Source organism: Lepeophtheirus salmonis, chromosome Z (assembly GCF_016086655.4).
Source record: "Lepeophtheirus salmonis chromosome Z, UVic_Lsal_1.4, whole genome shotgun sequence".
Classification (NCBI taxonomy): domain Eukaryota; kingdom Metazoa; phylum Arthropoda; class Copepoda; order Siphonostomatoida; family Caligidae; genus Lepeophtheirus; species Lepeophtheirus salmonis.
The window spans coordinates 76,891-148,979 of NC_092584.1; the positions used below are offsets into that span (position 1 = coordinate 76,891).

The 72,089-nt window shown below is 33.0% G+C and overlaps 1 protein-coding gene across 1 annotated transcript; it reads left to right on the forward strand.

Annotated features, from left to right (window-relative positions):
• Positions 1-8,318: 8,318 nt before the first annotated feature.
• On the forward strand, positions 8,319-41,558 carry LOC121130559 (uncharacterized). Its single transcript, XM_040726305.2, has 3 exons — positions 8,319-8,347; positions 36,393-36,809; positions 40,779-41,558. The coding sequence occupies exons 2-3, from the start codon at positions 36,406-36,408 to the stop codon at positions 40,969-40,971; spliced, it is 597 nt and encodes a 198-aa protein (XP_040582239.1). The 5' UTR covers positions 8,319-8,347; positions 36,393-36,405; the 3' UTR covers positions 40,972-41,558.
• Positions 41,559-72,089: the final 30,531 nt, after the last annotated feature.

Genomic DNA, 72,089 nt, shown 5'->3' on the forward strand with positions numbered 1-72,089 from the left:
CATGAGAAAAGGGATCCTGGTGGAATTTTGTAGCTAATTATTCTCCTTTTATTCCAAACAAATCTGTCTCAGTCATTTCGGAACAATCTTATATATTAGATATGTTCTACTTGAAACTGAAAAATACATAAAATAAATCAGACTACTTCTTTTGTGTGGTCTAGTCCTGTTGTTTTTTAATCCAATACATAGTTACACAATGAACTAGGTTTTTGATTACACTTTTTTTTAATATTCATAAAAGCTTCTATGTATTTGTCGTGTTTATGTACATTTCACCAAATAAAAAGTATTTTCCGCTGAATGTGAGTAAAGTATATTTATAAGCATGAATTCCTCAATTTTTGTAGTTCTTTGTACATATATAAAGTTACATTTGTTCATACCAACAGCCTTTTACCATGGTATAAAAACATGATATTTAAACAACGTGGACATCTATTTTGGAACAAACATTTTTTTTTTAATAAACATTTTTATATCATACAAAAAAAGGCTTCCAGGTACTGTTCGGTCAAAGAGGAAGTGGGAAATCACGTTGACAATGGGCAATGGGATTTCTTTTTAATCTTTAGACATCATCAGTGTGAGCAGGGATTGTAATAATCATATACATTGTTAAATTGAGAAGTGCTTGTCTTATTTTGATGAATCGTGGGGTGTATAATATACCAGTTCATTAACGGAGGCTTACCAGATAACGGGAAAAAGTTTCATTTTTTCCATGAGTCTCAACGCTAGCGGTTATTTTTAAAAAAATACTGCAAAAAAGTTTGAATTAATAGTACATACAGGGTGTCCACGATAAATTCAAACTACTTTAAACTTCATCCAGATCCATAATGTTGATGTTCGGGCTTAAATCATACAAATATAAAAGGTTGCGTGAACAATACACATTAACTTCCACCACAATTGTTTTGACAACAAACAATAGTCGTCATGGAACAAGCAAGGAAAGACGCCATCCTCGAATTGGCTCGCGCAGGAAACAAGTCCTCTGCTATCTACAAGTTTCTTAACTACCCCAAGACTACGGTGTACCGGATCTTCAATGCCTGGGAGGTTGAGGGAAAGGTATGCCATAACGCCCACTACATGAGAAGTTACCGAATCTGCACTCCCCGCTCCCTTGAAGGCCTCCGGAAGTCCGTCAAGGCTTCGCCGGGGACTTCCTTGTCCAGGTTGGCCAAGAACCGTGGAGTGAGCAAGCAGGTGATCTCCAAGGATGTGAATGAGGACCTCGGGTATAGGTCATACCGAATGGCTAGACAACACATCCTCACGGCATCCATGAAGGCCACCAGGCTCACCAACGGTAAGCGTCTCCTCAATGACCTGCAGAGCCATGGAGGAAGAACCATCTTCTTCTCCGACGAGAAGAACTGGACTGTCGACAGAAGCTACAACGTCCAGAATGACAGGTAGCTTGCCAAGGAGAGTGAAGAAGTCCCTGCAGGCTTCACCACAAAGTTCTCGGCCTCCGTGATGACCCTGGGTGTCATCTGCAAGCCCAGTGAGGTGATGCCTCCTTTCTTCTTCCATCCCAAGGAAAGGGTTAACGTGATAAGGTACTGCGAAGTCATGGAGGAGTTCATCATCCCCTGGATGAAGGATACGGCCGCTAGGAGGGATTTCATATTCCAACAAGAATCAGCGCCTGCGCACATCGCCATAAAGACAACTAACCTCTTCAACTGGCACGACATCACTTTCTGGGATTACAACCCCTGGCCCTCCAACTCACCCGACCTCCATCCGTGAGATTACTACCGGTAAGGGAAGTTGGATAGGGAGGTGTGCCAGGTCAGCCACAAGAGCATTGCGGCCCTGAAGGGCTCCATTACGAGGGAGTAGAATGCTATCGATTCTGCGGAAGTCATCAGGGCATGCAAATCCTTTAGGGGCCGGATGGAGAAGATAGTGGCTGCTGAAGGAGGACATGTTTAATAAATTTATTGTTGAATATCATGGCTAACTTTTTCCTATTCACAAATTCACTCCAAATTCCATTTTTATCAAGCAGGTTGAATTTTATGATAGTTCCAATTTATCGTGGACACCCTGTATTTAAATTTCCCTTATTCTCCATTATTTCAGACCTTTCTCTGCCACCGAAAGCGATCAAATATCTTAAGATCATGTACAAAAAAAATGAAGTCTACATTGTTTACTAACATTCAAAATACTGTGGTTATATTGTTTGTATTTGTTTAGTGATGAGGGTCTCTATCTCTCATTGGTGCTTGAACTAGAGAAAATACTGATGAATTAATATGATTGCAAGAAAAAATCCAATTTTCTGTGAATAAATCAAATTTTATCCGAAAAAGGGCAATAAAAACTTCTTTATGAGCCATTTACAGGGAAATAAATCAAGAAATACCTCTTTGAAAACTACTTGCAATCCATTAAGAAATGAGACAATTATAGATGATGAGAGTTCTACGTAAGAGTAGTTTTAAGAGCGACAAACCATGAATTTGTCTCATAAAAAAATGCAACGTCATTGTTTTTTAGTTTATTGGATGAATAAATCTACCTACTCATATTTGGTTGATACTCTCTCAAGTAGAACGGATTCATCATATATTCAAATGATCCAATATCAATTAAGCAAGATTTATGTTAATATATATTGTAAATTGTTATTGTACAATAACATCAACTCCTGCTTCCTTCAATCTAAAAATATGTTCCATTAAGGCAAAGGTCGGGTAATTTATTTTAGGGTTACCCCAAAAGAACTTCTAGTAAAATTAATTTATCCGAAGCTAGTACCGAGGCGTACTCAGGATTACATTTTGAAGGATTTTGTTATTGGACTTTATTTTTGAGAAAAAAAAAGATATATTTTATAATGTTTTTTGTTTTTTTTAATCCTTGTCTCTCGGCAATTGGAAATGCTCCCTGAAAATCGATTAAAATGGTATGAGCAAGCAGTTTAAAGCATAATAACCCAGATATTTGCTGAAAAAACGACTATTTATAGTTATGGTTAGAAAAAATGAATGAAAATACCATTTTGATAACTTAAATTTTCCCAATTTTATACACGTTTAGAACTTTCCACTGAAATTATGAATGAATTTGTAAAAAGTCCTTTTATAATAATTTAATTTATATATGTATTTTATTATTGACTTATTTATTGATAATAATTATGTTTGCCAAATTGTTTCCGAATAAATAATAGTTATGAAAAAAAAATTGAAAAATTAAATGTTATGGAAAAAAATTTCAAATAATACATTTTTTCATACAAAAACTTCAAAAACACACAGCTATCTTTAAACCCTACACTTTTTTATTGACTTTTTGTTCTTCCTTCCAGGCCCAGATCCAGGCTGTGAATGATACACCAAATAAGGTTTTTTCAGGCCTGGAATTCAACACAATTCTATATTAAATCTGCAAAAACTATGTTGAAATGATAATATATATATTTGTTTAAATGCAACAACTTGACTTTAATCCTGTTTTAAATATTAAATGCGAATGGTTGTATGTATTTGTTTTCGGGTTTGTCCGGGAGTCACAGCCTAACTAAAGAATTGATTTTGCCGAATTTTTAATGTGAGTTTTTAAGGCTGAAAAGATATATGTATACATGAATGTGATATTTTCTCAATTAGATTTTTCATTTTTAATAATAGGTTCAAATTCGTAGTGTAGTAGAACTCCCGCAGTAGGAAAATTTATTTTCCTTAAAATCAGTGTTTATGATTTCGAATCCGGATCACTCTTAGAGCACAAACTAAAGGAAGATTGACTTTAAAATATTTTCAATAGATTATAACTGTAGTACCACAATGTTTGATTATACTTAATTTGTCCATCTCCATCCGACCAATGATTTGAAAAATTAAATTTTCCGGAAAAAAATTTAAAAAATTAAATTCTAAACATTAAATTTTTTCGAAAAAAAATCATGGCTATTCCCAAATTTAATATTCACTATTTTGTCACGTTTTCAAAACTTCAATTTCTAATAGAAAAGATTAAAAAATAATTTTAAACATTCAATTTTTGGGGGAAAACTTTCAAAAATCGGAAGCTTTTCACACACAATTAAATATTTTGAAAAGTTAAATTATATTTGAAACACTAAATTTATTGAAAACAAAAGTTATAATATTAAATTGTGTTGTAAAAAACAAAAAAAAATCCTTTATTTTATTTCATTTTTTGTGGGGGCTACAGACCCTTCAGCTCATCCTCTTGTGGGTGTTCATGCAGACGCACTATTTATTACTCTAAACTAAGAAGTTATGTAATAAAGAGTTCAATAATTATGATAACTGCTCTCCTTCAGCGCGACCAAAAAATATCTAAATCAATGAACGTCGTGGTTAAGAATGTTCCAAATCGTTCCATTAATAAAATACTACGTATGCTATATCCAAGTCCAGATGAACTCCACAATTGAGGGGTGCAATGGAAAAATAGTAGACTGCAGAATATGTAAAAACAATCTAGGACGCTATACTAACAGCGAAACAAAGGTATACAAAGTATAGATAAGCATCGGGTCGATAAGTGGAGCTTTCGTAGGTACGAGACCTCATGAGACGTTCACATTGGAGCACGACTTCCATTAGTGCCAAAAAATAGAAAAAGTGGCGGAGTCCTGGCGGAGGGTATTCTCCAAAATATTAGGAGATTACCATCGCAGCACGAACTACCGGAAACACAAAATGTGGCTTTGTGGATAGCGTTCAAGGCAGTGGCAAAGTTTCAGAAGATGGGGGTGAAGAGGGCATCCCTTGGATCCCTATATCTCAAGAAAAGTGGTTCAGGTTGCAATTGTTGAATTTATTTTTAAAAAAGTACTTTGCCGGCAAAAGTATCGAAAATCGTAAACGCCTGTGTTTATATAAGCAGTGATATTGTTTATTTAAAATTAGTTTAATAATTAATTTCTTGGAAATTTTTTTTTAAGAAATTGAAAAAACCTCAAATCTATGAATTGTATTTACAATATTTAATTACTTCAAGCAATTTCTGCGTGTACATCATTGATTGTACATTTTCTATTTTTCTCTAATAAACATGTACCAGTGATGTTGGTGTGGAATACAAAAAAATGACAGCAGTTTTGGAAAATAAAAAAGCCTGTTTTGATTACCACTAAAAAAACCTCTCCCTCTTTATAAGACATATTTACTACACCATGATGAAGTGACGTCAATTGAAATGGACCCTCAAAATGTACATCTCATCATGAGGAACAAGTTTTTTTTTTTTTTTGTAATCTAATAAATTTGGCCAAAAATTGATCACGTGGTACGTTTCTATATAAAATATGAACGAAAAAGTTGCTGAAAGAAAATTTTACTTGAATGAACGGAAAAAGTTTGAAGGAGTACAAGGCCGTGAGGTAATCAGACGTTTATAGTGACGTTCAGACGTTTTATTATGCTTTGGGCAGTACGCTAAACCCACGGTTTGGTACGAACTACAGTACACCCTTCCGGATACGTTGCTCATTTATAATAATAAAAAGTTTTTATTAAAAGAATTAATTTATATTTTCCAGTTTATTTCAATATTTTCTGTATTGTGAAGCTATCTTAAAAAATTTGGGAATTTATCTAAACTATCCCTCCACCATAGCACATAGTTTTCGTCAAGGCGAGCCATTTTGTAAGTAATGATCTCTTCTCTTATTTCTTTGCATAATGATTCATTTCCTTTGACTATAAGTTTGCCAACCCTTCTTTTTAACTCCCTAAAAGAAGTAATCCATGGGGTTCATGTCGGGAGAGTTAGAATGTCAGATCTTGGTGTCTCAAAATAGTAGTTTTTCTTTTTCAACCAGTTTTGTGTCTTGGGTGTCTTACGAGAGGGGACCGAGTCTTTCTGAAACAGGAACTCGACACAATTGCCTTCAGCTTTCATTCAAGATATCACTTGGTCAGACAGTAACTCACAGTACCTCTCAGCACCCACTCTCTCTTTTGGCTCAAAGAAGATGGGGGTATGACACTGCCGTTGCTCCCAATTACCCCAAGAGTCTTGATGCTAACTGGAATCTTGGTTTTTAAGACTTGGGGAGACTCTCTCTGTGGGCAGCCATCTACCATTCTGGATGTTGCGGAATCTTTTGACAGCCCATTATTTCTTATATGAAGAAAAGATGATTCAATTACTATTGGACTTCAAATATTTCAGCCCTTTTCTTCCATGGGAAACCAGGCTGGCCTTCATCTTCTCTGTAAGCATTTTTTATTTTTTTTGTAGAGGGGGTGTGACTTCATCCACAGGTAAGTGTTTATGGTCCTGGAGACTGTTCAACAGCTACTTGGCACTTTTTGTCAAAAAATTAGTCAGAGTCCCAGGGGATGCCTAGACAGAGCGTTTCAGGCCTACGAGGTACCTGGAAGTGAGCATCTATCACTCCAGGTATCGTGGGATTTTATCTGATATATTCCCTCCTCCTTCCAGTGTCTGTAGACGTTGTAGACTGTGCTTTTTGGATTTTTGGTGGGCTCAGTCCCGTACAAGTCAATTCGAGGATTGTGTTCGTTCGGGTCTCCTGCATCGTAAATACTTTTTTTAAATTAAAAGTTATGCCACGAATTTAAAACTATCGCTCACTCACATACTCACTTTAAAATTGAAATAACCGACTTAAATGCTTTCCTTATTGTTCAGGATGTTGGTCAAGATTTACGTGCACGACCCAGTGTAAAAAAAAACTCCAACCAATTGATTATTATTTTTTACAAAATTGAACATATATTTTGTGTCACAAATATCTTTGGAGCCTTTAATATTGACATGAAGATCCCTGGGATACAGTCTCTCTTCCAGACTTGCTCACGGCCTGGAAATCCTTCATTCCTCTTATCGAGTGAATGAATAGCAAATATATTTTTTCTTGAATTATTCGAACTTGTAAATAGCATTTCAAACCTGTTTTTGCTTCCCTTATTCATCAGGATTCTGTTAAAGGTGGTCCGGATTTACCTGAACGACCCTGTACATAAGTATGTAATGTGTAATACTTTAAGCTTTTTTGAAAATTATGAATAAGAAACCGCCAAAATTTTATAATATCAAAATATTTAATAAATACACTTGTCCTCAAAGTTATTCATATCCCTGTTAATTTTTGTGATTCTTCATTTTTGTGATGGAACTAATACATTTTTGCAAGTTTGTTTATTAATTATATGGATCAACAAGGGAAAGAATGGCATTAATATACAATTCAAGGAACTTTTTATTTCATGGGTATTTTAATGATGGATAAACAAAAAAGGTATCGTTCAAAATTATTCATATCCGTGTAGTAATGTCAATGAAAATGTGTGAAACTTGTTGATCTTTGTCTTAAAGTTCTTTAAAGATTTCTTTATAGAAGAAATACCTGTTTTGATGACCAAATGTTAAACAAGATAAGAAGTAGCATCCAGAAGAGTATAAATAGTATAATTGTTGTTTCGTCACAATTAATGTTTCTTAATCATGGTCAAAATGAAAGAGTTCAGTGAGTACCTGCGTCATTGTCTTGTGAATGCCTACAGTGAAGTAAAAGTTTACAAGGTCATTTCAAAGCAGTATGATGTCCCTGTGGCGACTGTCCAGAGCATAATTAACCAACACAAGAGGTTCCACACTATTTAATACCTCAGGAGGTGTTGCTGCAAGTGTAAAGTGTCCCTCAAACATGCCAGAAAATTATGAAGAGAGGTCAACAAAAACCCCTGGACAACAACCAAGACTCTAATGAAAACACTTGACAAAGCATGGATGAAGGTGTCACGGTACACCATTGAGGGAGTCTTGCACAGAGGAGATCTCCATGGACGTAAGACATCACTAGTTACGAAAAAGCATGTTGACACTCGCCTGACCTTTGCTAGAGGTTATTTGAAGCGCAAGATCCCAGCTTTTGGACAACTTTCTTGTGGTTGGATGAGACAAAGTTAAAAATCACAACAATTAAGAAGGGTATGAATAATTTTGAGGAGAAGTGTACTTACCGAGGGTACAAACATACCGAAGAGAATTGAGATACAACAATGTTCTGTACCACCCCTAGTAGTCATGATTGTCATAGAAATTACAGAGAGTATTTTAAAACTCTACAAATATGCAAACAACGCCTTAATGTACGTCTAATAAATTGCCCGTGAGAGATTTGAGGATGATGCTATGAGAATAAGGAAAAAAGATGAGGGGGTACTCTACTTACTCGTCGGGAAAGCAAGCAAAAACCGTCAAAGTAAAGTAAGTGGGAGGGGGTTGTAGAATGAAGAGAGAGAGACTCCTTCATAAAATATATATAAAGATAAAAAAGTTTTAAGATGGATCTTGTTTCGTTCGAGTACCTCACCACGTAAGTACGCCTTTAAGATTATCATATACTTGATTTTTTGAACACTTTTGAAAATATTTGTGGTTTTATTAAACCTCTGATAAAGGAACTGGGATATTTTACACCCTAGAATATTTAAAAAAAATATTCTTATTCCTTTAAATCTACTTTTTATCCGCAATATTTTTCAGTATGCTCCAGAAATGTTAGAATTTATTCGTGTATTTATCAATTTTTCATCAAGATTTAGTTAAATTAATCTATCATTTTTGCTTTAAATTGGTTCCTTTGTCGTTCCTGTTTCTGTCTTGAATTCATCGTTTTTTACTAAATTTTATAAGAATAAAAAATTATAAGAGTTGTTAAAACTCCAAATTCATGTTGTTAAGATTAGTCTAAAATATTGATTTATTGTTTTTCCATGTTTTATATTAATACGAGTATTTTTGCATTTTAATTTATATTTACAAGTGCAAATCTAAATGACGTAATTATTATCATAATTCAATGTTTTTATCATGTAATGAAATACGTTTTATGCTTGAAGTTTATTTTTTAACCATTTCACAACCGACGTTATAAAAAAAGAATTTCACTAATGAAGGGTTAAAAAATGTTTGTGTGTGTCGGGTATGAGATTTTCTTAGTTTCAAAAAATGACAATGATATTTATTTAGGTTGAGCAACTGTTCTCTTTTGACAAGATAGTTTCTCTTTTTATGTCAATACGGTCCGGAGAGATTTTTTATAAATGAATGAAACGTCTCGTTTTTCTTGAATAAGACGATTTTTGAACAAAGTTTCTTTGATAATGAAGAAATGTCAAAGTTTATTCTGAAATGTTACTCATTTCAGAAGTAAGCCCTAGGCTGATGCTGAAAATCAGGACAAATGTCTATTTTATTTTTTGAAATGGTCACCCCATTTTACTTCATCTGGAGAAATCCTTCTTCTGGTTTTTAGAGGAGTAGAAAATCCAATTTCATTATTTGTGTGAGACTTAAATATTTATTTAACTATTTGTGTGTAATCACACTCTCTGAATATAAAATGATGTTCATCTAAAGTACACATTCTGAATTTAAAATCATGTTACTTTATAGAAGATATATTAAATTTAACACAATTATACTCAAAAATAGAGATTCTGAATTGAAAATTATGTTAATCTTAGGTGTAAATTCGAAATTTAAAATATAAATTATCTGAAGAAAATAGTTTGGAGGAAGTTAAATATTGAAAGCGTTTATTATTCTTATTGGGGGTGAACAAAGAAAATGTTGTCAATTTAGACTGAAATAAAAATGGTATTAAGTCCAATTAAGTCTCAAATCTTTGATTTTGAACTCAATTCAAGCATCAAATCTTACATTACAAGTATTACCTTTCAAGTCTAAATCAAGTCTCGAGTATTTGATTTTGAACTCATTTCTAGTGGCAAGTCTTTGCTTCTGAATAAAAGTCCAATCTCGAGTCTTTTATTTAGAACTCAATTTATTTGTTAAGTCATAGCTTTCGAACAACAAACAAGTATGTAACCTTTGATTTTGTACTACATTAAATTGACAAGTCTTAGCGTTTCAACAAAAGACAAGCCTCGTATGTTTGATTTTGAACTCTATGCAAGTGTCATGTTCTAGCTTTTGAGTCAAAGACAAGTCACTATTATTTAATTTTGAACTCTATTTAATTGTCAAGCCTTAGTTTTCGAGTCGAGTCCCGAATCCTTTATTTTGAACTGAAGTGTGAAGTCTTAGCCTTCGAGTTGATGTAAAATCTTGAGTCTTTAATTTTGAACTCAATTTCAGTGTCAAGTCTTAGCTTTTGATTAAGAATCTAGTTTCGAGTCTGTAATGGTCAACTCCGTGCAAGTGTCCATTTGAGTTTTCATGTAAAAATCAAGCCTAAAATCTATGATTTTGAAGTAAATTCAAGGTTCATGTCTTAGCTTTTGAGTCCAAGACAAGTCTAGAGTCTTTGATTTTGAGATTAATTAAAGTAGTACTTTTTGTATTCAAGTGTAATGTCTTAACTTTCTAGTAACATTCCTGGTTTAACTGTTATAATTTGAACTCGATTCACTTTGTAAACTGAAGCTTTCGAGTTAAAGACAATTCTCGATTGCTTATTTTTCAAATTTGGTATAAAAATACTATTATAGAGAAATAAAAAGTAGAAGGAAATTTCCTCTAAATTAATTTTTTCTTTCAATTTTTCACACTAAAAGACGTCTAACATTTAATATGTCAATAACAAACTAAGAATTCAAAATTACCAATATTATTAACATAGGCTATTGACATCGGTACCAACATCATAAAAATAAATTTTCGAATTGCATAAGAATTGAATTCGGAATTATAAAATAATGGTCTACTTTTTATCTCAATAGTACTTTTGGGATTTTTCCTTTTCTTAGGCATTCAAAATTGTTTCTATGTTGACGCACCACGTAATTAAAAGTAGTAATAAATTTGTTGCAATATTAATCGTAGATTATTGAACACGAATCCTTATTCATTCTCTTTTTAAAATGCTTAAATTACTATATTGAAAACATCTTTTTGCACTTCCTGTAGAAAAAAAAATTAGTCTAGCTGAATGGAAACATATTGTTGATCACTTTTACACAAAAAACAACAGCTTATTTGCTCTTTTTGACATTTGCCTACCATTCTCAAATATTTTTTGAGATTGTTAAATTTGTGGATTAGTGGACTAGGGTTAGATTCGATTCAACATTTTAAAGTTCGAGATTTTGAGTTCTGTACCGAATTGAGCTTGGTCAAACAAGAATCTTTGATAGTCTCCTCATATTATTTAATGTGTTCTTTAGTGATGGGACGATTCTAAAAAAAAAAAATTCCAATGCGATTCTAGTCAAAATTCCCGTTTCCAATTCTTGAATATTTTAAATAATAGTTTAAAAATACCATTTTTCTATAATAAGCGTCCACAGGATGATATTTTAGGGAATTGTTTTAGAAAAAAAAATCAGTTTTTTTTATTTGAAAAATTAACCTTTATTGAGAAAATTTCAAATATATAATTTGATATTTAAATTTTTTTCAAAATTCCACAACAGCTCAGAAAAAATTACAAAAAACTATGGCTATTCCCAATGCATTTCAACACTCGTCCGTTCTCCAAAAAAAAAAAAAATCTTGAGAAAAAAATTTGAAAAATTAAATTAAATTTTCTAGTAAAAAGCAAAAATTTCTTACTTTATTTATTTAATTTTTTTTAGTGGAAGGCTATTTTTTTTTTAACTTAGATAAGTAATAAATAGTTAAATATCAGTAATAAATAATGACAAGTAAGAATTGGAATCTTAAATTAAATATTTTTTCCCCGATCCCAATTCAGATTCCTGAAAAACACCCTATTTTTCGATTCCAAATTCTGATTAATCGTCCCATCCCTAGTGCTTTCTCCTTTTCGCTAAAACATAAACTATTCAGAGTGTTTGTTTCAAGTTGTACTGTCTTTTTGTGCGAGGCTTGAAATTTTGACAAATCACGATTAAGGTTGTCCTTAGACAGCTGAAACTATGTGGCCACAGTGGGTCATGCACGTCCAATATCAATTTCCAAAAAGTAAGCTCATTTGAGACAAATCATACATATATTTTCTACAAAAAATAAAAATTCAAATTTTCAAACAGAAAATTTTTCAAACCCCTTTGCTCAATGTATGTAAAACATAGTATCTTTTTGTCTTCCCTTTCTTAATATACGGATCTGAGATCTGTAACATTTCCAGACCCTATTTGAGTATGGTCATGTGGTCCTGCAATGATAGTGGTGAAAAAAAATTAGCCCTCTTTATCATGGAAGTTCCCGGTCACTCCTCTTTACCATTAGCGTACTATTAAAGATGAAATAATGCTCTGTCTAATTTTAAATAAAAAGATTAATCCATCTCCCCTTCTCTGGAAACTTTACAAGGGGGTTCACATTAATTATATTGAATTGATTTTTTTTAAAGTTCCAATAATTCAAAGCTATTCACAAACAAATAAATTTTTTGTAAGAAAAATTTCAAATATTAATTTTTTTGGGAAAAAAAAATTCAAAAGTAACAGCAATTAAATAATTAAACAGTACATTTATAAAGCAATGGAAATGTTATTATCTTGTTCTGATTTTTTTTAAAACAAAATAAAAAGCAGAAACGACAACTGCATGGGTAATTAATATTAGGCCAACGGCACAAGGATAGAAAAACAAGAAAGAAACAACGGTAAATCAGGAGATCTGATTAATAAATCATATCATGAGGAGAGGATCTTGAACTAGTTCCGACAAATAATTATTAATAAACATTCTAAAACATTGTGAATTAATACACCCCATCAATGGAGAAGAAATTGAGGATTATTATTGCCTTAGAGACGTAATTAGGGTGGCACAAAGGGAGCTCTATTTGATTTTTGTCTAGTTTTTGTGCTTCACTGCGTTTATTATACATTGTATTGGAGATGAGCCACTCAATCTTCCACATGAATGTTACAATGAGCCCACAGAATACCATGAGGTCCGCAGGATCATGTACATATTAGGGGGGCTTGATAGAGCACAAAATGATTCTTTCTTTTTTAATTTAAAAAATCTTTAGCTTTCACAAAATAACAGATTTTTTGCTTTAATTTATAATTTGACCGAATGACGAAAAAAAAAATCGTGTCAAATACAAATACAGCCCCTCCAGCCCACCCGATGCCCCTCTTAACAGAGGCTACCTCTTCCTCAAAAACAAATGTAGTCGAATGTTTAAGAAGTTACTTTAGAAATACTACCATAAAAATTATAACAAAATCAACAAAACTTGTAAACAGGGCCTTTGCAAACTTGCTCACTCAAAATGCCTATCTTCAGCATCAATCCCACCCCATAACACGTCACCAGAATGCCTTGTAGAAGTTGAAGATACCTTAGACAAGTTGTCCCATGCAGCCACTATGTCGGCCTTTGGTGAGTCTACATTTTGGTAGGAAAGTTTTTTTTGGTTTCCTTCTCCAAAGTGCCTCACTCAGTAAAGTCCAACTCGTTCAAATATGATGATGAAAGGAGCTGCAGTTCTTTGGTTCTTTAACTTACGAGCTTCCTTACATTCATGGCATCTGTTAGAAAGTGGTCATGGGATCTCATATATGAAAAAAAAAAAAAATCCCAAGTACCCTTCACAGACTTGCTGATGTTCTTAACAGTAAGGGAGAAGTCATTGGCGAGGGTTTTCATCGATTTGGTGGTGTCCTTCTTTACTTCCTCAACTTCACCATTTGGGAGATCTGAGATGTGCTGCCTTTTAATTTTTGCTGACTCATGATGAGTAGATGACGACATGTACTATGATATAATTTATTTTACTTAAAGGATGGGTGAACTAAATTGTCAAAATTAATCAATAAACCTTCCTATATTAATTGGAAATTTAACATTAATTCATAGTTCACATTTGGCTACCCAACCCTGCAGTTCGAGTAGTGTATAGTATAGTGGAGTGTTTTTTTTCTTCCAAATTTGAGTAATATTTGAATGCAACACTATTTATATATCTAATGACTATGAATTATGTTCTTACATTCTATGCAATGATAATATAATTTGTATTACATTATTGACAATACTCAAGGAGCGTCGTGATGTTTTAATACTTCATGGTATTTTTTTGCATTCTCCGTGTAAAGTGTACCGTTTTGTACAAGTGTGTGGATTTGATTAATGAACAAAAGTTATTCAAAGCCAGTTTCCTCATTCATTTGACATATATTTACGAGTAAATAATTTGATATTTGTTTTCTAGAAGAATTTATCATTAGAGCTTCTCCAAAACAAAAACTATATTTACTCAAATAATGTACATAATTTGATTTGGCTTATTTTTAAAGAGTAAAAAACATGCATGATATGCCTTTTTGATGTGAACACAAAGTAGGGGTATTTGTATGTTTTAGAAAATTAAATTATTATTCTTAATGATAAGGATGTTGGACTTAAAGTTGTAAATTATAAGAATTTACTCTCGTGCGCTCGATTTTTGTAATTGGAAATATTTTATGTGTATTATTTTATTTTCCAAAGCTGTGATCTTTATTCCTTAGGATAGAACGTCTGAGTATTAAGTTTGCTCATGACAGACGGAGAGAAACACTGAGAATTTGGTAAGGGGTTATGAATGTACATTTGGGTGACTACAATTTTGATATTTATGTGAATTCACTCACAAATGAGGAACTTTTATGCGTAGTTTAAAATTATTATCTGTATTTTTTAAATTTAAAAAAAAAAAAAAAATTTTATTCAGGGTGCGGTGAAAATATCTTATCACCTCGTCTTTGCTACATAAATCAAGGTTTTTGTTAATGCAGTAAAATTGTTCCGGTGAAATACTAAACAAAAACAAAAAATGATATAAACAAAGAACAAACTAACTTTTTTTGCCTTCCTAAGTGTCTTAAAAGCCAAGAAAATGCCATGTAACCGTGACCAACGAATTTTGGTTTGCGCACTTTTGGGCGCTGGCAAGGGAGATTGTAAAGCAGTTTGGTATCCAAACCATTTATATATTGAAGAAGTTCAAATAAAAAATCAAATTATTACAATTTTTGGTAAAATTCTCAAAAATCGATTTCTTTTCAAAGAAAATTAGATATATATAGGAAAAAAATCAAATATGAAATTATTGGAGAACAAATTCAAAAATCAATTTCCAAATATATCCAAACAAAAAAGGAAATGTTTTTTAAAATCATTTTGTTTTCCGAAAAAATTAAATTTTACGTTAAATTTTTACATCATGACCCATAAAAATTCTATAATTTGGGAAGAGGGGTCTACAGCCCTTCTAGCCCAGCCCCTACAGACGCCCCTGTGGTGTCATGATATCATTTCATTCAACATTAGGATGTAGTAATCCATTACCCCAAAATTTTCTAAATTATTCCATTTGGGTTCATTTATCCTTGTTCCCCGACCGCTGGTCTAAAAGTTCGAGTCCAAGTCGAGTCTGTAGTCGGAGTTTAAGTAAGAGAATTAAGGAATACTCAAATCCTTTGTCCTCAACTTATTTATTTTTGTCCAGATTATGGTATATGTTGTTCAAATTTGCCGGGAACTGGAAAACAAATACAATAATTGAGAGACTCACGGAACCTCAGGAAGACTTGAAATACCAGGTTATTAAATAACTAATTTGCCTGAGAAAGTAATTGAATTTTCTAACTCTCTCTCTCTCTCTTTCTGTGGTTTAGGCCTTTTCCCCCTTGTATAACAACAATATTTATTTCAAATGAATTATAACAGTAATTTTGATGATATTTGTAAGATATCTTTTTTATAACATGTCAGTTTCATCTTAATACGTCTAAACTACAATTGGGACTCACCTTGAAATGCGATTATAAATTATATATATATTTGCAAATTAATTCCTATAATTTGAAGAAGATTAGCGTAATTAGCTTGCTCCTCCTTCTATAATCTGTTTGTTATATATTACACAAAAGTATCCATCCCTAATTAACAAGGCCTGTCATTGTAAATAGAATGTTTTTATTACCTTCAAATCCCTCATTTAACATCGCAGTTATCAAATGTGGTCAAACAAAATACAAGTAAGATAGAATGATCTTTCTCCAAATTGAGTGTGGACAAATTATCATCTATTTCTATAAACTAATTATTTTCATTAATCCTTGTCCCTATGTGGGGAAAAAAAAAAACCCGGACAACCAATTTTCAAATGCCTCTATTGAGGTCAAATTTCTACCCTCAAGCGCGTTGGCCATGGACAAGAAAAGGTGGTAATCACTTGATTCCAGGTCCGAACTTTAGAACGGATGGATAACAACTTACTATCCCAGCTTCTGGCGCGTCCTCAAAGACGATGAAGAAGTCCAACAAGGACTTATATGAAAATCAACTATAAGCCTTCAAAAATTATTGTTAATAATCTATAATCACCATAACTTCCCGCCTTTTTTGTGGAAATAATTTATCCCAAAATTAACAAAATGCATTTGTCAATTTTTTAAGGTTTTATTTATTTCAAAAGTTTGGTTTTCACAAAAAAAAACAAAATTGACTAATAATTGTTTGCTTCTCGTCATCTTTTTTTTTTTTTTTTTTTTTTATGCAAAATATTTGTACTTCAAAGAAACATTCATCTAATTTTGGGGTAGTTTCAATACTACAATAATTAAACATTAACTTTTTCTACTTAAACTTTAGAAAAAAGAAACTTAAAAAGAAGAGTAGTTAAAATATGAACTAAAATGACTTCGATATTTTTTGTAGTTGGAACCAAAAAATATGTAAAGACAAAGTATATCTGAAATAATGGTTTTCAAGAAAAAAAGTTAAAAGCACGCACAACTTGTTGTCGGAATAACTATAAATTTGAAAAATATAAACGATGAAGAAGAATACTCATATATCGTGTAGAGTCTCCCATGGCGATAGGCTAAAACAATTGTTCCCAATCTGTTGATCGTGACCTCAAATGGGATCGTTTGACAATCTGCTTGGGATCGCCTAATTCCTTCTAAAAGTTGTTTGTTTGATGCCAAATGTCCTTCACTTGTACTCTCGCTTTAGTAGTATTAATCGACAAATATAATCGTGAATGAAACGAAAATTTATTTGATAAAATTTCCGATTGCCCATGATAAATGGAAAACAAGTATTAGGAGAAAAAAAATCGTGAAGGAATTTGTAAAGTTGGGATTTATTTTTATAATTGAAGCAGGAATTGAAAAGCCCCAAAGTGTTATATACCACAAAATTATTCTCTGCTGTCTGAAGTGGTACTTTTTGGGCTTGTTGAGACACCACCAGCCTCTTTGATGCGCCTTGGACCGATGGACGTTGACACATAGACGTCCATAGTCATCTCCACATTGGAGAGATCTAGCTGATCTTCAAAAGCTTTAACTACAGATACAGTAGCCAACTCTCTTGAACAATAACTCCTGAAGGCTTCACACAGATCCTCAACCTAATCCAAGCGCTCCTTGATACGGTAAAGGGATGCATTCGAGTCATATTTGGCCACAATAACTGTTTTGGAAACATTTCTACGGCAAGCAGTGTTGCAATCTTTTGCCTTAAGAAGATGTTTTGATTGTAACATAAACAGAAAGAGAGGACTCTGTAGAACACCTATTCAGGTAAGAACAGCAAAAATACGGCTCATATTCTTCAATTAGAGAGTTGATATTATCTTATGGTACATATTTTATTGTTTTAAATCTTTCAAGAGTAAGATTTAAACGAGAAGTTTGGTGAGGACATTTATTTTATGAAATCATCTCAAAATAATGCTTGGCACAAATTTTATTCAATATGTGAGGCCTCATCTCTAATGATTGACTGAATCCCTTGCAGCTCTTGACTATGTATAAGACTCTATCTTGATCTAATTCTTCTTGATGGGGTGACTGGAAACTCCTATGAGGATTAGCACAGGCCTTTTCCTCCAGATGTGCCTAGATAAGTAGTTCAAGGGTTTCACGTCTGTAGAGGAGATTGACCATATGTGGAGGTCCCAAAAGTCCAGATCGTTGTCTCTCAGGAAGGGTTGAGTCTTTGTAGGGCAATGAGACAAAAATGATAGAGGAGATTCACCTGTGTTGACTACATTGCCCAAGATCCGGCTGGATTTTTTGTTCCGAATATATCTCTCTTGATTCACAAAACCTTTCTTTCACCGAGTTTGAAGACAATCAACGATTAAATTCCGATTTATTCCATTTAAATTAAGTGTATCAATAGATAAATTCAAGCCTATATAATATTATTTTCTTATTTAGTTATATCTTTATTGATGTTTCCTGTAACTAATTATTATCTTCTTCACTAAATCCCTCATTAGAGCAATTATTTCCTCATGATAATAGTATTGGAAACTGATTAATTCGAGAGTAAATTAAAGTTGATTTATCAGGCTGTTTGAAACAGAGGAAGAGAAAAAGAACATCATATTGAGTGATGACTCCAATAATGGATTACATACTTACTTTCAATCTTACAGAAATTGAGTGAATCAGTTATGAGTTTTTTTAGTCGACTGAATAAGTTTAAGACATATTATTTTTGAAAATTTTTATATTTATTTAAATATATATTGATACATAAACAAGCGCTTGTTCAGTTACTCAATGCTCAATCATTTTACCTTGTTCTAATATGCATAATTGAGGAGACAGGTATTGAGGTACTCAAGTTTATTGTGTTCCTATGTGTCCATCCTATACCACGTCAATAATACTCTCTATATGGAATATTTAAATTCATATTTTTTGTCTCAAAGTAAAGGCAATTTTTTAGAGTGGAAAATTGGTGAAATATAAAAATGAATGGAATAGACTTTATTTTATTCGGCTAAAAGGCACATTTGTATTTTGTTTAATACTATAAGCTATCTGTTGTGACGTAACAAGCGAAGTGTCACAACCTATTAAGAAGGGGAAAAAGTAATTTCGTATTTTCCCCATTATTTAAATGCTTTATAAGAATATAATCAACCGACTTAATCAAATATCCCCCGTTTGATTCAATAATTTGTTGCCCACGAGAATGCAACTTCATTATACTTTCTAGTAGAATCCCTTCTTATCCCCATCGGCAAAAAACTGAAACAACCAATTTTTATAGGCCTATATTCAAGCCAAATTTGTATCCCAAGCACGTTGGCCATATGAACTTCCCATCCGAGCTCCCAGAGCTTCTGGTGCGTTATCAAAGATGTTTGCAGCAAGGGGTTGTCCTGGTCAAACACAATTCCTCTCCAGTTCGTCTGTATTTTTGTATCCAATCCTCTCCTAAAGGTTCAAAACGTTTTTATGATCTATGATCTACTCCGGGGCGATGCTACGACTGTTATCATAACGGTCTATCTCCATAATTTTCCTTGATTTTATCGACATTTTCAAGTGTGTTGAGCATCATTCACCTCCATAAAAAAAAAAATAGAACAAAGAAGCTTAAACCACTGTTCTGCCAGCCGAACAAATCTAAAATACGCTATTGCTCATTAATAAATTATATCATATTGAATTTTAAAATTCAGGGTTATGAATTTAATAGACCACTCGGTAAAAAAATTACCCCTGGTTGGACTAATAAAAGAAAGAGAAAAATGACTTCATTTTAGAGGTATAGTTTATAAAGTTTTCTTTGACTCGAAATACACACCCTTTTAATCATATATTTGGTGTTTCTTGTAAACAAGGTACTACCTTCCTTTCAAGCGAGTGAAGAAGAAAAACAGTTTCCCATTTGGCCTCAAAGATTTCGAAATACGTGTTTCTTACATAATACAAAATATGTGTACAATCATATTTGTAGAATGTTTATATATATTATATCATAAACCTGTTGGGGAAGATGCGTACATCAGGACCCATTATTTCATATAATAAATATGTAGGTATTAGTGATGAGACTCAATTCGTTTCAACATCCAAAATGTGGTTCGATCTTAAGATATTTCTTTTTCTAGATACATTTGAACAGACAAATGTGTCGATCCTTGCCACTGTTTAATCTTTATTAAATAGTAGACTGATTTTTTCAGTCTGACTCTATGGGCCGATTTTTCATTTTGTCTCTGTACATAAAAAGCGTTCAAAAGATTCATTCAAAAGAGTCCTTCAAGAGAACAGATGGATCTCTCTCATAATTGTCCTCTCTAGCCGCACAAGGTTCTTTCCACTCACTTTTTTTAATAGCTCTTTCGACAGTCTGGTGTGAAACCCCTAGATCTCTTACTTGGGCCCCCATGGACTTGAGATTATTAGTCTTGGCTATTTTATTTAACTCCTCCGGATCTAGTTTAGCCTTTTTGACAGAGCCCTTCTACTTCTCTACGTTTCGGAATTATTCTTCAAATTTTCAACTCTTTCTTTTTCTAAGCATGGTGGCACATCATATTATTTTCAACTATGTTTTTGACTCTCTCAAAATTATTTTGTTTTTTATAGGTATATTTATATACATAGGTGGGTTTGTGTAAACATATATAAGATGACCTGAAGCGAAAAGATGTAGTTAAAATACTCCATGACATAAGAAAATCACAAAACAAGATTGTTTTTTTTTTGTTGTTATTTTTTTAAATATCTCTTTTAAAAATAAAACTTAACCCTTGAGGTGGAAATACTTCATAAGCAATAAAAAGAGAATATATTTTGATACTAAAGGATTTTGAAACGTAATAAGAGCGATTATCTCTAGAAGAGATACGTCGTAACCATGTGTATTTTTTAGCTGACATATATTTGGAATAAGCAATGAACAAACTAAAAAATATTTATTATCTGGAAGGTGACGTGGCCATAGGTATAGAATGCATAGATTGATGACACTGAGCAATAAAACGTTGCGAAAAAAAAAACATTTTTGTTTTTAAATTTCAAAAATTCAAAGATTTGATAAAGAAATTAAATTTTTGTATAAAACAATTGAATAAATTCAATTTTGGGAACAAAAAAAATGAATCATTCAATTTTGTTTAATAAAATATTATATTTTCTTTAAAAAAATTTCAAATATAATTTTTTTTTGGAAACTGAAGCAAAAATCCTTTACTATTAAATAAAAACTAAAATTTCCTAAAAAAACCTCAAAAATCCACAGTTGTTTAAAAAAAATAATTACATTTTTTGTAAAAAAAATTGAAAACTACATTTTTGGTTTGAAATTCCAAAAATCCATAGCTGTTGCAAAAAATTGAATTTGTTTGAAAAAAATTCCAAAAATTGATATATATTGACAAAAAAATAATTTTTTTTTGTAGAAAACAATTGAAAATATCAATTTTTGGAAAAAAATTACAATTATTAAATTTTATTTTTCTATAAATTCAAACTTTATATTTTATTTTTACAAATTTCAAATATAAATTTTTTTGGAAATTCTTTTCAAAAATCCATTATTATTACCAAAAAAAAACTAAAATTTCTGGGAAAAAAATGCAAAAATCTACTGTTGTTCACAAAAATATTACTTTTTTATGGAAAAAAAATTAAAAATTATATTTTTGAAAAATAAATTGAATAAGTTATATTTTTGGTAATTTGGATATTGGGGGGAGGGGTACTACAGCTCTCTAGCCCACTACCTACAGACGAATCTGTAAATATGCCAATTTGTGAGGTCTATAATTGAACCTTCAAAACGGCAATTTTTGCAACATATAGTTTTTAAGAAAAATAATAAGATCTTTCAATCTATTAATGATTCTATATTTCATTCATCTCCTGAATCAAACCATTTATTAATGCTATTTAAATCTATTTCAAAACTTTATGCAGCATGAAAATTATATCATTTGCGAAAACGTAAAGGTAAAAGGATTCAAAGGACTTAAATTATTCTAAAATTGAATTATAGTAAGAATAATCCCTCAATAAACGCCATGAAACCTAAACTACTCTCTTACAAATTATTTTTCTAATTGTCAGGGTTACCATATTGATTTTCGGTTTCTTAATTCTTTTAACATCCCCAAAATACTCTCAATTAGTATCATCAGTAATATTCAACGCCTGTTTGAACATTAGCGTGTAAAGATAGAGAGTAGTAACCTTGAGGATTTGTTGCTGAGTCATTATTGCAAGTCCTTGTTGGACTCCCAATAGAATTGAGGATTGGCTTTGGAGTAATTCTTTCCAAAGTTCTTGTTAATTCCCTTGTCCCCTTCCTCCTTCTTCATTGGGGATTATAGCGAATCTAATAAAAACGTCACATCTAAGCTGCCTAGTAAGGTCCTTCTCTCTCTCTGTTGGATAGGAAGTCACATTAATGTCACTGGAAATTAAGAGACTGATATGCTAACTAGAACTGCATCGACCTCCTACCCATATCCCTCGGTTATCCCTTAGGGAGAAGGTCTCTGCACATTACATAAACAAATGGCAGACACTTTGGTTGAATCTTGACTATTACCGTCAATGCTGTGTGATACTCCCAAGAGTTAGACTTGGGATGTGGAAGCATCCTTTGAAAGGAAAACTGAACTCATTGGTTCAATGTATCATTGGGTAATGTCTCCTAAACCGACACTATCACCTTATGCACCATAAAGTTAGCCACCTATGTCGTGGGTGTGGTCTAAAAGATGAAGAACCACTTCATCTGGTTCATGAATGTTCTAAATTTATAATTGAGCGGACACAGTTTTTGGTCAATTTGTTACCTTTTGAAGGATATTCCGTCTTGAGGCCTCCCCATTTTCTTTCTGATGCTGGACGCATGTTGAACTATGTAGCATGTAGAACCCATTCAGGACTGACTGCAGTAAGATACCTAACTGGGAAACTATTGCAAGGTACCACAAGTAAAAGTATTCTTACATGTGCATACACTAATCGTATCTTTTTATATATTATGACAATATTATTTCAGTCATTTTTTCATGTTTTTTTGAAGGAAAGGTACAGAAATATAATTAACATTGTTAAATGATTAAATAATACTAGTTCTTATTGTTAATATCTCCAGCACGAATGTCAAAAACAATTTTTGATCAATAAAAAGAATAATTTAAAAGAATTAATTATTACTACTACTTGTCTTGCCTTCACAATCTCATTTGTTGATTTGTTCCATTCTAACAACTTCCGCTTTTGTTTTGTGGTCGTGAATTAAAATTACGACGCATTAAATCAAAGGACATATACCTCATGCTTTATGTAGAGGACGCGTGCCATCGTTGAGTGACTACATAGCACGTAATTATAAATATACAAAAGAGTATATAACTAAGGACTTGAAGTCATTTGTAATTGCATAGTCATTCATGGGTATTATTAATATTAAATTGTCGTAACAAAATTCCTTTCTTGAGTTCCTACTTCACATTTTAACAACTTGAAAGAGTTCTTCAATTAAAAATTTCATTTTCTATGGGACATGAGTTTTGTTTACTTAGATTAGTTTGTAATCAAAGCAGTTGAGAGTAGCGCGTCACTGACTGATAATATTATTTAACATAAAATATAGCTCGTTGGTACGTTTATTGTATCACTCCAGCTCCCCTACAAAAAAAAACGAAGTCATCTGGGAGTAATAAGTCCATCATCCAACTGTTACATATCTCTTAAGTAATCTCAGTAGTCATTTTATATCTCCAAAATTTTTAAAATGAATTATATGGTATATTATATTTAGTAATATCAAAACCCTACATAGAATTGTACGAGGATCGCAGGATATAAAACCCTGGGCTCCTTTGTATCTTGGAAAGAGATTCCAATAAACGTGTACATAGCACTGTTAACTCCTTGCAAGCTTCCATTCTGAGGCAGTTGCCAACATGGACCTCCTTATCAAGCCCTGTGGCAAGTCCTGGGTAGGTGGAAGAAGGCTATGGTTCAAACTGGAAGTGGTTAGTTCGAATGATTGACTTTACTATAGAACCATACATGTGAGAGCAAAAGATTTGTGCATTCCTGAATTAATTTTGGGATATCAATTGTTATATACAATAATCTTCAAATTTCCGAATTGAAAATCCCTATTTGGTATATTTAATTTGTGTACATTTTTGTCTGTTTGTCAACACCTAATAACTCAAACCAATGCCAGCTATCCCTACTAATAGTGCATACTTATTTATCTGTAATTCCTTCCCTAAATATTAAATTCTTAACACACTTTTAAGTGTCTCAACCACAATTCCAAAAGAAACAATGCTCAACTACGAAGGACATTCGGTGTGATATAATGAAAAATTAAACTATTTGTCTTTTTTTTTAATGTCATTAATTAAAGGCACTGATATGCACTTATGATAAAAATGATTTGCTAATGTAAAAAATGTGCATAAATGCAAATCCCAAAGATTTGTCTCTATTATACCTTTATAAAGCTAGATAATAATGTAGATGTTAAGACCAATTTTTGATTTTATTTTTATCCGTAATAATCTTTTTTTTTTGTCTTGGTCTCATTATCATTGGAAAAGGGATGTCAAAAGTGAAGAAAAGTCAATAATTAGTCTTATAAAAATATTCTTTTTGTGTGTGTGTGTCGATTTTGTACGCTTATAATTATTAGTGTTGTGTTGGTCTCAGTTTCTTTGGTCCAGTCAAGTCTTAAACTGATCCTATCGGATTTAAAGACTGTTAGTCCCTGATTTTTCCTTTAAAAATGTCGAAAGTGTACGAGGATGATGAAATCTATAGGTACAATATATTTAAGTTTTAATAATTTCTAAGATATATTCGTAAATCGTCTTAAAATCCGGGGAAAGATAGTTTTTGCCGCTCAAGATTTCTTATGTAAAGGTTTGATTCGTTTAACAAATGAGAATGATAAAAATGCAGGAACAAAATAGTAAAATGCAGATACTTACATCGACCTTAAAGATACTCCTTTATGCTATGCCAGAAAAATGTTCTTGGACAACTTTATTGTCCCTCACGACGCTAATTCATGTCATCACACAGCTAAGACCCAAGCCTTTCTGAAAGACAACATTCCAGACTTTATGGACATCACATTTTGATGCCCTCCTATCCAGAGGTGAACCCCTTGGACTACTCTTTTTAGGTCGTCCATGAGTGGGTTGCTATGTATCCGAACTTCAGTCGCATTTTTTTGTTTGGGAAGTCATTGGATTGCGTAATGATCACTTTTAATTTAAAATAATGGGGATAAAACCGTACTTATATGGTATTCCAAGTTTTGGGTCCCCACTTTGTACAGAGAGAAGCATTGTTTGATGAGGTTTTTGAATGATTTGTCTTCATTTTTGACTTTTAAAACACTTCCTAATTAGGTAAAGTTCCTCAAGCCGTATGTGTAACGTAATGAATGCATCATTGAACAAAGATATTAAATACTTAGGTATGGTATTTAATTGTTTTAAGTGATTTGCAAGGTAAGTAATTAAAATTAATTAAAGGTATGAGAAGTAATATCTTTTTAAGAGAGATTCATATTCAATGAATTACGTATTTTGCTGTGTTCTTCGTACAACATATAGGTAATTACAGGACTGTTTATACCACACACGAATAGAAACATTACGTATACCATTAAAGAGAGAACGAGAAATATCCTTTTATGGTATGTCCAATGTCGAATCACAAATCTTTGCTCACAAGTTCAAGTACTAGAATATTTTTTATTAGTCCAGTTGGAATCCTTCGATTTCGTAAAAGCTTATTTCAAGTACGTAAATACTGAGTGATCCATTAAAATATGAACACTTGAATTTTTAACCTCAACAAGATATAATTTATTACTTAACAACAGAATCTCAACAACATTAATATTATAAATAGATGTGTGTATGAGCTCTCTCAATCATTAATGTAGCCGTACCTGGAAGGAAAGATGGCTTCCAGACTAGCAAAAGTCCTGGGACCCACTGTGAATGTAGTTCACAGTCATGGCGTCCCAGTAAGGACTGACAATGGTTTTGAGGACCTTGGTGTTTATACGATGGACACCACAGACCATCCTCTCGACATGTACTCAAAAAGGTGTAGTCAAGGGGGTGGGCATCAGGGCTGAACTAGGTCCACAAATGTAAAAAAAGAGTTCATAAAGCTAATTTAATAGATTCTTGAGACGAAAGATTTTTTCCACCCACTAAAGACCACCTTCTTTGCATAAATATTAATATTTGAAATATTATTTTTGAAATTTGTTGTGAATAGTCCCGAATTTTATAAATTTTTTTCAAAAAAATTTGGATTTCAAAAGATCTATAATTAAAGTTTTCCTTTTTGGAATTTTTTTCCAAAAAATATGACTTCCTGTGAATAACTATAGATTTTTATTTTTTTTTAATCGTAAAAAATTTAACTTTTTATTTTTTTACAAAAAAATACCAAAATCCAAGTCCCCTCCTACCTCCAAATTATAATCCACCGGACACCCCTATTATACTACCTACCTACGTAACCATGAAGTAACTGATCCCTCATAGATGTTTATAACCACAAATGTTTCACAAAATATGTACATATTTATGTATATTTTAAATTTATTGAATGTCGTTCCTTCAATCCCTTTAATATACCTAGTTATCCATGAGAGAACCCCCTCTTTTCTGATACATCATTGATAAAAAAATGTATACGTGAATATGTATCTTTTGGTTTGTTGAATAATAATTAAAGAGGAGATTAGTTTTATTATTAAGGTGCTGCCTTTATATCACATTATAAACTTAGGTTACTTGTGAACGTCATGTACAGACGTTTCTACAGACAACATATGAATATATTGAATCATAGGATTACATGTGTACATATTCACATCCAACGTTTGGGATAACCTCATTTATATACATACAAGGTACACAAGCTATCTATGCGGCCACTTTGGTGAGCTTTTTGGGCAAATACAGGCAATTAGGCAGCGTAATTTTGTTTGTTAAATAGCTGTAGATTATTTTTTTTTAATTTGTAAAAATTTAACCTCATTTTAAATCTCATTTTAGAATTTTTTTCCACAAAGGTAAATATTTAAAAAAAAAAGTTTTGAATTAATTTTTTATGTCTAGTTATTGATTTTTGGAAAAAAATCCAAAAACCAAGCCATTTTCCTTAAATGTAATCTTGCAGACGCCCCTGAACATGTATTAGTTTGAAAAAAGTGGAATCATTTGACGGATTCGTTGTTCCAAATATTTGGAAAAGGCACGAAACCCTCCTTAGAATCCACTCACGTTTGAAAACATAACAATTGCTCGAACTCTGGAAATCAGTGAAACGTTTGTTTGCAAGGTTGCAAAGGTGATTTTGAGGTAACAGATACTTTAAAAAAAAGTATTAAATGGCTCCAAAACTTTTTTGACGAATTCAATTAACTGTACGTTTGACCTCCTAACTGGCCGGATCTGCATTCAATATATTTATTATTGTGTAAGGTACAATCGATCAACAATCCAACCGACCGGGAGATCAGTTGGTTTCCAACAAAATAGACTAAGGAATTCCATGATTTCCCCTCTGAATATGATATTATTGAGTTAAATAATATTCAAAATCCATCAAGCTTTCATAATTTGGTTTTGTATTTTTAATTTGATAACAGGTTGGAGAGAAAATTATATTTGCAGCACAAATAGCCTATGCACCCTGTATATTATTTATTTCCCTTCGAGAAATAATATTCGTGAACTCATAAAAAATGCATTACTATCAGAAAAAACCTTAACAAATGCCTCAATTATTAGGAATGCTAATCATCACATTGCGATTTCATTTATCTCTAATGTTGTTTCCGTTTTCATTTAGAACGTCAAGTTCACTCTTGGTCCTAGATATCAGTTCTAAAAACTTATCAAGTTGGGTCTTTGATTACTTCACTGAACTTTTTTTGTTCCTTGTTTAATCAGTTCTAGTACGGATATGCCCAAGACTGATAGGACCAGCCCTAAGACTAGACTCAACTGGACCAACTTATTGTGTACATCATCATTGTGAATCTAAATTGTTGTAGGTAATTTAATTGTGAAAAAATTTCATAGTAAGCAATATGATTGTGAGTAACTTCATTGGAAGACAATATTATTGTGTGCAATTTCATTGGAAGACAATATTATCGTGTGCAATTTCATTGCAAGACAGACTGTAATTTCATTACAATGATATAATATTGGGGCAATCAAACTATTGAATGATAAAAAAATTATTCTGTAGCCTTTTCACAACGCATTATTGAAGGGTAAAAATTAACAGAAGGCAATCCTTTTAATTTCTTCATTGGTTGATGTGATATTGCAAAATTGATAAATATAAAAAAACACTTATCGCTTTAAATTTTCCTTAAAAAACTTTATTTTTCTTTAAATATAAATTGCTCAAAGTTTGATTGCTCATTTTTACATATTTTGGCCCAAAAAGTTCCTCAAAAATCCTAAGTTTATATATAAGTAACAAGTGCGTCCGCAGAATTATATAAATGTATATATATAATTTGAAAAAATAATTTTTTCTTTCAAAAATCCACAGCTATTCACAAAAAATTAATTTTGTTTTAGAAACAAAATTCAAATGTAATTTTTTTTTTTTTAATTAATTTAAAAATTCAAGCTTAGAAGAATAAATTATATTTTTAGGGGAAAATATATCAAATATCTACAGCTATTGACAAAAATAAAAAAAACTCCGAAAAAAATATCAAAAACCCATAGTTATTCAAAAAAAAAAAAAACTTTTTTCGAAAGAAATTTTTGAAATTAACTTTTTTTGGAAAAATTGATTTAAAAATCCACTGCTCTACTCAAAAAATTAGATTTTAAGAAAAAATATATCAAATATCTAGAGTTGTTCACAAAAAAAAAAAAAATCGCTTGAGTAATATCAACAATATATAAAAAATGAAGTTGTAAACTTTAAATGAAGTAGTTTGATCTTCATTTATTGGGAGTACCCATTTTATGCCCTGCTATTTGTACCTTATTCCAGATCGTCCGCCAGGGGGTGGCAAGAGGGGCGTTAACCTCCATTATTTTGTGACGTGCTATTAAAGCATCATCGTATTCTGTATTATTAAATGATAATTTTCTTTTGTTAAACTTAGGGCTTACATAGATACGATTTCACTTCTTTAAAATGTCCTTGGAAGGTAAAGAGGATAGGCATTAGAGATTTTTATATTAATCTACATAATTACCTGTTGCCTTGATATACCTACACATTCTAACGTCTTTAGCTACAAAAGAAAATACTTAATTGTCTTCTTCATTCACCTTTTTGTATCATTCATTATATATATATATATATATACATGACAGAGTGACATTTACATTATACTTTAATGAGTCTAATTACTTTAGAAAAATATAATTTTGAATAATTTTTTGTCTTTTTACTTTTTAATCTAATCATATATTAGGTAAGGGTAAAAAGTAATTTCGTATTTCTTTTTTTTACGCCCTTTTTTAATTAAGTTTATCTTGTTCATTATTGGTCACATCGGATTATACGAACATGTGTGATCATATACGACAAACGCTTTTTGGACAGTATGACGCTTGTTCATCTCAGTCGTGAATTATCGTGCGTCATGATGGAGGTGTGAAAGGAAGAAATTCGCCATATTTTACATTTACTACCTAAAAGAGAAAATGACGTCAAATCTTTACCAAATTGTGATTAGAGTTAAAAAATAGATCCATTACATCAATGTCAAACCATAGTGATCGCGGCCAAAGAAGCGCCCCCCCCACCATGGCCGAGCCAGGATTGACAGGAAGGTTTTTGTGGATTGGGAGGGAATAACCTACTATGAGCTGCTCCCCTGTGGCCAAAAGCTCAATTCTGTCCTCTACTGTGAAAAACTTAAGCGTTTGAAGCTGGCAATCGAACAAAAGCGGTCAGAATTAGTGAATAGAAGAGGAATTGGGTTTTATTAAGACAACGCCAGGCTGCACACATCTTTAATGACGCACCAAAAAGCTCTGGGAGCTCGGATGGGAAGTTTAAATGTATCCAACCTACAGTCTGGTTCAGCCACCAAATGGCTACCAACTGTTTCGGTCTATGGCCAATGCATTTGGAAGTAAAAATTTAGCCTCAATAGAGGTCTGTGAAAATTGGTTGTCTGAGTTTTTTGCCAAGAGGAACAAAGGCTTCTACAAGAAAGGCATGATGAAGTTAGATTCTTGTTGGCAACAAATTATGGAGTAGAACCCTTCATACACAGCATTGAAATAAAGCGAAAAATACGAAATTACTTTTTCCCCAACTTATTCTAAGGGTATAATGACATATAAATATAACCAGAGTATAAGTTAGTGTTACAACGGTTCCAAATTCGATCCGTAACTTTTGACGTGATCCTGGTGACTAACAAACAAACATGTGCAAAACCATTTGTCGGTGAAGGTAATTAGTAATGAAAATCGAATGCATTTTTTTTAGCTCGCACGATTTTTTGTGGTAGAAAAAGTGACGAGGGAATTTTCTTTTTCATAAGCTGTTGTCGTTATTACTTAATTATTCAAAAGTGAACTTCTTTTTTTTTTTTTACATGCCTTCCGACTATCATCACAGATTATAATCAATCGGTATCACAACTTACAACAAAATTATATAATAAAAATAAAAATGCAATAACAGAATCAACGTGCTGGCAAGCAAATAAGGTAGCTCTTCCCACCTCAGGCTTTATCCATGGCGTAACACACTTTCATGGTGGCAACTCAGATTGTATTCAAACTTTGATGAGATGTGCTGCAGACATTCTTCTCCAAGACAACCCAAACTTCAAAGTCCAGGGGGCTGATGACATAGTTGTAGGAGGCCCATATGGAGGAAGGTCAGAAGTCAGACCTATTGACTTTTTGATGACCAACGGTCTCTTCAGCCTTATCACCACTGACACCGGTGTAGGCGTTGTTTTTTGGGGTGTTGTTCCAATATTTAAGCACTAAAAGACACGTTTCAGCTTTCATTTTGTGGTGTTATTAACTTCATAATTGCAAATGACGGAAATAAAATTGTAGTTTAATGATACAACAAGTTTTGGATTACCAGACCATAGTAAAAAGTTTCCCTTTGCATCAGGCAAAATGAAATTATGGGATAACGGGATCGATACATCCTTTTTAAAAACTATATGTTCCATTCACAAATTATTAATAATTTATTTTATTTTTTGTGACCCAGGATTCGACACAGTTCTAAATTAGTAAAATATAATATTAGGACTACGTAGATTACAGCCATATTGAAGAACAGTTATTCAAATGTAGAAATCAAAAATATATAATATAATATGTAAGATGCTATTGAAAATTTTATACCGATGTCATATATTCTTATTTGGATTAAAAAGACTTACAATGACAAGTAGGCCACACAATTCAATCATATCTAAATCTCTCTTCCAAAAATAGATATACAAACCATATATCAAAAGTCGTAAAGTAAGTAATGGTTAAGCCATTATATATTATTCTCCACAAATGTTCGGTTTAAAATTTTTTTTAAATGGATTTTACAATGCAGTACAATCTATTTTTGTTTTGTACATATTTTAATGTCATTTTATATCAATATTGAGTTACCAAGTTTGCAAAAGCCTTGTTTACCAATTTTGTAAAACATTTTTTTTTGTTGTTGTTTTTGAAAATAAAAAATTATCAAAGTATTTCTATAAGAACATCTCAAGTTTAAACCCTGTATATATCTATAAAGACATAAATGAAAATATATATACAATAATATCGAAGTATGTAGAAGAGAAAAAATCTCAAGGCTAAGTAACCAGATCTCGAGACAGGTAAAAGAGAGAGAAGCATTTAGACTGCATGTAACATACTTCTTCCCCACTTGTAAAGAATACATAAGATTGGGGAAATCTTTTTTTCAACTTCTTTTGGACTCAAGACACATTTTTCATCAAGAAATCCATTTATATAGCATAAATATTAGGTTGGGGATAAAGTAATTTCGTTTTTCCCGCCCTTTTTTTTAAACAAAGTAAATCTTATTCATATACCTTATTATATGGATGGCTTATTCATTATTGGTCATATCGGATCTTACGATGTGGTGTGTTCGCCATTTTTATTACTTGAAAGGAAAAAACGTGTGGAAAGGGGACAATTTGACATTTATACTTTCAGTTCCTAATATACGACATCATTTGATGACGGGTCAGAAGCTCCGAGAGTTCTTATGCATCTACCTTATAGTACGGACTAGCACCAAGTGACACCCCTATGTTCCCGTCTCTGGGTAATGCGTTTGGGGCTACAAATTTTCTCTGGATAAAGGCTTTTGAAAATTGGTTGTCCGAGTTTTTGACCAATAGGGACAAGGGGTTATACGAGAAGGGCATTTTGAAAATAAAGCTAAAAATACGAAATTACTTTTTCCCAAAACTAAAATATTTGAATTTGTTATGTAAGGTTCCTATTTCTTCGTTTAAAGATGATTTATTTGATTATAACATTGGGATCATTCTTATGTCCAACTGTTCAGCGTTTTCACGTGTTTTCAAATTTCGGTGTTGGCCATTTTATGGGCCTAATCGACCCTGCTTATCAAAATTATATCCCTCTATTGTAATATGTTATTACATCGTTTAACAATCTTATTTTCATGTTGTAGATAGAAATTAACTATTACAAAAGAACGAATAAGACTTTTTTCTATAGATTTTCTACATTTTCGTCCATAATCGATCCAAAAAAATGTGCTAACTTGGGGATTTTTAGCAAATGTAAGAACATAATACTTTTATTTAATTCAAATATCACAACTTATTATTGGCAATAAGTAATATACAATGCAATTGTTCAGTCCTTTTTTTTTTCCTCATAAAGCCATTTGATGGAGTTTTAATAAGGCTTATTGGAAATTTGTTCATTGTATGTAGTAAAAATTTCTACTTCAAGCCCTTAGATGGTTTTCTTTCATTATGTAGCAATTGATGACGTTCATAACAGTGGTACATACCTTGATACTACCGAAAAGTCCATTAAAATCTAAACACTTTGAATTTTAAACTTCAATAAAATATGATTTATTCACTAACAATATCATTTCAACAAAATTAATACTATAAATAAATGTGTGTCTGTGCTCTCTTGACCATTAGATTAACCACTTAGCGGCAACTATGGGCTCCAGTAAGCGGCAGAAAGCCTGTCACCTGCTGGAGATGTAGTCCTCTGTCATGGCGTCGAATTGCTGGCAGAAAGTGACATACACTCAAAAGTTGTAGTAGAGGGGGTTGTCATCAGGGATGTAGAAGGTCCAAAAGTATTAAAAAAGAGCTCATTAAACCCATTAACAAGAGTCTTGTAATACAAGTAATGGATTTCTTTCGTTGGTGGTGTCAAAAGTTATCTCTCCACCCTCACAAGGCTCTTTCCACGTACTTTTTTTGATAGTTTTCTGGACAATATGTTGTTAAACCCCGATATATCTTCTATGGGTCCTCATGGACTTGATGGGATTGGCTATGGCTGTTTTCTTTAACTCTTCCGGATCAAGTTTCACCTTTTTGGACAAGCTCTTTTCCCTCATAAACGTTTGGACCACCTGGTATCATTTCATTTTGACCAATTAAAAATACATATTTATTATGTATTTATGAGTAATATAACTCTAGGGCTTAATAATGTGTCATTGAATGCAGATATTTGAGTAATTTGTATTGAAAGAGTAAGCAATTACCCCCCCTTAATTATCCACGAAATATTCAATTATTGCAGTATCTTTGTTGTCAGTAGTATATTGGTAATCCTCTGTTTAAAATTTTTCATTTTGTTTTTTTGGGTTGCAACTTGAAAAGTTTGATTGATCAGGCTACAACTTGTACAAAACTGTACACAGCATATATACGTAAGTATATAATTTATTAATGTATGTACCTATATAGGTTTAAATCTCATCAGTTGACAGCCCGTTTACCTAACTAGCTACCTATGTGTGGTTGTAGGAAGGAGGAAAAAGGGAATCCCTTCTGAAACAAGTCACTAACAATCGTGGTTTTTTTATTTTTTTAAATAGTCTCTACAAAAATTTTATTTCATAATAGGAACAATAATTTAAAGTATTCAAGAGTGAAACTGATGGTCCTGGAACACATTTTTTTTCTTTTCTAGTCCCATCTACAGGGTACATAAAAACAACTTATAATTTTGTATAACTTTTATTCTTCGGAAAAATGTCGGATACAGAAAATATTTTAGAAATAAATTACTTTTAAAAAAGGCATACAGAAATGAAGGCCTGTGAACGGAACGCAAAATTGAACGGCGTTCCATGGAATGTATGTTCAAAAAACGGAACAGATTTTTTTTTTTTTTTTTTTGAACGCCTAACGCTGAACACTAAAAAAATATTTTACCGTTCCTGTCCAATAATAATTACAATAAACTCTTGAAATCAAGGTTAATATATTTTCGTTCTATTTTTTACATGATTTATTGGGCTGATAAAGAAAAAGGTGAACGCTTGGGACACCTATTTTCTTGCAGTTGCACAAGGGGAACTGTATCCTATTAGCATCATCGTAGAGCTAGGTACTTAGTATAATTGATCGGAAGAACCTTATAGACTGCGTAGGGTAGTTAGCGGTCCTTCCAGGAGGGTTTCATATTTCCATGGTCCAGTTTTTCTTGCCTTCTTGCTGTTCTGGACGCGAGTCAAATCGGGTATACCTTTCCATTGGCCTCCATCTCAAGAAATACTATTGGTATTGGACTCCAAAACGCCCCAAACAGTATACTCCAATGAATTAAGCGCCCAGAAGTAAGAAGGGTAGAGATTGGTCATATTCCGGGGATAAAAATTATTGCACTTTCATTTTATCCGCCGCTTCCCACCTGTTTTATGCCAATAGTGTATGAAACCGTTTTGGACTATTTATACGCAAAGCAAATTCTACATATGTATTCTGATTTGTGTTTGTTTCGACATGTTAGGCTTTCTTTGTAACTTATTTTAGGAGACCAAATGGTAAGTTCCTCGCAACAAACTTTCTTAGTAGAAGCAAAAACGGACAATTAGAAAAAGGTAGGGCAATTGAATTGAATATCTTACCATAGTCATTTAATAAACATTGAATATAATGCATCTTGTGGGCATTTGAAGTTAGGCAGTGAATTTCATATCATTGGTAATCTTTTAAGTGGAATTAATTTGTCCATTCGTTCTTTCAAATTAAAATTCGGAGATATTTGTTACAAACAATATTGGTTTCCGTAAATACTTTTTAAACGAATCCATTTTTATAGGGACTCCTTTTCTTTGCAAATGAAAAAATAACTTATAACTTATGAAGAAAATGTTCTAACATTTAGCATCATGAATAAAAATTACAGACATTTTTCATTTTACTAGAACTTTAAGGACAAAACAAACGACTGAATATCAGAAATTTAAAGTGATTGTTAAAGCACCTCCCTAGATGAATATTAATGGAGATACAATGTCTTCAATTCAATTCTATTTTTTTAGTTTTACATCTTGTACAAAAGTAATTAACCTTTATGGACTTTCCGAAAAAGAAAGATTCTTAGAAAATATCGTATATGTGGAATACACGCTACTTCAAAAATTTCCAAGATTGGGGATTTGACATTCTTAATTTAAATATATGACCTATTACGACACATCATATAAAGGTTGGACTATGTTCCCTGTGAGTCACATAACCCGGACTTGAGGTCTGTGACTTATTACTAAACTTAAAACTTAACAAATCAGTCGATGTTCTACAAGGCGTACAAAAATGGTATTCATTTTTGTTAAAAATTGTTTAAATAAAAAAATGTTACTAAAAACATTATACAATTTTTTTTTTTTTAAACCCAAAATGTCATCTCGATAATAATAAAAGGCTGTCTTGTATTTGCTTAAGGTTCACTTTTAACGTAAAAAAAAGGGACCACTTGTGAAACTATTTTCTTATAAAAAATATTGGATATTTTAGCATAAAGTTTCAGATTAAATTCAAATGTAAAAAAAGAAATAAACTAAAATTGAAAAAAGGGTTTCATTGTTATCAAACCTGGTTAATTAGGCCTTTTTAATGGCCAACATCTGCAATGCTAGCGTCACATGAAACTTATATACATTTTCTCATCGATTTTGACAATTATTAGTCAAGTTGATGGAGGTGTTGCAATTCGGTTCAGAATTTATCCAACGGTTCAAGATCATTATAATTTTTTAGAGAAGGGGAATCTAATTCGGTCTGTAAACTGATCCTGATTGTAAGATGAGTAACATTCAGTCTGGATCAATACTTAATGAACCGTTGATGATGTCATTGATGTATTTTGAAATTAGCAAACAATTTCTTGTTTTAATTTTACAATATTTCTTGATGGGGAAAAATAACGTTCAAGCCAGGCAATGACTTGAAAAGTGTCACGGATACTCCGCTCCATAAAGCGAATAAAAAAGATTATTATTATTATTTTTTTTAAAAAACAATTTTGAACGGACAAAATAATGGTTTCTTGGTTAATCTTGGGACTTTTTTAGTACATTTGCTCAACTTTTTTTTAAAAAAACCACATGTAGAATATAACAAATTTAGGCTAACTTAATTCATTTTTTTCTTTTTTTTTTCAGAACTTTCCCAAACATGATAATGGAGCAACGGATTCGCAATACAATAGGTTTATTTCTCGTTCTGTTCTCTGCAGAATGTAATTCAATAGTCTTGTTTGACGCGGCTCCACAAACATCCCCCGCTTTCATCGATTATTCATCCTATGAACCCAAAGTGATCAACAGTGCCAGACAGGATTCTCAAGATTCAAATTCACTCTTTCCTAAAGAAAGAGCCGTCAATGGAGATGATGAACAAGTGGAGGAGCAGCCGGAAGAGAATATCAGCTCAGATGAATTCCCTTTTCATAAAATTGTGAGGATTTTAGCTCCACAACAACTCACAAAACCAAATGTTGTTCGGAGAAATTACCTTCGATTTGGTAAAAAGAGATCATCTCCAAAAAATCCTCCAGGATTAGAAAGAAGAGATTATAGGTATGAGCCATCATGCTAAGGTGTATATTATAAACTCAAGAGACGATGATTTTTGTCTAAAAAGTAGACTGATCAGCCGTTCAGCAGGAATAAATCCCTTTTCTTAAAAATATATTTTTTCATACGCAAGATGCCACTTTTTTATCATACTAGAGAGAACGTGTCTTTCATCATTTTTGTCACTTTCCCTCATGACGTGTGCAACCTTTTCTTGCCTTTGCATAATTCAACCTCTCAATTCAGCGAAAGGGTGGATCTGTGGAGGTTGCAGAGTTAGTCATAGATTAATATAGAAGTCAACTCGAGGCTCCCTGTCCTGCGTTAAAAAACAATCACATAGACAACTATGTATATATTTGGAGAAATATAGATCGCATTGTCTCCGTTTTGCCACTTGGGCTTAAAGCTTCAGTTGGTATTATTGATAAGTATAGATTGTTTGAGGTAGCCGTTGTACCACGATTTCGTGTCAACGGTTGCAGGAGGAACTTTTTGACATACATTATCATATGATGGCATTATCTCGCGAATACAGAAAGTCCCTATGTATTTTATTGTCAGCTGTTTATTCCCTAGTCTCACTTGATACGTCCATGGCTATTTCATAATTTATTATTTTTGTGAAATAAACTAAATAATAGGTCATAATATATTTATGCTTCAAATCCAAACAAATTGGGGTGGAGGTTACAGACCCTCCAGCATACCCCTACGGGCACACCTGACTTAGCAATATTATAATAAAGTATCGAATAAAATATTATCTAGGATTTTAATATTATGAAATATATATACATATATTAAAATATTAAACCACTAATATATCGATCTTCCATGGAATATTTAATTATTGCAAAGACTGTAAATCCTTCATTTAAAATTATTTGTCATCTCATTTTTTGGTTGCAACTTGTACAAATGTCTTATACAACTTGTACACAATTCATATATATATATCTCTCTTTCTTGATATTTTTTTGTGCGTATACTCCCCCCATATAATGTTTAATGTAACACGTCAATAGAGGGACACGTTTTTATTAGGGAGTAAGTTTTATGAATGAAAAAAGGGATTTCATTGCGATAAAACTTGGTAGTTTAGGCTCCGAAAATGGCTAACATCAGCAATATTGAGGTAACATTGGGTGGGTGGGTGGAGCATTTATGATTATCAAGGGGTCTGCAAAATTGTGGAACGGAAGTGCTGTAACCCCCCCACCCCCAAAAAAACAATAACATATTAATAATAATTCTTCAAAAAAAATTGAAAAAAATTTTATTTTTCAAATATTTTTTCCACAAAATTTATTTTCCTCTGAATAGCTATAGATTGTTGATATTCATTTCAATTTTGAAATTTTTTTACCTAAATCACTTAAAGTTTTTGTGAGCGTCTGTAAATTTTCGAAATGTACCACAAAAAGCAAATTTTTTGTGAATAGCTATGGATTTTTGAAAAAAAATTTCGCAATATAAATATTATAATTTTTTTCCAAAATATCTAATATTTATAATTTCATATTTTTTACTCAAAGTAATTAATTTTATGAAGAAATCTTTGGATTTTGAAACTTTTTTGTGCAACTATTGATTTTGAGTTATTTTTCCAAAAAATTAATATTTGAAATTTGTTTTCAGAAAATTTCATATTCATAATTTAATTTTTTACAATTTTTTTGCTAATAATTATTACTTTTGTTAACAACTGTTCATTTCTGGAATAATAAAATTCTCACAAATTTAATTTAATTTTTTGAAAAAAAAAATTCCAAAAACCAAACCCTCTCTCCAAAAATAATGTATAGATAGATCCCTCTACGGACACTTCTGATTATACAATTCCATATACACTTAGATTGTTTTAATTTAAGAAATCCTTGCCAAACAAATATGAAGTTTTTCTTGACGTCATATATCCTATGTTTTTATAAGAGACAGCTACAAAAAAGATAATAATAGTCTTCATATTCTTTAGACTAAAATCATGAATCATGAGTATTTAAGAAAGTAAATTTATTAGGTCATGTACCTATGTATCAAGATTTATAGCTTTGTGTCCGATCGTCTGCGTAGATATATACTTTTAATGATTTCTAAAATAAATACATATCTTGATGGTCAAGAAACCTACATTTTCATTGTGATAACGATGGAATATGATTGATATGATTTCCGTTTTATCATAAGCAATTAAATTATCCTTATTGGATATTGTCAATGTTCGATCCAGGGTGATATATATTGTATTTTATTTCTTTTTTGAGTTCAAAGAGACTTTCACAGAAAAAATAAAAAGAAAAAATATTAATAGTACAAGGACAAAAATGGTTTATATAATTTTCCAGGTGCGTATGGAGGAAAATCTGTTGTTTCCTACCCCAAATTATGGAATTTGGATTTATACTAGAATTTTTTTGATTTTCAGATGAAAAAATTTAACAAAAAAATTAATTTATTTTCTTAAAAATAAGAGGATTCAGATAAATTTTTGTAAAAAGCTTTGAATTTGGATCCAAAAAATTTAATATATGAAATTAAATTTTCTCTGAATAGTTAAATAAAAAAATTTATGTTTAAAATTTTTTGTGAATAGCTTTAGAATTTACAAAAAAAAAGTAAATCTTTGAATTTTTTTTCTTAAAAATGAAAAAAGCAAAAAATGTATACCTCTTTAGGCCTGTTTTTTAATATTTATCAGACACTAAAATGTATTACAAATATGCTATTACATGGTTATACAATCATATTTATATATAGTAGATACAAATTGACTATAACAGGTAGCGTTGTGTTAGCACTTATTTAGGACTGTAGACTGTTGTCCCGCCCCGTTCAGTCCTGTATATCAATTAGAGGTGAATTCGGTCTAACCCAGCCCTCTGAACCTCATTTAGCCAAGCCCAAAAGTACATGGCTCGAATCTTCCAGCCCAACCATTGTTTCCAATGCAAAAGTTTTAGCTGAACCTTTAATTTGTAATTGGTTCTATACAGAAAGAATTTTCTTTTCCTAAGCAGTTGGCATTATTATTTAATTCCTGAGTAGTGAACAACCTTTTCTAAATAGATTCCATTATATTCAAGAACTGGTTGAACACTTATGAGATATATTTGTTAGTCCTTGTTGGACTCAGAGTAGAATTGGGTACCGAAATCGGATTAATTCTAGCAAATTTAATTGTTTATATCCTTTTCTCCTTCCTGTTTTGTAACAGCTGATTGTAACTGATCTAATGAAACGTCATGAGTATTATACATTCTCTTCTCCAAAGCAGTCTTAAAATTGTCAGGGTTACCATGTTGATTTTCGGTTTCTTTTTTTAATTTGTCCATTCTACACTGGGTTTTCATCATTGATGAAAACATTAAAGTAATGACGAAGCATTATGAAGACATAAAACTAAACAAAAAAGATTACGATGAATTAATTGTAATATCGTTCATGACATTAAATTAAAATATGACTTCTTAAGTATTTATTATCATTAAAATCCTATTTTCATGATTGATTTGTACCGATATTTGTTTAACTCCTGATGTTAAATCAACAATCAATACTATAAATTTAAAAAAATAGGCGTTTTTGTAAGATTCGAAAAGTCAAAAACCATCCAAATAAGTTATAATAAGATTTTTAAAAACTAGAACTAATATTAAACTTCCATATTATAATATTGCTTTTTTAAATATTTTATTTAAAGCGTCGCTATACATTTGTATTTCTGTACGATAGCCAAAATATCAGCTGTCAATAAAATAAATAGGGTATTTATTATTTACTAATTATGTGTTAGCGAGGTAAAGGCGTCCGTACAATGGGAAAACAATCATTTTTCTAACCAATCTAGAACAGTCTAGATCAGTCATGTACCAAATTGGTTTTCTTTCACAAAAATAAATCACACTTTGTAACGGGTCCCTAATTCCTCAAAACCGAAATCCAACACTAATACAAACTTCTATATTACAGGGAATTTGTTCGATTTGGCAAACGCTCAGGTGGATATGAAAATGGAAATGCCAAAAGTTTTCTCCGCTTTGGAAGGAAATCGGATGATGGAGTCCCCACAGAGGTTCCATTAGACGAAATTTGGTCAGGGCTAAGTCAAGATAAGCTTAAAGCATTAGCAAAAAGAGTCAACGATTACCTCCGATTTGGTTAAGAGAAGAAATAAATGCTTACTTTTCTCTGAGCATCTATCCAAAAAATCCATTTTCAACAATAAATGGTTGAAGATACATTATTTAAAAAAAAAAAAAAAATTCTCAATTTTACTCAAGAAATAGATTTTTTTTAATATAATTTTTTTTCTCTCCTTTAACAATTCATTTTTTTAATTAGTTTCTCTTTGTAAATTGGATGGAGGAATATTAATAGCTATAATCACCATTTACGTATATATATTTTCTTATTTTTTTCTATCCTCTTGATATAATTTAAAAAAGAACTTAATTCATTTTCTTTTTTTTTTTTTTTTTTGTTTGCATTATTACCTGGGGAGGTGTCTAATTTTATTTGTTGATTTTTTCTATAAACGAAATAAAGATTTCTTTCGAAATCATACGCTTTTTATTTTTTTGGGTGCCGATATTGCATGTTAATTAGAGTTAGCTTTCCTTATTTCCAGCGCATCCAAATGTCATTTAAATGAAACTTTGTACAGAATATTACATCGCCCATAATGATTATTATAATTTGTTAAAACATATTATATATGTATTATAATGCGAATAAAACTTATGATCAATACATGTGATGGGATGTCTATTTATTTGAGGTATTTGAGGATCTAAGAAATGACCAATAAAAATAATTGTGGTAAAGTAAAACTAAGTCGAGCGATTCAAAAAGGGAAAACGGTTGATGCGTGTGCTCTTTCTTATTTTTTCTTCATTATTAAATAAGTCGTGGAAGTGTTAACATCTTCCTCTAAAAGAAAATTCCTCCACCTAGTTAGATTAATAATTTATTGATTTTGACCATATACATGCACTATAATAAAACAATAAAAAAATAAGACATTGAACACGAGCAAAGGCTATTATAGCAGTTCCTGCAACCTATTTGATGTAAAAGTTATTTTGAATAATTTTTTACATCATTTCACATTTCATAAACTTTAAAATAGGAGGTTCTTCGTCTTTGTTTTTTGAATTGTTTGATGGTTTTCATATGAGAGAGCAAAAAATCAAACTCTGAGGTGATCCATACTGTGTGGCTCTTTGAGATACACATTGCAGGTTGCACTTGTGTTCTTACATTTGCTGAGGTGGGCAAAAAATGCCCGTGAACAGTGTCAGCTTGAACCATTACTCTCATGCTTAAGTGTCTCAGTTTGATAGCATTTGATTTCGATTCTTTTAACATGGCATGTGTATGTTTTATGTCTTTATCGTTTTTGTATATATTGCACCAAACTTCATAGAAGAAGTTAGATATTAAAATGGACCTTAACGTTCCTTCCTTTTCCTTGTACTCTTACAGAAATAGCATCTCCACAAATAACATCCTCTGATACTTCCTTTCAAATCTGGGGTGTTTCGTGGATCTGAAAGCTATGATGTATTTATAGGATTCGATGATCATTCAAATTAGCCACTAGAATTTCCGTCTTTTAAGAGCACATATGAATGTTCAATCAGGTTTTGCATATAATTAAATGTAGTAGGGAAAGGAGATTCAATACTCAGGAGTTAAATAATAACACCAACTGCTACAGAACAGTAAATTCATTCTTTAGATTACCAATTCCAAAAAAAAAAGACGGACCAGGTAAAACCTTTACAATTTACATCACTATTTATGTAACACTTATAATTATCCTTATAGATGAAAATAATATTATAAGGAAGGAGGGTGCTGATTTGTGTAGTTTCTTCTTGAATTGTATGTTTTTTGTTTTGTTTTCAAACGCTGTTGCCATTATTCTTAAACTGTTAAAGGAAAACATATAACTTATATGTATAAAGTAATCAGGAGAGCGTGAAAGATTAAGAGTAAACCATAGGATTTCTTGCTCAGTTATAAATGTATGTATTGTGGGACTCGGAGTAGAATTGAGAAACGTTAGGCCCGGTTCAGGTTCAACGGTCCTATCGGTCTCGGTTCCAGTCTTCCGTCTCAACTCTTTTTTATTCATACTCACGTTAGAAAGTTTTTGGCCCAAGAAATGATATTAGATACAAACAGGGCCGCAGCTACATTATAAACAGAGTGCATTGTGCCACAACTTCCATCAGGGTCTCCGAAAGCTAAGGTTTCTTTAGATAATGGTTTTCAAAGTAGGGCTTTGAGGAGATGCTAGGGGAGAAGGAAAATGGATAATTGAGGATTGCTTTAAAAACCACACATGTTTCGTATAAAGGGGGCCTCAGCTAAAAACGTATTTGTGTATGGGCTTTGGCATGGTAAAGTTTTGGAAACTCTGGCTTAAGAACTATTATAGTTATCATATTATAGGGCCGTGCCAAGGTTAGTAGCAGACCTGGATCCACAATCTTCTCCAACCCTTCTCTCTTTTATTTACAATGTCTGGTCCCTACAACCACTTTTCCAGATCCATAAGAAGCCTTTATCAATTTGGAACTTAGATACAACTGTATAAGCCGGCCGATGTAAAAAAAAAATCATTGGAAGAGGTTGCCATTAAAAAATAAGAAAACACACAGAAAATTGAGGAAATAGCATAAGAACCGAGACCATTAATCAATATATTGTGGTCTCGGTTCGACTTTGTCAGTTCTGTCCTAGGGGTTCAAGAATTCGAACCGATAGAACGTTAAGGACACAGCTTTGGAATTGAAGATCAATTTCAGAATAAAAACATATGTTTTTATCCTCTGTATCGAGGGGGTTTGTCTTTATTTCCTTCATCCCAAGTATCAAATTGTCAGGCTGACCAAGATAATCTTCGTTTTCTTTTTTTTAACATAACGGGAGGACATATCTTTTACAACTATAGTGATACCTCAACAACATACAATTTTATCTGTATTTTTTGTCAGTTGTGGATTTTTGAATTGTTCCTATTAATGTTAATTGTTAATTTTTTAGCTATGAAAAATTCCAAACAATCATTTGCCGATGGGAAGAATTGACTATTTGCGGTCAATTGATTTTGGACCCATGTTTATTTTTATTTTTTAGGTAAGTTTGCAAAATACAATAAGTATAACCTTGTGTAAGATAAAGTAGTAATTAAGGAAAATTGCAGGAATATCTAGGGAGGCCGTCTCGAGAGTCAAGTAAGGGGATTAGATAATTACAGAAATTAAATTAAATTTTCTAATTAAATAAATAGAGTAATATAAACTTATTTTATTTCATGGATAAAATAACATTTTATTATAACAGGATTGGTCTCAAATGATTGAGACAGGTTCGTTTGAAGGAAAATAATCAGACTTAGCTACAAAATTCCACCAGCCTCGATTCTTTCGTGAATTTTATGGCGGAAACCCATTCCATAGATATTTGGAGACTAAATAACGAATGTCTACATACCACATTTGTACATGTTTCTTCATTCACGTCGCAAAATGATCGCTTGTACTTTTTGATACGCTACAAACTGGGCAAAACAGTGTCTGAGATCCACACCGACCTCACTATCGTTTAGCCAGATGCCTACCTTAATCGTGCAACCATCTTTCGGTAGACCTGTAAGATGAGGGATGGCAATTTTTTTCAAGCTCGAGAAAGATGTCTCATCTGGACGTCGGCGAGAGACAAGGACACTCAACAACATCCCCCAAGTCAAGGCCCATTTAAAAAAAAAACACGATTGAACTTTCGAGTGGTCTCAATGGAGCTTTCTCCTACCACTCACAGTGGTTTTTAGAATATTTACTGATGATCTCCACTTCAAACCCTCCTCAGCCTGTGGGTACACCATTCCCTCTCACTTTCAGACCAACAAAGATGAGCGGGGAGTGATAAGGCAGTTCTTAACGCTGATAAAGGTCGAAATAATCAATCAGAGTTTCTACAGCACGGTTCTCAGTCTCTGTGACCATTTGATCTTCCGTAAGCTGTAAGTACCTTCTCGGGGATTACGATTTTGGTAGCCATCAAGACCTCACACGCGGAGTTCATTGGGTGATGAAGTTAGTGAAGGAAAATAAATTATCCAGGTAGTTGTGGGAGTAATAGAGTCATTACCACAAGGTTATCCGATCTCAATTTGACACTTTAAAATTGATGTTTAACTTAAATATCTGTCATTTTCTGAATAATTTTTAATTTTTGTCTCTTTTTTTTTTCATGAAACGTTCCCCATAACTTTTTTGTTTTTGCAACTACGAAAAAATATGAATAGTTTTGCGTTTCTCTTTACAATGATAATAAATGCCATTTACCACTTTTTTGCAAAATAGTACACAAAAGTGTTTTTGCACTATTCTTCGCAAATATCAATTTTGCAATTTAAATTACTTCTCATCCAGAAGTAAATATGTTGGTATGTTATTTGAAATTGATAACACTTTGAGACTTTGTAGATTTCCTTACTAAACCAGGTTCATATAGTGTGATTAGAAAGGTTAGTATAGAGTAGAGTCAATTTACCGCTTCATTGTTATTACCATAGAATTTTGAATTGAGACATTTCAATTTTTTTCCCCCAAAATAATTAAATTAATTTTTTTGAAAATTTCAAATATACAATTTGATATTTAAAACTTTTCAAAAATCCTCACTCATCCACAAAAAATAAAATTATCCATAGAAAAATTTCAAAAATTCACAGTTGCTCATAAAAAATAAAAACTTTTGGAAAAAAAAAATCAAGTATTAAATTGTCAGGGAAAAAATTAAAAAAAATATTTAGCTGTTCTCAAACAAAATTAATCCTTTGGAGAGAAGTTTCAAAAATACATTGTTATTCAGGGAAAATAATTTTTTTTGAAAAAAATTTGAAAAAATACATTACTCGGGAAAAAAATCTGAAAAATTAAATTCCAAATATATCATTTTTAGACAAAAAAATCCAAAGTCATGTTATCTATCTAGTAAAAAGGTAAAATTTCGTTAATTATTATTGTGTTTTTTTTTCATATCTTAGAAAAGAATAATTATCTAATAATAATACACGTAACAAATAATAATCAGAATTGCAAATTAAAGAGTATTTTTCCGATACCGATTCCAGAATAAGCAAGCGCTTTTCCAATTCTGCTTAATTGAGCCATCACTAGTTCTAACTAGCTTTTATTGTCGAGAGTTGCCATCATCACGTTGAGGGCGGAAAATCTTCAGACCACTTTTGTATGTTATTTATTTCTTTCTTACTTATATCGTGCTTAAATAAGAAGTATTGAGCGTGATGGTTTTATCTAATGTGTTACAAATATAATTCTTATAGTTTCTTAAACCAACAAAAGTATGCTTACGTACATATACCTACTTCTTTCTAGAACATAGTAACTATATACACACGTAAATAGGATTTCCGGAAAATTCCTTTGGAGAATTCCTCTCCAGTGAATTCCCAACCATTTTAATAACCAATTTCATTTTGGCTATTCAATGGATTCGGGGATATGTCATGCCTTTCAATAACGTTTCGGATATTTCAATTCGTTTCTTAATTCTTTGGATAGAATTTGCTATGAAGTATCCATTGTTTCTTGAGCTCTTCTTTTAATATTGGATGTCATACTAGTCATTTGTGCCTCAGTTTGCAATAGAGCGTGTGAATGATTGGTTATTTATCAATACATTCCTTGTTTTCGTTGATCTTAATTGTTGTCTTACATTGGTAGCATTTTCGTCTCAATATACAGTCAAATGTTCTCAAACCTGTAGTAAAATCCTTTTTTTAGACATAAGTGTATACTATATAGTGGCAGGCCTAGATTTTCCATCAAATTATGGAATATGTTCAATCAAACGGACAAAGGATTGCCATGTACAAACTTTAATATGGAAGGACGGTACTGTTGGTTTTCTTCACATGTTGTTTCATGCCATTCAGTTCTCTGAAAGTTTCTCAAACTTTTAAAGAATGAAAAAAAACTTGATCTGCATAGAGACCATTTAACAGATTACAGCCTATTCAAAGAAGACTATATCGAGATTGTAACCAACGTATTGAGACTATTTTAAATTATTGTGAGAATTGTGAAAATTTTGATCATTTAATAGCTACTTTTTTATATACAAATGCTTATATTTACTGTTAATTTAGAAAATATATAGAAAATACTTCATCTATGTATATATATATAGAAAATATACAGTAACTAGCAAAGGGTTACCCGGGGTTGCTTCCGCCAAGGAGGTACCAAGAAATAACATTGACAATGTCCAATGTTTTTTCTTCATATATTTAGACTTTTTCGGTACGGACGAGCATTATAATATAATATGGTATAAACTTTAAATAAAATAGCAACATATATAAGATAAAATGTATTTAATTCAGAAGTTCATTTTCATTTTTGTTTCCAAAATGCATCATTTTGTGGGATTTCTTCTTAAAATTTGAAAATTGATGTTTGATGAAAAAAAAATAAGAAAGAGAAAAAAAATGAAAAACTATTCAGAAAATAAAAGATATTTCAGTAAAAAAACATTAACTTTTATTTGTATAATTTATATATAAACGAATCTCCAGACAAATTTTCACAAACTTTATTTCTTTTACAAATCGAACATTTCATTGGAAATCTTCTTTTTTTTTTTTTTTTTTTTTTTTTGCACATGAAAAAAAAGAACCTGGAATTTTCAACTACGCCTTTGTTGGTACATAACTTTTTTGATTTTGAATGAATTTAAAAAACGTTCTTATTCGTATTGTACGTTTTTTAACTGGAAGTCACATTATGATTTTGATCTTGTCGAGCTCAAGAAATAATTTTTGTCTTTCCCGTAGTCCTAAAACGAATAAAGTTTTTTCCTAGACGACGTCAATCAACTTTGTTTGTGAGGTAATCACAAGAAAAATCAACTGTGAATTTCACTCGAGGTTAACAGAAATACCATCTTATACTATAACACGTTTATGACTGATATTTGACTTCCACCATGCTTTTTAACTGTGACGTCATAGAGTATAATTAGGTTGTTGTTGTTTTTTGTCAATATCTATCTATCTTGCCAAGAAGTTGGTACGACATATCTAATTAAAATAATTTACCAATGGAGACGTCGTAGAGGATGATTGGTTGCGTGTTTTGCCAAAATCTGTCTGTCTTGCCCAACAGTCGGTAATGTTCATCAAATAAAAATTTTGTCATTCCAATTACACGATGGTCTAACCTTATATTTCTATTAACTTTGGAGACACTGACGTGCTTACGCTTTCAATCAGTAGGCATAATTTCTCTATTTTATTAGTAGTAGTACTTTATTTCATAAATAAGGATAATAAAAAGGAAGAAAGTTGCGTGCTAAATTGTGTGTAAGCTGTTTAGCTAACTCACCTTTAAAGACCAGTCCAAAGGCTGGACTGGACGAAATAAACAAGGAATGATACAACACTACTCATTTTGCTAAAAAAACAACTAATCCCGAGATGGCTTATTTTGAAATATCAGAGGGAAATGGAGGTACACAGAGTCAATCTGTTGAATAACAGATGAACCCAGAGGTATCATTGCAGACTCATCATGTAATATACTATGAGTAATATTAGATAGGTCTAAAAAAACTAAAACGACTACTATCATATCAGTTATATCCTAATAAAAATGTTCAGTCCAAGGACTGGTCCTTACCGGCCTTATATGGGAACTGAAACAGCCGAAATTAAGTAGTTACTAGTAACTACGTCTTTTGAGTCGGGGAAGTTCCATCCTAATGCAAAACCTCTTTCAAAGAGGCAAGACACATAAAGTTTTAAGTAAGAGTTGTGTGACTACATACGTTTTAGATATCATTCAATATTTGCTTAGTTATTTTATGTTCTTTAATCCTAGCTAGGAGTGAAGAAAATAAAGAGATAACTAGGACTGTAGGACTGAAAGACTATCTTTCTTTAGGACTGAATCATTGTAAAAAAGATTAGAATGATAAAAAAATACTGAAAAGGATGCAGAAAAAGACAGATTACGAAATCCATCATGGGCGCGATCCAACACTAATTATGGGTCTTTCTTGTGCCCAAATTATGTGTAAGGGTTGAGATATCGCTCCTTTTACTCTAATACTACAGTGTGTTTCGAAAAGAATTTCTGTTAAAGTAATAAGCTTTTTCCGTTTCATTCCAATGATGTCATTGAAATGACGCTTGTCAGTTATTCTACGCAGATGCAGGTGTATCATACACGAAATACGGAACATGACTAAGTTACCAAAAAAAAGTGACCAGAGCATGTAAGATGAAGCCGTGTTACATACCCAGGGACGTAGAAAACATGTTGGTAATGATCTCAGAATGGGTGGATTTCAAGAATTTAGCATCGCCCGCATGACCGTACGGGTCCATTTGAAGAGGGTGTCACTCAAAACTGTGCCCGTCATCCTATCCTATTTTTAATGGCCGCTATGAAGCAGAAGAGGGTTGAGATGTCCAAACAGCTATCATCATTCTCAAAGCTTCTTTATCCGTCAACAATAAAATGTTCTCTGACAAGAAACTTTTTACTGTGTAACGACCGCTGGATTGCGTTTTAAATATAATAATTGGAAGGAGTAGTCCAAACCAAGTTTCCAGCCTCAGTTATAGTTTAGGATGTCATCTCACAAGATAGTAACGTCATACCAACCCTCTTTATTTACTGTCTATGATACAAGAATGTACTCCAATACCTACATCCATGTGTTCGAGGACGTTGTAAAGCCCTGGAATTATATCAAATCGCCCAAAATTTGATATTTAAAATTTATTTTAATTTTTCAATTTTTTTTTCTAAAACATTTAATGTTTCAAGTTTTTCTCAAAAAAGTGAAGATACGACATTTTTTTCCGAAAATTTTATAATTTGCCAACCGTTGATGATTTATGAAATTTTTTCCAATAAATTAAATATGTCAAGTTTTTTTCAATAAATTAAATATTCGAATTTTTTTTCTAATAAATTTAATATTTGAATTTTTTTTTCAAAACATTTATTGTTTGAAATTTAATTTTTGACATTTTTTTCTTATAAATTTATATTTTTTTTGTAAACAGCTATGAATTTTTTTAACAAAATATATAATATATGAAAAAAAAAATCAAAAATTTTTGATTAATTTTACAAAAAAATCCAAAAACTAAACCCTTCCCCAAAAAAATTATATATATAGTTATAATCCTACGGATGACCCTGAGGTTTGGTGCTCCTTGTAACAACACCAAAATATCTCAAAAATTGTGTTCTGAACAATAAAAACCTTTTGGACAAAGAAAAAGCGGCTCTCCTCCTCACCAGCCCTAAATCCATATTCATTTATACCGGAAACCCCAACATGTTTATTATCTTTGCAGAATCGCCAATACTAATTAAGTAATCAATTAATCATCCATACTTTAAATATAATAAATGTTGGGAATTAATTTTGCGTCATATCACCTTTAAAACAGTTATTTTAAGAGAGAGAAAAAAAAAGATACAATCACAGACTATAAAATACCCGACTTCAATTGATTAAAGAATGAGTGACGTATATTAACTGTATAAAGCATAGCATTAAACATCTACTATCATTATGTAACATATATATATATACCTGGTCGGATTCATCAAATTTGTTTTACTCCCATGTGGAAGTATTTTAGGCACACCTTGTATGTACAAAGCATAAAAAATGTGCAAGCTGTACTCTGTGAGAAAGTACTCCTTAAACAGGTTATACTAGTAACTACCAAGTCTATATTATGTAACTGCCCACATAAATAGTATTGAAGGATATACGTAGTTTTATTCATTAGCTCTACCGAGTGTTTCATTAAAATATGAACACTTTTAATTGTCAACTTCAAAAAGATATAATTTATTAATCAACATTAGAATTATACAAAATTAATACTATAAATAGATGTGTGTCCAAAAACCATCATTTGAATAAATAAAAGCATAAATTACCAAGCAAAGGATATTGTGATGTAGTAAACAAGTGGTCCCCTTTGTTTTAGGGGCATCAAAGAATCCAAAGAGTAATATAAACTGCGTAAATATGGGAAGAATAGATGCGTTAATAGTGAAACAAAGAAAAAATGTCAATAAGTACATCGAACATAAAAATAAGTACGCAGCTCAGAAAGAAACTAAAAAACTTTACCGTATATCTAGACAATGGGTAGCAGGGGTTCGTTTTGATGTATTTGGAGGAGTTGCTTTTGTTTTTGACGGTCTTTTTAATCTGTCTGGTTCCCCACTGTAGTTCACGACAACTTGTGGGTCCAGGATTAGTTTCTATGTTTTTGGATGGCGCCATATATTTTGTGATATTCTCTTTCTAGGTATTGCAGCATTTACTCCGCAGACATTTCCCACAAGAAACATTCCTCCTACATAAAAAAACAGAAATAGCCCCTCAACCTCCACATTTATACCCCGAAAGTTGGGATGTTTTCATGTATCGCTGAGTCCCAAACAGGGATGAAACCCACCACTGTCAGATAAGTTACATTCAAAGGTCATTCCCAACACTTCAATTTAAATCTAGAAAAGTTGGGGCTGCTTTCGGGTACCCCTGGTGCCCAAAACGATATGAAACACGAAACAGTCTCAAATTTCGGGGCCCTTTCGGGATGTAAATGGAGGTGAAGTAAATTTAAATAGTGGCAGTGGATTCATCCCATTTTTGGTTCCGGCGGTACCCGAAAATATCCCAAACATTGGGTGGTAAATATGGATTGTGAAGGGCTCGTATTGGTCGCTTAAATAGTGCCAGTGATGAACTTAATCATAAATGTAGCTGCCTTTGGTGGTAATTACAGTTTCCAGGGGATAGCAAAAGGCTTAGTACTCACTTTGGCTGTAGTCATCCAACTAGACCATGTAGTCTGGTCTTGGAGACACTTAACTGCTCGGAGTACGCAAATGAAATTTCGTCGATCCCGTTCAAGTGTAATTTTGTCGACTTGTATGTTATAATTTTGTTTATGCCTTAATATATCGAAATATGAATTAATTTCAATCACTCAACCTTCATATATTGTGGAATTAGTATGTGTTCATATTTTATAGATTAATTTATAATATTATTTTTTTGGAAATTATATTGTTACTTTATTAATTATATCTTGCTGAAGTTAAACGTTCAAAGTGGTCAGATTTGAATGGACCACACGGTCGTATTCCTATAAAAATCATGTTTTTCGTAATTTATTGATTTTTACTACAAGTTTTGGATCCCACTCTGTATACCTAATTCGTACACACCGTATTATTTGTACATCTTGTAGAATTAAAGATAGCGGGGATGAAATTGTCGCCAAAATATTTTTCTACAAAAACAACACAAAGTATATATTTTTTAACTTTTTTATTGAAAATCAAAACTATGACGAGCATATAGGTATAGAGTAGCCATTCATTCGATATAATCACCGTTGGTATCAATAACGGCCTCAATACGGTCTCTGCACCGGCCGCAGGCTCTTCTGACCATCTCATTGTCCATGTTGCCGAATACCTGCTTGATGGAGTCCATCAGGCTGGCCTTGGTGCTAGGGGGATGTCTGTTGGTATGTCTATCGATATAGCCCCGGACAAAATAGTCAAAAGGACTAAGGTCAGGAGAGTTAGGAGGCCACAAATCCTTGGTTACGACGTCATAACAGTTCTCGGTTAACCACTGCATGGAGATTTTGGACACATGGCAGGGTGCTGAGTCCTGTTGCCACACCCAGGGCCTGCCTCCGGCCATCCCTTGGATCCAGGGCAGAACCATCTTCTCCATAACATCCAGGTAGACCTCTGTATTGACCTTTAGACCCGTTTCAAATATGTGCAGAGGCATAACATGACCTTCACTGCTGATTACCCCGAACACCATGACCATTGCAGTGAACTTGGTCTTCATTACCTTCCTCACATGGCTGGTGCAGGTGGCTATCCACCCGTTGTTCTGCTTGTTGACCTTCTGATCTTGAGAGAAATTTTTTTCATCAGAGAAAAACCACAGCATCCCGGGCTGCTTTGAGTGCTTGAGCTTGTTGAGCAATTTTGTTGACTTCATCAGCCTGTTGTCCTTTGCCTTCTGGGTCAAGATCTGGCCCACCTGCATCTTGTAGCTCCTGCAATTTAAATCCTCAGATACACAGTCCCTTATTGTTTTCTCATGGCAGCCCAGATCCCTCGCCATGGCCTTCATGGACCTGGTAGGGTCATCCTCAACCATCTTCTTCACCTTGTCGACAAAGTCGGTGTCCCTTACCTTCCTGTCGGCGGCCTCCTCCTTGCGTGCCCTCTTTAGGGTGACATCAACATCCCAGGTATCTTCTAGCTTCTTACGGATACGCTGAACAGTCCATAAATTCACTCCTAAGTTTGAAGCAATCGTTGAATCGGAGATTTCACCTCCATTATTAACCAATGCCATGACTACGGCGGACCTCGAAAGCTCCTCGTTCCACTTATAGCTCTTTATCTCCTCATATGATGACGGTATGATGCTAACTGAACTATCTATCGTCAGCTGACGAGAATAGCTTTCCTATTGGGTACCCGGTTTTTTATTTGATAATGTTGTTTTCAAGGTTTGAAGTATGCGACAATTTGATCCCCGCTTCCTGTATACCTTTATTCTTTCTTAAAAACTGCAGGATTTTCTACATTCAAGAATTTAATTTTGAATAATAAATTCATGAATATTTCCATCTTATTATTATGCTGTAATGCGTTCCACAGCTTCTATAAATCTCACGTTGGATATCTTTCTTTAGATAGAAGATTCCTTGTCGTAAAACGTCATAAAAAGTAATTTATTTCTTAGCTTGGTATATATATATATATATATAGGTAATTTAAAAGTGTAGAAAGTTGTTGTAACTTTGTTTCATGTGTATTTTCAGAATCTGTTGGTGGATGGGAATGGGTAGTTTTATGGAAAGGAATGGGTGTCAAGTTAGCCCTGTATTCTTAAACTTCCGTTAGTGAATGTTATTTTATACTTAGTTAGTGAACTGGGGATAAAAGTTACTTGAAATATTTAGCGAATTTTATTAAATGATACATGGTCGACATACAGTGGTGGCCAGATAATATTGGGATAATATTCTTATCTAAGTTTAAAAAATAGTGAATAGTATTTGAAATATGAAATCTAAATTGAAGAATTAGCTTCTCTATCATTCAATATGATAATCCTAGGCATTCATTACCAACTATAAACGAGATACAAAGGCTGAGAAGGGCTTTATCACAATTTTCTTGTTGAAGCAGGTCATGTTCCTCTAGAAAGAAAAGAGAACTTCAGGGATCTCAAGGAGTTATGAATACGTTTGTTTACCTTCCTCCTCAGCAATGAATCAACACTAAAAATCATATGAATTAAAGTCAGGGCTGTTGAAGGGCCCCTCATCAGCATTAATAACGATGTGGAATTACCTGTCAAGGTAAAGTATGATAGTTTTGGAAACATGACAAGGCGCTGAGTCTTGAATCTACATAAATCTTGTATCTGGAAGGTATGTGGCATCCACCCATAGCAGGGGCGTCCGCAGAAGGAGTTGGAGGGACTGTAGCCCTCCCCAACTTAAGAAATGTTTACTTTTATTGTAAAATTTAATATTTGAATTTTTTTTCAAGAAAATATAAATTTTTGTGTAAATTTGTGGTTTTTTAAATTATTTTTCAAAAATTTTGTTTGTTGTAACTAGCTGTGTATTTTTGAATATAAAAGAAGATACAATTACCAAGGCCTCTCCAAAATATAATTCTGCGTACGCCACTGAAAGTATCATAACATTCTTAAGATGGTCAAAGTAAACTAAGGAAGTCAACTTCAGACCGTTGTCAAAAATACGGCATTACATTTTTGTCACTGGTGATGATGCCAAACACTATTATCTATGAGGGGAACGGGGACTTCATCACCAACATTACTTCCTTCCTCTACCAGCCAGTGGGCATTATTTGGGTTGTAGGCAGTGTCAAAGGTTATCACTGAATAGTTTTATGATGACTGGATTTGATTTACAAATTTGGTGGAGTTTCTTGCCTCCTTGAAACGGCATGTCATTCATCCTCGTGGTAAAATTGGGACTTTTTGCTTCTTTAAGATTGTTCTTGATGCCCCTGGCCAATCTAAATAGATTGTTCTTATTTAAGATGCTTCCCCCTGGCCAATGTTCTTTTCCAAATAGGAGAAGTCATTGAGATACCAAAATTTGCTTTAATAGACCTCTTGAGCCAATCTAGGAAGTGGCTGTCTACTTATTAACTTTTGTGTGAACCATTTCCAAACTATCTTCCTCATTTTGGACTCTTAAATATATATCATGAAATCTTTTACAAAATATAAATATCGAATGTTACAGATAATACATAAAATGTCTGGCTATAAAATCTATTTTAAACAGATGTGAAGGATTTTATAAAATCCCAATTTATTTACAAAGGGATAGTTATTATATTTTCTTGTTATATGATGTATGTAAATTATACTATTTTTTTATGCATTCCCACTAATTGTGTATCTCCTCAAAGACTACTATGGGCAATCTAATAACAGACATTGACTAAGTTGGAGATATCTCAGAACATTTTTAGAATAGTTCAAGCCAATTATTTTGAAAAAAAATGGTTAATTAGATCAAAAATGGTGCCTTTATCCGTTCCCATTTACTGTCCAAAATATGATACTATAAGCCAAATTATGTAATTTTTATATTTTTAGTATTGATGGCAAAAATGAAAAAATTCCTTATTCTGATTCGTTGTTTATAACACTACCAACGGTATTTATACTACTTTACTTCTTATCATATTTTTACTTACCTAAAACAATCCTAGATTAAAGCGTAATTTTTAGTAATGTAAATACTGTCAATTTTTTATCTGGCCCATTTTTTTTGGAATAAGTAATCTGAAGAATGAATTTTCTTTTCCTAAACAGTTTTCATTATTATTTAATTCCTGAGCAGTAAAAATCATTTTCTAAATATATTAGATTATATTCAAAACCTGATTAAACGGTGAGTGGAAAAAAAATCAACCGCCAAAACGCCGAATAGAATTAACGTCGAATAGACTAAATGTCGAAATGTCAGACCAAACTTCGGCTGACAGAATGTCGACCGTAGAATATAAAATAAACGTCTACTCCAAATGTTGTTGCAATATATTACATTAAGACATTTCCCACCTGAAACATAACCCAACAGCACCATTCTATATAAACTCCCAATCCCCTTATATATGTTGGGGCTGTTTTCAATCACTGCCGTGTCCCTATATGGAATTAAACCCGCCGCTACTATTTAACCAATCACTAAGAGCCCTTCACAGTCAATATATAATCCCCCCAAAATGTTTGAATTGTTTTTGGGTACGGCCTGACCTAAAACAGGATGAAAATCACTGGCACTATTTAAGCGACCAATACGAGCCCTTCACGCTCCATATTTACCACCTAATGTTTGGGATATTTTCGGGTACCACCGGAACCAAAAAGGGGATGAATCCACTGCCAAAATTTAAATTTACTTCCTCCATTTACATCCCGAAAGGTCTACGAAATTTGAGACTGTTTGGTGTTTCATATCGTTTTGGGCACAAGGGGTACCCGAAAGCAGCCCCAACTTCCTAGATTTAAATTGAAGTGTTGGGAATGACCTTTGAATGTAACTTATCTGACAGTGGTGGGTTTCATCCCTTTTTGGGACTCAGCGATACATGAAAACATCCCAACTTTCGGGGTATAAATGCGGAGGTTGAGGGGCTATTACTGTTTTTTATGTAGGGGGAATGTTTCTTGTGGGAAATGTCTGGGGAGTAAAAGCGGCAATACCTGGAAAGAGAATATCCAAAATATATGGCGCCATCCAAAAACATAGAAACTAATCCTGGACCCACAAGTTGTCGTGAACTACAGTGGGGAACCAGACAGATTAAAAAGACCGTCAAAAAACAAAAGCAACTCCTCAAATACATCAAAACGAACCCCTGCATTATTGTCTAGATATACGGTAAAGTTTTTAGTTTCTTTCTGAGCTGCGTACTTATTTTTATGTTCGATGTACAGACATTTTTCTTTGTTTCACTATTAATGCATCTATTCTTCCCATATTTACGCAGTTTATATTACTCTTTGGATTCTTTGATGCCCCTAAAACAGAGGGGACCACTTGTTTACTGCATCACAATATCCTTTGTTGGGTAATTTATGGTTTTGTTTATTCAAATGATATGAAAAAAAACGCTAAAATTTTTTTAGGAAGTTTGAGATAAGAACTATTTGATTTTTGACTTTTTAAGTGCAATTATCTGATTTCTAAGAGAAAATATTTTGAGAGAATGTTGGCAATGATCAATACTCAAAAAGGTAGCAAAAACTTCTACACAAAAGGATATTCATATCTACTTTAGAAATCAAAAAACGACATATTGGATTGGAAATGTGAGAAGCGACAAACGTGTAAAGGAAGATCCACTAACATCGAATATGTTATCAAAATAAAACAAAGTCACTTGCATCCTCCAGATCACATAGAAAATCCTTTAAAATAAAGCAGAAGAAGAAATAAAGACAATATCTTAATCTTACCTTAATCCTCTTTTAATAACGGTCGATTTTGAAAGAGCTGGGATTAACCAACTTAAAAGAGTTTTGCCTGAAACTGAAAATTTTAGGTGTTTTTTTCCATTTTTGTGAATGTTTTTGGCGCAAATTCAAAGCCTTAGTCTTCCGGAATAGTATAAGAATGAAGAAAGTCGTCAGTAGCAAGACTTACCTTTTCTTCCACCTGGCGAAGTGCACAACACATTTACGGGATACTCGAGCACACTTGACAAGGAAACTGAAAAATGCTCCGCAATATCTCTCAATATTTTGAATCCACATGGATCGGAATCATTCAAAGGAGAAACAGATGAAAACTTGCCTTTTGAAATTGATCTGTGGATTTTATTCGAACGATTGAAAAATGATTTACCAAGAACGAATAATTCAGTTGAGGACGGGCATAATGTTTTTCATATGCATTTGCAAGAGAATCTACCTACAAAAGAAAAAGGGGTTAAAGAAAATCATCCTTGAGCAAGCTTCAATTATCTACGACAAATTCAAAATCCAGAGGACTTGAACAGTAAATCCAAAAACTATGAAAATGTTATTAAAATTGATCCAATGTCTTTAATAAATATGAAAATATGGACAATTTCGAATATGTACCTTGCATTGGTCAGAATTTATAAATTTACATTTCTTGTTTTAGATGTATAAGAAAATAATTGAATAAATAAAAATATTTAGTATGTATTAACGCTATAACTATTAATTTTCGTGAAATAAATTGGGGGGTGTTGAAAGGGGCATTGAAAAGTTATTTAGTTAACAGCGGTCAATTTCATCTCATTTTGAGGCACGGTGGTACGCAAAATAGCCCCAAATTTTGAGGTTTAAATTGGGGTTTGTGAGGGTTCCTTACTGTTAGTTATTGTAGAGGCAGTGACGTAAATATTTGTGGTGGGAAATGTCTGGAGTCAAATGTCGTAGAAACTGTTTTTCATATTACAATATTTTCCGGTCGACGTTTCGACCTACTACCCATCAAACATTTGTATGGGCTCATAAAAGTAGGAGCATAACCCTCAGGATTTGTTGCGGAGTTATAATTGTTGGCCTGCTTTATTTCCTTTTCCCACTCCTCCCTTGTCGCAGCTGATTGTTGCTGATCTACTCTGAAACATTTCTCAAAATGTCCAGGTTACCATGTTGATTTTTGGTTTCGTTTTTTTTTTACATGCCTATTTTACACACGATTTTCATCACTAGTAATATGTACATTTGTTACATGCAGCACCACCAGGGCGTCTAGGCAGGTAACCGGGTACAGTACAGTAATCGTACATATTCAGAAAAGTTGTGTGAGGTCCCAGATATCCGATAACATGTAATACATTGACTTAACTTACTGGATTAAAATAGAAACGGCTGCACGACAGTGTGTTTTTTTTTTCAAGCATTTCATATAATTAATTATTTATAACTACGTCATTTCTGCTTTTATTGTAGCTATAACAGCTGAAATGACGTAATTACTAGCAATCTTTCATTTCTATTGCTCAAGTTTCATCATAATATATTTGAAAAAGACCAAATATCTTAGCCCTAATGTATGAGGTTTGTGGTTAAAGCATATTATTTTACGTTCTAGCTATCATTTTGTACATTTTTTCATTTTCATATTCGTCAATCCCAGTTGGGAGTGAAGAAAAATAAAAAGCAATGACAGTAAAATTAAAGGACGGACTAATTGTCTTTCGAACCGTTGAATGGGAGGAACAGACTGAGAGGGGGGAACTGATACATTTTTTTAAATGTTAAACTCGATTTGTAAAATGCAATGAATTAAGTTTTAGTTTGGTTTATTTTCAGCTTACTTTTTGGTTTGGTCATACAATACACATATGACTATGACTTTTTAACTTTAAACATCTTGATTATTCAGGAGGAAAAAAAACAACATTTGAATATTTATTATGTAAAAATATGATTTATACAATAAACATGTGATCACTCTAAGCTGTCTGACATTTTGACATAGAAAAATATGTGATAATTCAAGATTGTTTATGAAATTTGATTATTATGAATACTATTCGATAAGAATTGTTTCGTGATAAAGCTCTCTTCATCCATTAGGGCGTAATTTTTAATAAAGCAAAGTTTGTCATTCTTTTGTCAGTATAGTGCCCCTTGGTGTATATCATAAATCGATTGAGTCAAGATCCGTCTGTCACCGTCTACAATTTCAAGATAGGAAGAAAAAGTATGACGCCTGCGAAAACATATACAATATGCCCATTCCTTTGTCTCTAAATGCATCATTTAACTTACACATTGGTCGTTCTAATTATCAACTATGAATGGTTGCTATGATTTTATTTTGATCAATTAAAAATACATTGTCAATAAGTATGAATGAGTTATATAACTGTGGGCCGTTGTAATTTATTATACGTATTTTTTTAATTTATATTAAAATAGTCAAAAATGACAGCATTAATATATCGATTATCCATGAAACACTCAATTATTGTAACATACCCATTCCATGTACTCTACAGTGAATGAGTTCAATCGTTGACTTTTTTGATAACGAACAAATAGGCTAAACTTTTTGCCAGGAATGAAGAAGAGTATGAGGTTTTATCATCACACACTTCTTTATAGATAATCGTTTTATTTTTCAATATGATTTCCTTTGGCTGCTACCTTGGCCTCCAACCCAGACATGGCTGCTCACTGCTGCTCGATGGAAGCCTTGAAGTCATCCAAATTTTGGTGAGGGATAACGCAGGCTTTTTCCTCGACAATGTCTTAAATGACAACGTGAGAGGGAAGAGTTTGAGGAGATTATGTTTTAACCAAGACTACAATTTCTGGCCTCTCTTTACCAAATTGGTCTTGGTTCCTATTGAAAGTAAAGGAAGCGGGGATCAAATTGTCGCCAAAATATTTTTCTACAAAAATAACACAAAATATACATTTTTTAACTTTTTATTGAAAATCAAAACTATGACGAGCATAGAGATAAAGAGTAGCCATTCATTCGATATAATCAACGTTGGCATCAATGACGGCCTCAATACGGCCTCTGGACCGACTGCAGGCTCTTCTGACCATCTCATTGTCCATATTGCCGAATACTGGCCTTGGTGCTATGTGGATGTCTGTTGGTATATCTCTCGACATAGCCCCAGACAAAATAGTCCAAAGGATTAAGGTCGGGAGAGTTAGGAGGCCACAAATCCTTGGTTACGACGTCATAACAGTTCTCGGTTAACCCTGCATGGAGATTTTGGCCACATGGCAGGGTGCTGAGTCCTATTGCCATACCAAAGGCCTGTCTCCGGCCTTCATGGACCTGGTAGGGGCATCTTTAACCATCTTCTTTACCTTGTCGACAAAGTCGGTGTCCCTGACCTTCCCGTCGGCTCCCTCCTCCTTGGGTGCCCTCTTTATGGTGGCATCAACATCCCAGGTGTCCTCTAGCTTCTTACAGATACGCTGAACAGTCCGTAAATTCACTCCTAAGGTTAAAGCAATCGTTGAATTGGAGATTTCACCTCCATTATTAACCAATGCCATGACTACGGCGGACCTCGAAAGCTCCTCGTTCCACTTATAGCTATTTATCTTCTCATATGATGGGGGCATGATGCTAACTGAACTACGTATCGTCAGCTGACAAGAATAGCTTTCCTATTTGGTAACCAGTTTTTTATTTGATAATGTCGTCCTCAAGTTATCAAGGTTTAAAGTAGGCGAAAATTTGATCCCCGCTCCTTGTAATTGCCAATATTGTCGTACATAAGAAGCTTTCCCCCAAATCCTTCACATACCTTCTCACAGTACAATCACTGCCATTGAGAGCCTTGGTATGCTGCTTCCTCTACTTGTCCGAACTTTTGGTTACTGGAGTGTCCATATCCACCATGATACCAATTTTCTGTCGTCTACCACTGCCAGGGGACCTCTCAAGCCTCTTACCTTAAGACACTATACTTTTATTCTTGTAAACAATACTCCAAGATCATCTTTGGACATTTAGGATATTCTCGACACTCACTTGTGCTTACTTTTTCGCCTCCATGCTGACAACTGGTGATTTTTGAAAAATTGTGTGTTTTTTTTTATTGTTTATTAACTGGAATAATCCCTTATTTTTTAATAATGCAGCCTAGTATTTTAAAATATGCACCTTAAAGTAATCCAAATTGATTTAAAGGCAAGTCCACGCTTATACCTTGCAAACAGTAAATCCTTCACTTCAAACTATTCATCTGATTTTTTGGTTACAATTTGGTTAAGTTACAGCTTATACCCAACACATATAGGAAGAAGTAAAGGACTCAAGGTAAATTGGAGACAGACAAAAATCTATAACAACAACAAAAATTTAAGGGAAATATATAAATTCAAATCATCGACAGCTATTGCACCGACTGATATAAAGTAATTATTCCCTCATGATTAAAAATGTTTATTTTTTTATAAAATAACTGCCAAGATTTTGTTTTATTAACTTTATTAAAGAATTTAATTAAAAATTTAATTTTTTTAAAGTGAATGTAAAGTTTAAAAAGAGCAAAATGTACAATTTAAATACGTCCTTTTGAAGACTTCCTCAGAAACATGGATTCTTCAATGTGAGCCTAAAGAGAATAATTTAAGTATGAATAATTAGAATATAAAGACCAGTGACATCCTTATAAATCCACTCATTTATATAATTTTCACATGTTTCATAGTGTAAAAAATGGTTGATTATATTACTTGGCAAACTCTTGAGTCTTTAGCGGAAGTCCCATTCTCCCATTTGATGGCATTGATCCGCAACTTCTTTCTATGGATGTCTTTTGAACAATTAAACATTGGAATGGGCGATAAGCCTAGAGGATCTTAACTCGAAGTTGACCTATTATTATGTGAAATACACTGCACTACACGCTACGTTTATTGCAATTAATAAGTATTGGATAATTATGCTAAATAATTAAACTTAGACCACAATGTAGTAGATAAATTGCCTTCAATACCTTCAAAATAGATCTTATGGCAGATGACAATTTTAAGCCAATCAGCAAAGGGAAGGAAAAATATGCTCTTCTTTTACTGAGTGGACACTCTATCCCTTGAGTTCTTTAAGAAGAGGGATCACAACTCAAGTAGGGGTAAAGAAAAACAAAATGGCTTCTATGGACGACCATGTATCTAGAATTTCATGCCTTATCCCCTATAACAACAACAACAACATACTCGTAGTACAAGGATAAATAATTTTAAAACTAAATGCAAGTTCATCTCTCTTCATCATTAGCAAACAATGCATAAGATAATCCTATTACAATAACATATGAGAATTAGTTGTTGATATTTATATTTAAATATTTTTTTAATTAAAAAAGTTGAAGTCTAAGCCAATAAAGTTGTAGGGGGAATTATGTATCAAGAGCATTTTCTCTCCTTGTATGTGAGTCTGGCTAAGTAGTTGATCACTCAATAACTCATGACTACACACATGTTCGGGTTTCTCATTTTCCGGGAAATATATTTTTAAATTACGGGATCGCAGGAAATATTCAGATCCGTAACTTTTCTGAAATAAGAGTAGTTCTTTTAATATTATAAAAATAAATAATAAATTGGAAGCTAGCTATACTACAGGGAGCGGGGATGAAATTTTCGCCTACTTTAAACCTTGATAACTTGAAGACAACATTATCAAATAAAAAAACGGTTACCAAATAGGAAAGCTATTCACGTCAGCTGACGATCCGTAGTTCAGTTAGCATCATGCCGTCATCATATGAGGAGATAAAGAGCTATAAGTGGAACGAGGAGCTTTCGAGGTCCGCCATTGTCATGGCATTGGTTAATAATGGAAATGAAATCTCCAATTCAACGATTGCTTCAACCTTAGGAGTGAATTTACAGACTGTTCAGCGTATATGTAAGAAGCTAGAGGACACCTGGGATGTTGATGCCACCATAAAGAGGGCACCCAAGGAGGAGGGCGCCGACAGGAAGGTCAGGGACACCGACTTTGTCGACAAGGTGAAGAAGATGGTTGACGATGACCCTACCAGATCCATGAAGGCCATGGCGAGGGATCTGGGCCGGAGACAGGCCCTGGGTGTGGCAACAGGACTCAGCACCCTGCCATGTGTCCAAAATTTCCATGCAGTGGTTAACCGAGAACTGTTATGACGTCGTAACCAAGGATTTGTGGCCTCCTAACTCTCCTGACCTTAATCCTTTGGACTATTTTGTCTGGGCTATGTCGATAGACATACCAACAGACATCCCCCTAGCACCAAGGCCAGCCTGATGTACTCTATCAAGGAGGTATTCGGCAACATGGACAATGAGATGGTCAGAAGAGCCTGCGGTCGGTTCAGAGGCCGTATTGAGACCGTTATTGATGCCAACGGTGATTATATCGAATGAATGGCTACTCTATACCTATATGCGCGTCATAGTTTTGATTTTCAATAAAAAAGTTAAAAAATGTATATTTTGTGTTGTTTTTTGTAGAAAAATATTTTGGCGACAATTTGATTCCCGCTCACTGTATTTATATACACTTGTTCCGTAATAATGGAGACAGGTTCGTTTGTAAGGGAAGGAGAAGAGTTAACTACAAAGTTCTACGAGCACAGACTATAGTGAAAAAAAATTCCATGGTTATTCAGAGACTAAGTAGCTAATGTCTTCATACCTAATTTACACATGTTTATCCATTCGTTGTAGAACATGGATACTCAAAATTTTGCCTCATACAATTTAATACACTACAAACTGAGGATAACAGTGTCAGAGATCCACACCAACTTCACTATCATTTGTCATTTTGCCTGCCCTAATCGTACAACCATCTTTTTGTTGGCTTGTGAGATCTGGGATGACACTTTTAAGTTCGAGAAAGGTTTCTCATCAGGACGTTCCGGGAGACAAGGACACCCAACAACATCGCCCAAATCAAGGACCTGGTGAAGATCAAACCCCGATTGAGTTTTTCCAGAGGTATCAACGGATTTTTCCTACCAGCTGTCTAATGGTGTCTCTTTTTTTTTTTTGTCCGGAAGAAATATTATAGTATCTACTAACTTAAGTTAAGTTTTTGGTATCATGGGGACAGCTTCTCTAGAAAAAATACTGAATTTAAAGAGGATTAACTGTGTTGCACCGTGATGATGATTTTTTGTCTACAACAACCTGGAGATTTAGAATCATTAGGTCTCAAATGTGATGCTGGAGATCAACTTTGGGTATGACAACAACACTAAGCACCTTTTCATGTCTCAGAGAGGTCACTGAGTGGCTGAGTATGCAATGATATGACTTCATTGTGAAAGATATATGGTCCCCAACAATCCAGATTTTAGTCTGATGGATTTTTTTGTCTAGGGCCATGTTCTGTTCTAACAAAAATCAATCTTCTCATGCCATCAAAAAGACAATGACCAACATGCCAAGGAAATATCTCGTCAATGCCTTTTCCTTCTTCCAGGAAGGATGCAGTCATTGATTGATGCTGGATGCAGATAAATTAAAGGCACTTCTTCTGAACATTTATATCTACAATTCAAGGCAATTTCCAAGTAAATCCGCCCAAAAATGTGGCCTCAGTGACAATTCAAAAAGAAGGCCTTGGTGACAATCTTGTTGTCTTTTCCGCGTCCTGTCTTTCTGGAGAGTATTTTTTGCCTGTTAATGAGTCTCATGGCCTTATGGGCAAGCACAATGTGCAAGGGCCTTCTGTACGTAATGATGGATGCAGAGAGCTCTGTAATACGTAGTCTTTTTGTCTGCATTGCAGATTTTTGTTGACGTATCGCAAACCAATAATAAAGCGTATAAAAGATGATAAATTTTAAAACAAGTATTATTGTTTATTAATGTGTACATTAGCAAATCGTACCGTTTTTAATTAAATTATACTTTAATGTAGGATTTCTCGTGAAAAAAAATATTTTCAGTAGACACCAAATACTAAAAAATCCCGGATATCTCATATGAATACATATACTTAGTATACTTCCTTATTTGCGAAATAATTGGTACCTATATGGAACAAGGGTAATGAATTGACAGTCATAAATCATTATTAATCATGAATGAATCTATAAGCCAAGGTCAAGACCAGATGATCAATATTTGTATAAGCTAGTAGTTGTTGCAATATATTTGTACTAACCAGGAGGAAAAAGAACAATCTGGCTGAGAGTTGGTGCGTGTTCTTTCAAAAGATGCTACAAACCTTGGTACACACCAGTAGTATCCTCTCTCAGATTTTGCACACTCTTCTCAAACGGCCCTCGTATTTAACTGAATTAACAAGATAAATAAATTCCACAAAGAAGAGAAACTACAGTAAATGATCAAGTTTACGTCATCTGAGGTATCATAAAAAGTGATCTCGTACTGGTAATAGATATTTAACTTCTTGGCATCCTTGTTGAAGTTTAAAGTACAAATGGTTCAGATTTTAATGTACCACTCGGTAGAATCTATTACGAGTAATAATAATGGCAGAAAATTGTATGTAGACCAAAATTGAATGAGACTGTCTATGTCTAGTATTCCAATTAATTATGATTATATATATTTATGGGTTTTGTGAGCACCAACGAGATTATTCTTGCTAGGGTTGTAAATCGTGGGTATTTTGGGCATGTTAAAAAAAGAAACCAAAAGTTAGTTTGGTAACCCCGACAATTTGAAGAAGGATTGGGAAAAGGGGAGCGGGGCTGTCTTGATATTTCATTAGAGTAGCTGCAAGCAGATATGAGAATAAGGATAAGTCATATACAGGGTGATCCGTAAGTATTTATCCATAATATGCACGAATTTCATCACTAGCGATAATGGAAGAGGGTTTTGCCATTGGTAGTTGTAGCCTGAATATGTTTAGGGGCATGGGTTTAATCCCATTTTGGGACACAGCAGTAACTGAAAACACTCCCAACATGTAAAAGGGGGATTGGGAGGGCCACTTACTGGCAGTTTATATAGAAATGGTACTCCTGGATTATGCTTCAGGTAGGAAATGTCTGAATGGGATATATTGCAACACCATTTGGAGTAGTCCTTTATTTTATATTCTACGGTCGACTTTCTGTCAGTCGACGTTTTGTCTATTCGACGTTTTGTCCATTCGACGTTTTGTCAGTTGACGTTTTCTTGCTTGACGTTTTCACTGTAGACGTTTTGTCGCCGCCCTATAAAATATACACCCAATTTTCTTAACTACGAATTTTCTTGATTGTATATTTTAGCTACCCACTTTTTCGAAGTTGACAAACTAACAAATGAGTTTCCTTTTCCTGAGCTGAGGCCATTATTATTTAATCCACGAAGAGTCAACTTACTTTCCTACTACATGAAACATATCATTGGTGTATATAGAAATTGATCATTTGCGTCTATGAAAGACAATTAGGTCAAAATATTTGTGCCAAAGGATCATTTGGGACATTTAACCAAAAAAAATATATTTAGTATATTGATGCATACGATTGTATATAAATAAGCATTAAATAAGCAAATATCTTTTCTTAAGTTATATTCCTTATGATCATTTTATGAGCACAGCACAGAAGTATGTGGACCAAATGTAGCAAGAATCTTTATTCTTGAAGGGCTTTCAATATATTAAATAATAAATAAATGACTCAGCAATTCGATTGAATGGAAGAAGTGCTAATCACTTCTCTGTTGTCAATTAATTATCATTTGTACTACAACGATCCACACACTACATTGCTGTGTTAACTTAGTGATCATTAAGGAATATGTTTAGTAAAAAAAATAATTTTCTGCAAAATAGCACGAATTCATTTACCTTAAATGTCATATACGAGGTGTACTCAAAAAGTAAGGTAACTTTTCATATTTCGCAGGCAAGTTACATTTCGTATGCTCGATTTTTTTGATTTTTTATCTTAGTACACTCGCCACGAAAATATATTTACAGTTTCAAATGAATCATATGTTTAGTTTGTTTGTGAGAGGCATAAGGGTTATAAGTTTTTTTGTGTGTATGGTGATTTTTTGCTATTGAAAAACATGGATCAGAGAATTTGTATTAAATTTTGTGTAAGAAATGAAATTAAGTGCTCTAAAAAATTTGAAATGGTGACAATGACATACTCTGAAACTGTTCTGAGTAAAAAAAAGTTTACAAGAGATACAAACTTTTCCAAGATGGCCGGGAACATGCCAATGACTAGCTTCGATTTGGACATTTTTCTCAGTTTTTTTTCTACTACCGTGCGTAGGGATTCAGGAGTTCTTAAATTATGGTTGTATGGTCAATAAATAGAATTATCTTAAAGTTATGCACCCTTTGCAAAAAAGAAGAAACGTCCGGAATTGTGGAAAAACAATTAATCGCTTTTGTATCACGATAATGCCCCTGCGACTCATATTTGCTTGTGAGATTTTTTTGCCTTAAAACAACGGCACAATCATGCCTGAGCCACCATAATCACCGGATTTGGCCCCATTTGACATTTTTTATTGCCAGAACAGAAAAGGCTTATGAAAGGAAGTAAATTTCCAACGATTGTGGTTGTAAATTCTGCATCCCTGGAAGAACTTAAGGCTATACCGAAAAGTGTATTAAATCCCATTCTTTGGCCAATTGTCCCAAATATTCCTTCGATTAAATGTCGATTCGGCAAATTCCGTGAAATATCATAAACAAAATGTCCTTCTTCAAAAAACGCTTTCAGCCAATGATCCTAGAATTTAGAACCGAGTTAAAGATGGTATCCCAATACGTAATTTAATTTTTACTTCAATAAGAGCTCCTATAGAAGCATTTCATTTAGAATACACTTTGCGATACCCATAGCAACTAAACGACTACAATATTTCCAATATAATTCAATCATATCTCAATAAGGTGCTGATAGTATGTATTTCCTTAATGAAAAATAATAGCCTCTACGAATTGCAAATCGATAAATTATACTACCACGCCTTGATCTCGCATTATAAATATCCCCTTTAGGTATATTCGTAAATTACACGTAAATACATACATACTTACAAAGGACCTCGATTTACTCTATATACAGGATAGATACATTGCCTTCCCGCAATTATTTACAGGATTACGTTTCATTATGAGCAAATGATGTGTAAGGAAATTTTTTTAGTCTAAAAAGTAACCAATGACCAAGGTCTTCCAAGATCAAGATATGGTGTGGTGTGAAGACATTTGCTTTTTTTGGGTGGAACACTGGACGACCCGATTTTACTTTGCTGCAATAAAGATACACTATGTATTTTGTGGTCAAAGTCGATTCCCTTCTCTGACCTTATAAGTCATGGCTATTTCATAGTTAATTCGTTTTAATATATAAACAAAAGAATAAGTTATACTTATGCTCCGTTTTCATAAGGACAGCAATACAATTTCTTGTTAATCCCTCGCTGCATATATACCAGGTGCATAAAAAGTTCTGAGACCTGTCTCTATCTAGCAATTAAAATACTTATAATTGATCAGGATGATGTTGTACATAGATAATTTTATTTTATTATATTTTTGACTATAACAATGTACATAAATTATGACTCTGCCAACCATCAGCCCCAATTATAGCCTCCAACTGCCTCCAGACCCCCTTCCAAAACTTGGCAACGTCGTCTTTTTTCATTATCCTCAACTGCTGGCTAACAGAGGTCTTTAGGGTATCAATATTTGCGTGGTGTACATTGCAAGAAGCATTCTCCACAGTTTGCCACCAAATGGAGTAATCCAGTGTATTCAGATCTGTGCTCTAAGGGACCAAATTTTGTTGGACCAGAAGTTCATGTTGCTACCCATCCACTCTTGTACAATATTAGCAGTATGGGGGAGACCCATTCTGCTGAAACACTTGCATGGCCTTGTTAGACTTCTTCATGGTCTTGGTGATCTATAGGAACACATTGTCCTTCAAGGCCATCAAGTAGTAGGCCGTGGTTAACTGGTATCCAAGAGGAAACCAAATTGGAGGCAGTTTTTCACCAGTTGATGTCAGAACCCCCAACATCACACATGTTTGGTCTTGGTGACTGTCCTGATGTTGTTGTCCACCTTGTCACAGCATACCTCCCCAATCATTTTGCTTGTTGTAGACGGGGTCAACGGTAAAGTTATTTTCATCACAGAAAAAAATCACCCAACTGCTGTTGTGCTTCAAATCATTCGAGAGTGGTGGACATCCCTGAAGACGGAGTTCTTTTTGACGTTGGGACAGGAGTAGAGTGAGGATTCTTCTAAGCGACCTACTCCAGCCTTTGGGATGGCCTTGCCCACAGAAGACCTATGCAACTTCTTCTTCTTGGCGTACTCTGACATCTTCATCGTTGCATTGACCTTAAAGGTATCTATGATGTCTTCAGGCTTCAATTTGGTGGGTCTTCCACTCTTGGGCTGGTACTTAAGGTTATTCCCATCATCCGAACGATTTCTGACCCGACAGACTGTGGTATTGTTAACGTTTAAGGTTTTCATGACGTCCAATGTGTTTCTCCTGACGCCGATTAAATTACCTATGATGGTTCTTCTTGCCTCCATCTCGGCATATACAGAATTTTGTTTACAACATGTACATATATCAAAGGATTAGAACCTAATCTATTCAAAAATAATTGGAACTTTCAGATTTAATTAACAAAACCGATTTAAAATTGAATATCACATTCCTTTTTCACAACCGGCATATATATTGGCTATCTTATTATTTCTATGATCAAATTTTGGCTATCATATAGAAATAAAAATGTATAGCTTAGGCTTGTAATGTAATATAAAAAAGCCAAATTATAGTCGTATACATTATCGAATAAAATGCAGTCTTTTAATATTAATAGGAGTAGTAATTATATGATTTACTTATTTGGGTAACTACTAGATGATTAAGGGTCTTCTTTTTTTGTTTTTTTTGTGGGCGGGGGAGGTTGCATTATATAATAAAGCGAACGACGTTCAAAAAGGAAAAAATTAAATAAGAGATGATAGAGTGCACACGGCGTTACCTTTATCACTGTGTATTTTGTTATCAGCTGTCGATTCCCTCCTCTCACTTGATACATCATGTCTATTTCATAATTTATTATTTTTGATTAATAAACGAAGTAATGAGGTATTCTATAATTATCCTCCGTTTCCAAAAAACACAAATACAATTTCTTGTAAATCCCCCCTGTTACTTATATAGTATATATATTGACCATTTTATTATTTCTATGAGGGAGTTTAGGCTATCATATAGAAATTCAAATTTTTAGCTACAATTTCAATGGAATATTACTAATTGTTATTATAATCCAGTATCGAATAAAATACTTTGAAGATTTTAATAATAGAAATATTAATAATACTTGTCCTCAAAATGATTCATTACCTTCTTAAAAGAATAAAAGCAATTCAAATTCAAGGAATTTTTGATTATGTAGGTATTTTATTGATGGATAACCAAAAAAATGCGATGTTTAAAATTAATTATACATACCCGTGAAATAATGTCAATGAACATGTGTCTAACGTGGTGTTAATCTTTATCTTAAAGTTATTTCAAGATATGTTCATAGAATAAGTACCTCTCGTCTCGTCATACTCAATTTTTTGTGGCGACCATCCAGAGCATAACTAACATGCCCAAGATGTTTAACACTAACAAAAACCTTAGGTGGCGTTGCAAGAAGCGTAAGTTGTCCTCAAAACTTGCCATAAATTATACCAAGAGGTCAACAAGAACCCCGGGACGGCAGCTAAGTTTCTAATGGAAACACTTGACCAGGCAGAGACGATGATGATTTTGGCTCTTCTATTTGTTTCTTTTTCGAGGAAAGGTTACGTGATACAATCAAGTTAACGCCATTTTATCCAAAACTATTGATCTAAATAGGACAAACATTTACAAATGTATTAGTCTAAAGCGATATAATTTCAAAGAAATGAAAACATGTGTTTTCCGATGAGAAAATACATGATTGAAATGTTATTGAGGTTACAAATTGAAATTAAGAGTGTCTTGCTCATATACCGGTAGTTGCATAAATACGCGGACTAATTTTTAAACGCTTATATCTCGAGGTTCCGTGACCAGAAATGAAAAATTCCAGCACAAGTAACTCAGTAAATCTTTTGGCTTTGTTTTTGTTTGTCTTACTCGCATCAAACAAAGTCGTTTACGATGAATGACGAGGTCAAACATCATATGGTTGCCACTCTCCTCCGCACCGGTAGGTCTGTCAAGGAGATAATCTAGGACACTGGACTATCTAAGACTACTGTGTTCAAGGTCCAGAAGCATGTCAAGGAGGGAAAAGATCTGAAATACCTCCCCATACCTCTGAAATGACTCAGGATTGGTTCGCTGCCATCATGCCATTTTGGAACAAAAACATTTGGCCACCTCAATCACCTGATTTGAATCCCCTTGACTAAAGTGTGTGGTGGCAAATTGAGAAGAAGGCCTGTGCTACCCGCCACCCGAATTTGGACTCATTGAAGGCCAGCGTCAATAGGCAATGGGCAGCCATGGAAGACCATTACATCATCAATGTGTGCAAGGCCTTCCGCGGGCGCTTGGAGGGTGTCATAGCAGCTGATGGCGGTTATATTCAGTAATTATATTAAATTTTATACCAGAATAAATTCTTTATTATATAATT

Coding starts and splice junctions, on each gene's coding strand:
- LOC121130559 (XM_040726305.2), top strand. CDS start 36,406: ATGATAATGGAGCAACGGATTCGCAATACAATAGGTTTATTTCTCGTT. Junction 36,810..40,778: donor TTAGAAAGAAGAGATTATAG/GTATGAGCCATC, acceptor TCTATATTACAG/GGAATTTGTTCGATTTGGCA.